The sequence below is a fragment of the Cuculus canorus genome, chromosome 1 (genome assembly GCF_017976375.1).
Source record: "Cuculus canorus isolate bCucCan1 chromosome 1, bCucCan1.pri, whole genome shotgun sequence".
Lineage (NCBI taxonomy): Eukaryota > Metazoa > Chordata > Aves > Cuculiformes > Cuculidae > Cuculus > Cuculus canorus.
Window position 1 is genome coordinate 172,918,615 of NC_071401.1, and position 72,089 is coordinate 172,990,703.

General features: G+C 40.8%; 2 protein-coding genes across 6 annotated transcripts; both read right to left on the reverse strand.

Moving 5' to 3' along the window:
* Positions 1-2,830: 2,830 nt before the first annotated feature.
* On the reverse strand, positions 2,831-4,934 carry IL22 (interleukin 22). The gene is made up of 5 exons (XM_009563295.2): positions 4,731-4,934; positions 3,875-3,940; positions 3,635-3,778; positions 3,353-3,418; positions 2,831-2,944 (listed from the first exon to the last, which is right to left on the reverse strand). Exons 1-5 carry the CDS (start codon positions 4,932-4,934, stop codon positions 2,831-2,833), a joined length of 594 nt encoding a protein of 197 aa, XP_009561590.2.
* A 7,605-nt stretch (positions 4,935-12,539) lies between these two features.
* Positions 12,540-42,028, reverse strand: MDM1 (Mdm1 nuclear protein). 5 transcript variants are annotated; one of them, XM_054085109.1, is made up of 15 exons: positions 41,937-42,028; positions 40,612-40,717; positions 37,913-38,274; positions 37,361-37,495; positions 35,170-35,319; positions 33,001-33,134; positions 30,768-30,867; positions 26,999-27,037; positions 26,456-26,631; positions 24,780-25,058; positions 22,943-23,088; positions 22,690-22,820; positions 21,538-21,796; positions 20,401-20,469; positions 12,540-18,174 (listed from the first exon to the last, which is right to left on the reverse strand). In XM_054085109.1, the coding sequence occupies exons 1-15, from the start codon at positions 41,952-41,954 to the stop codon at positions 18,068-18,070; spliced, it is 2,211 nt and encodes a 736-aa protein (XP_053941084.1). In that variant the 5' UTR covers positions 41,955-42,028; the 3' UTR covers positions 12,540-18,067. The 5 variants fall into 5 exon arrangements, with proteins under 5 accessions (XP_053941084.1, XP_053941092.1, XP_053941100.1 ...); XM_054085117.1 differs by lacking the exon at positions 26,999-27,037; XM_054085125.1 differs by lacking the exon at positions 33,001-33,134 and having other exon boundaries at positions 30,768-30,826; positions 35,145-35,319.
* Positions 42,029-72,089: the final 30,061 nt, after the last annotated feature.

Here is a 72,089-nt window from a genome sequence, read left to right on the forward strand (position 1 = left end):
TGGGCAAATGGGTGTTCATCTCAGTTTAAGCCCATTGTGGAAAGATTGAGGTATTGATTTCACATTTATGGGTAGGGCAGCTCAACAAGAACAACATGGAACAGGCTTAAAGGAAGGAGAAAAAGGAAATAAGTTAATTATCTGTTTGTGAAGAGATGATATCAGTGAGGAAAAGCATGTGTAGTTCATGGTCTAGTCTCTATTTATAATCAAGGAAGAAAACAGGTACAGTTCAGGAAAAAAACCCATTTTATTCTGTCCAAAGGCATGATCTTCATAAACCCCTAATGTAGATTAGATAAATGACACCTGGATAATTCCTGCTTCCCTCCAGGAGCCTCATGTAGATTGGGGATACACCCTGTCTGTCAAACGTCAGTGAGATGAACCCCACATTTGGGCTTAACTTCCCTCCCATTGCTGTCAGCTGCCACAAGTTTGAGTGATAAGAGAAAGAGTATGGGCTAACAGTTCTTGGCAACTTCGTTGTTGTATCATAAAAAATGAAATAAATATCCTACTGAATACAATAAAAAGTCAAACCCCTGGCACTGTGATGGAGTATCAAATCTGGCTGGCTGTTACTGTTGGGTCACTTCTCTCTTGAGTGTGAACAGGCATGTAATTCACATGTTGTGAGATGCAAATGAAAGTATGGAGTAAAGTAAACCGTGTTGATTACATCTAGTTTGGCAGGTAACAGGCATCGATCACCCAGATGGATTATATGCCGGTGTAGTATGCAAGCTCCCACAAGAAAGTGTTTTAATTTCAGTTCACATAAACCTTATTCAAATTGAATACAGACAGACAATTTTGAAATCGCTCTCTTTCGGAAGCAGCGATAGTTTAATCCCACTTCAATGCCATCTGACTTCAACAGCTAATGTAAGACATATTGAGACTTTTTTAGGACTCCTTGATTTCAATTGATGAAGCCATCAAGGCAAGTCAAGGTAGATTTCCTCCCAACATTTTTCACATATTCCAATATCTATTTATAGGATGTCTTCCAGATATCCTTTTAGCAATATTTTTTATATGAATGTCTCTAAGATGCTTGTGTTTGCAAAACTTCACTGTCCTCATTTGCGCTGCCACGCCAAGTCTTTTGAGGACATACCTTTTTTTTTTTTCCAGATGCAGACAGGATGCCTGTTGCTCTTATGAAAAAATGACAAAACCTTCTTCACTAAGTCTTCACCAGCTGCTGACAATCCACTTTCTTCACCATGAGAGTGGTTTCTTCACCATGAGAGTGGTGAGGCACTGGAATAGGTTGCCAAGGGAAGTTGTGGCTGCCCCATCCCTGGAGGTGTTCAAGGCCAGGTTGGATGGGGCCTTGGGCAGCCTGATCTAGTGGGATGTCCCTGCCCATGTCAGGGGGTTGGAACTGGATGATCTTTAAGGTCCCTTCCAACCCAAACTATTCTATGATTCTGTGATTCTGATTCTATGATTATACTTTTCCTCTGGCTTTCTCACTGTTTGGGTGCTTTTCACTTCTTTAACCTTGGTCCCTGGATGAACTAGAGCAACTCCTCTGTCTTTGCCTAGGGAACATTGCTGAAGGACTTGATAATGATGGATTAAACTTCTCTTCAATGACTTTGGGCTTTTTTTTCTGTCTGGGAGCTTGCATTAAGAGTAGGCACCAAGCATTTCTCTTTCGAAGTATTCTCAACCCCCTGGTGCTGCAGTGTCATTTGTGCTCAGCATGCCTATGGGGCAGTGAGAACACAGAGGTCAGAGTTTGCAGTTAGCGGCTGCTGCCTAACTGCTTGTCTCCAGCTCATCTGACTCGTGGGGAACAGTTTGGGAGTTTTCACCAACAGCTATTCAAGACAGGATCTTGTCTCTGGACATACTGAGGCAGAATCGATGAACCAAACTAACAACAGTCAGGAGTGATGATATTTTTCCTACTACACCCCAGACAGAAGAAAGGCTGACCTACACACTCCCTGCTACACCCTGGGCTGTGATATGTCAAAATTTCAGCCTTATGTGAAGAACCATGACCCTTTTCTTTCTGGATACAAGAACTCAACCACTGGCCCAGCAGCCCCACAGGCACAACGTGGTTCATCTTTGTTAGGTTTGAGTAAAAGAGAAAAGCTCCATAAATGACAATATTTAAGGATTAAAATATTTATTATAATAAGTTAAAGAGTAAGCATTTATAACACAATCCATTTGATATAAATATCACACAGCTGTTTTAATTTCATAGTTCACTTAAAAGCCTCTAGTACAAATTCATAAATACATTTCCTCAGATTTTTTTAATTAAACTATATAAATAAAAGTACTGTATAATTATTACTATAAAATAAGTTACCATTAAATATGAATGACAAATATAATTTCTGAATTAGTCTGAAATACTGACTTTTCAGGTAAAAGTCAGAAGGGGTCAACATATGCAAGAGAGATTTTCAAGTAAAAGGCTCAAAAAATCCTGGCTGCACATCACTGCCTACCTTGACCAAAGCTGATTCGCACGTGTCAAATCTCAGCCTATAAAATACAGAATCAGTCGTCTTATTCCAATGGGGATGAGAAGAACAACAGTACACCTTTCAAAATAATTAATGCTCTGTGTTTAAATGGAGCTGCAAACTGTCATGGATTTTTAATTGTCAAATAAGGTAGCAATATTCTTCCTGTCTGTGCCCACCTAGTTTTATCTTTTTTGGCACAGGTGAAAAATATAATGCATCGGGGGATGGAGGTGGGGAGGTGGATGGTGGTGGTCCACATCAGTTAATCAGTTTGAGTTATAGTAAGTTTTTCAGAGACTTCTCCTCAATTCTAATCCAAAATTCTTTCAGTTTTTCTTCTTTTTCCCTCCCTTCTTTGGGGCATCAGTACAGGCGTTTTCCATGTAGTCAAAGAGCAAATCCAGTTCTCCAATGGCTTTAATCTTTCCATTCTCTCCCAACTAGAAAAGAACAGAATTTAAGTTCTAGTGTTAAGTTATTTCTCAGAAAATTGTAGGTTTATCACAGAAACTGAATCAAGAGTTTACTCCTTCTTCTCTCAAGTAGTTCTAGCAGAGTCACTATACCATAACATATAAACTAGCTCATTGAAATCCACTATCATAGAAGGTTACCTGCAATCTGATTTCTGAAAGACAAATTTAAATTACCATAACACATGCAGAGAGTTAACAGGATAACTGAAAGAGGGCTGGAAGAGGAAACATCACTAATCCCTTCTTTAAAGCCCTTGCAGGCTTCACCTTCTAAATAATCTCCAGAGTTTGTTTCACAAGTAGGTCAATCTTAATCCAACTCAAAGACTAGGGTTTTGAACTACTCCTTGTAAATGTTGGGAAAAAATGTACCTGTTTCATTTTGCTCTTCATTTCTTCCAGGTTCTTTTCAATGTGCTCTCTGTGTCCTGAGAATTTCTAAAAAAAAGAAAACATCCAGACATAACATTGGTAGCTGTATGCAACAATATGGGCTTTATTTTCTTTTTCACACCTTTCTATCAACTTTGATTTTGATATCTTTGATCTGAGATTTCCTTTCATATCACTGCGTTTTGCCACTGTTTACAGCATTCTGAGATTCGGAGGCAGAAACAAGAGTCAAAAGAAGGGAAAGAACCCAACACTACTCACACATCTGCTCATCTCCAAGGTCAGGGATGCCAAGAACTGTGCCACCTCCTCGATGTATGGGTATCGGTCCTTGGCTGTGGTAAGGAGAACATCTTTAACTACAAGCTCTGCAATCCTCTTCATCAGGTAGCAGCGGTTGTTTTCCTATGTATACAAGAAAGAGGTTGGGTTAAATCATGGCAAGAAATCAACAAGTGCTGTAGAAGGATACAAAAAACAGCCTCCTGGTAAAAGACTTACCCTGACATTAACATAGAGCTGCTGCCCAATGAGCCTGTTGTCTGTGTCGTGGTCTGAGACCCTGGCCTGAGAAGGAAAAAAAGAAATCTCAGGTGGGGAAGGGAACCTTAGCTAAAACTTTATAATCAACCCTAATTTTTCACCAGTAATAGTGCAGATGAAATGAGGGAATGGACACCACAGACAACCTGTTCCAGGTAGATAAGCTTGGACTTTGTGGCTGTTTTTCCCCTTAATTGGGTGAGATTTGCTGTCAGTATCACTAGAAAATAAATAAGCAGATGTCTGAATTCCTGTGCCTGCTTAAGCATCAGAGGTAGTAGTGGTTATGACGACTAAACCAGATGCCACAGGTGGCCGACCTCACAGCAGCCCACAGAGCTGATGGGAGGTTCTGCAGCACTCGCTGGAGTACACCAGGGACACCCACCCATGTTGAGAGCAGCCAAGAAATCTGCCCAAGCAGAGCACTGTACTATGCCTGAGGAGCTGCCTGGTCGTGACCGGAGTCAGAGAGAGGACCAGCTCTAAAAGGACTGGGCAAACAGAGAAATTTAATCTCATTTTTCACAGTTGTCCCAGTCTCATATCAGCTGCTTGAGAGGAGCTGCGCTGTGCCAGGGGCTTCTTTTCCCTTGGGGAGCAAGAGAAGGAGAGGCAGCAACTTCCTCCAGCTAATCAGTCAGCGGACAACAGACCCACTCCAGACCCCCAAGTTCTGCCTTACAGCAAATGCATGTTTTTTCTGGAGAAAGGCGTGAGGAAGAGAGAGTAACGCCAAAGGTGAGAAGCACAGGGCAACGGCAGAGGAGGAGGTCCTCAGATCGCACCATGAAGGATATGTGGGTTACTGTACCATTTTAGCCAAAGTGTAGGTGCGGTTCCTGATGTAGGGCTGCTGGAAGTTGATCTTCCTGAGCCTGCAGGTGTGATGGGCAGTAGAAGCCAGTCCTGGCCCCTTCGGAGGCAGAGGGCTGGTGAGAAGAAGCGGGAGATAGCAACAGCAGCAGAAGATGACCCATCCTGAGAAGCTTTTGGTCAAGCTCTGCAGGCAGGCCATGGCTCACGATCCAAAGTTCTCTGTCCCAGCAGGTTGCAGCTACAGCACTCAGCACTGATGAGAGAAAGTAGTGTTAGCATCAGGGATGCTGGGCTAGGCAAAGTGAGAGAGGTGTAAAGGCTGCAAGTCTTACCTTTGCTGTGATTCTTGATGTGCTTTGCAGGAGGTGAGGTGCACCTTATATAGGGCCACCATCTCTTTCAGGTTTTTTTTTTTTTTTGGGAGGGGGTGCTTGTGGTGAATTAAAAATGACATCAGCAAGTCTCTTACTTTCCAGCACCCTCTTCTGAGAACTACCTAACCACTACAAAACCCACAAATACAACTTCAAGGTCATTGTAATCTTCAGCTTCCTATAAAATAAACCAAATTTTAGTGCGGGTCAAAGCAGAGGCCTTTACCAGGGGAATAATCCTGAATTCTTTTTGCATAAAAACATTTGAGAAGTTATAGGTTTGTGCCTTCTGTCCTGATTGTTACACACTAATTGGATCAGCAATTTGATTGCAGGCAATGTAATTTATATTCATTTTTGTTCATCTTCTGTGGTAAAACACTGCTGCTCCACTAGAGCTCACTGGTATAGACAAGTGGACAGAGCCTCCACCAGACCCAAACCACTGACCCTACCCTGCAAACACCCCTTCTTACACAGTCTCCCACTGAAATCACCAGCCATACCTGAACTCCAAATTCCCATTTTCAAAAAAATGATTCCAGATAGTAAGTAAGGGAAATGACCAGAGCTGTGGGCATGCACTTACTTAACCAGATGATTTCCCTGTTCTGCTAACATAGAGGCAGTGCTGCATCATTAGACTGAAATATTATGCAGGTTGCTAAAGGGAAACTGTGCTCTATTCAGAGAGTAATTAGCAACCTAGCTGAGATGGTAATGCAGGAGGACACAGAACTGGTACAAATGCAAAAATCCTGGTTGTCTAATACCCGCAGGGCACACAGGTGGTAAATGAGAGTTTAACCTGAAAAGACAAGCCTCCAGCTCTGTTTCTGAGAGTGAACAGGGGCATCCCTGGGGCTGAGCTTCATTCCTCATGGCTGAGGTTCTCAAAACAAGAGCCACGATCACCCTTACCCTGTGGGCTGACATGCCCAGTTCTTTTGCTCTTACCTGAAAGGGCACAATTAAAGACCAGCAGGCACCAGCCTTATGCTTCAGGCTCTCTTGATGCGTCTGAGGCATGAATTCTTCTCTCCATGCCTCAGTCCTGTCTCAGCTGCCCTTGGATACCTGCCACATCAGCTGTGTACAGCTCTGTACCCTTGAAGATGCACTCCCTCAATCTGCAGCTATCATTACCATGACCCTTTCCATTACCCTCTCAAGGTATCTTACCTGTTCCCATGCCTGGCCTCCGACAGCATCCCGTGACAGTGAGCAGCAGAAAGCAAATCTGGACCCAGGACGTCAGCAAACAAGTTCACACCCCAAGTGTACCGCAAAGCTATTCAAGAATATGTTTATAAACACTTGTCCATAACATTTTCATTTGCCAGGCCAATAGGCCCAGTGGGGGAATAGGTTAATGAGAAGTTAGGAGACTGTTATACTTCGTCAAAAGGCATTGAAGACAAACTGGGAGAAATCCAGATAGAGAGGTTGTTTTGAAGGATTGGTCTCCCCTGAAGTACAATCCCACAAACTCCTCTCCAGGTGTTAAGCGCAGTTTGATAAACAAAGTCTGCTTCTAGCTAAGGTTTCTCATGCTTCTCCACCAGCTCATCCAGCAGAAGTCCCAGATCCAGAACAAAAGCCATGAACAAGCATTTGGATCCTCCCTGATCCAGACCCCTGTCCTCCTGCCCTTCTGGAAGATCCAAACTCTCCATCTATTTGGTCACTCTTGTCAGACACAAATCCAGCTTGCCTAACCTCTTCTCATGGCTCAGACCCCATGGCAAGCATTCGTGACCTGGGTAAGCAGGTGCTGTGCCATTTACATCTGTTTAAACCACTGTGAGTAGCACACTTAGTGTCGTTTCCCACATCTCATGACACATATTTAAACATCAGGCAGAGGGATAAAGGATGCAGTGTTGAATCTTTCTTCTGCCCTCTTTATGCAGTCAGTACAGGATCTCTTCTGTCTAACTTCTCTAGTATTGGAAACTATACACTGGGATGTACCTGTTTTCATAGAAGACATTGTTAGGCTTGATAAGGCTCACATTCTCTCCCATCTAAACTGTTAACCACTTCTCTCAGTCATACTGTTTTCTGGCTGTGCTGCGATGTCTTCTCTCTGAGGCTTTAAAAAAACCCTTAGTTTCATTTGTTTACCTCCCTGCCTCTGGTGTTCACACTTCAGACAGTGAAATGCTGAAACGCCAATTGTAAGTTTGTTAATTCCTGTTTCATAAATTCCCTTTTTATGACATTACTAAAGCCTTTGCATTAGTTAACATTTTGTTTGTAGTTGTGAGTTATAGCAACCTGTCCTGATTTCTGCTGGGATAGTTAATTTTCTTCCTAGTAAATGCTATACTGCTGTATTTTGGATGTAGCATGAGAATAATGTAAATAACACACTTTTAGGTGTTGCTAAGCAGGGCTTATACTAGCTCAAGGATTTTTCAGCTTCCCATGTCCTGCCAGCAAGAAGGCTGGAGATGCACAAGAAGGTAGGAGAGGGCACAGACAGTACAACTGACCAAACTGGCCAAACGAATATTCCATACCACATGATGTCATGCTCATAAACTGGGGGGAGTTGGTTGGGGGGATGGGGGCCACCCCCTGGAAACGCGCTGGGAATCAGTCAGTTGGTGGTGAGCAATGGTTTTCCATTTGCATCGCTTCTCTTTCTTGCATTTTAGTTGGTTTTCTGTTTTTGTTATTTTCCTATTCATTACATTATTATTGTTGTTATTATTATTGCACTTTATTTCAATTACTGAATTGTTCTTATCTCAACCCAAGTCACTTTTATTCTTCCAGTTCTCTCGCCCATCCCCCTGGGTGCCAGGGAGGTGATGAGCAAAAAGCTCTGTGGTGCTTAGTTGCTGGCTGGGGTTGACCCACGACATAGAATCATAGAATCGCTAGGGTTGGAAGGGACCTTAAAGATAATCCAGTTCCAACCCCCCTGCCATGGGCAGGGACATCCCACTAGATCAGGCTGCCCAAGGCCCCATCCAACCTGGCCTTGAACACCTCCAGGGATGGGGCATCCACAACTTCTCCTGGCAACCTGTTCCAGTGTCTCACCACTCTCATGGTGAAGAAATTCTTCCTAATGTCCAATCTAAATTTGCCCCTCTCCAGTTTATACCTGACATAGCCTATCCTCCAACCCTCTAGTTTGTTGTCAGTATGGCCAGCCCAAAAATGAGCATTCAAAACTTTGCTGGACACTAATTTTAACAAACTGTATAGCCATCCTGCTCATCAGTCCACTTCTGGCCTCTTTCCAGTCCCCTTCCATCAAGACCACTTCTGGTCCTGGATGTACCACTGAGCTATGGTATAGCCATCGTCATGACTGCAGATCTTCCTTGTAACATGCCAAAAGAATTTCTTTGGATGTAGAGATACATCTCCCATTTCCAAGGTCTGCTATTTCTGTTATAAGACTGCATTGAAGAAGGATGTGATTAGTCACTGCTGTTGCCTCTTCTGACTAGCTCACCACACCCTGGAGACACACGTCTGGCACTGTATCTTATGGAAAGATGGGGCTGAAAACCTGCACAGTCCTACTACTGGATCTCACTCCGGTCCTCAGATGAAGTCCAGAGAGGGAGGAAGGAATCAGAGGCTTTTGTGCTGCAGCAGAATTTCTCTTTCTTCAACTTTTGAGGAGTAAATATAATAAACCACCAAAAAATAAGGGCTTGAGCCAGCACTGAAGGTGAACTTCAGGGAAGTTTCTTACCCAGACAACCCTCTCCAAAGAGACTGCTCTGAACTGTAGAGCTGGCAGAAGACATCAGTGGAAGAAGAGCTGCATTTCATTTAAAACACGGTACCCTGGCTGAAAACACCTCTGGTGGGTCTTAATTTGGGGAGAAAGAACAAAGTGGAAAAAACCCATCTGAAGAACATGTCTTAAAAGAGCAGCCTTTCTCAGTAATTCATTCCTATGTTGACATTGTCAAGTCTCTTAGTAAATGGTACGGAAGCCTGTGATTTCTGTTTTAGCCTGAAATGCTGATGTCTTATGATGCATAATAGCTCTAAGCTTTTCATTATAAAACAATGTTCTCTTGGGGGGGAAAAAAAAAAGAAAAAAGAGCAAAAACAAAAGCAAAAACAAAACTAACACAACAACAACCACCACTGAAATAGCAACAAAACAAAACAAAAAAACCCAAACAAACGAAAAAAAGACCTCTCTAAGCTTAGGGGTAGAAAGCAAGGGCCTTTTAATTTTATGACTTTTTCTATATTTAACATTATTTTTAATGTTTGAGTCTAGTAACACTCTTTAAAATAAAAAACTCTTACAAGACAGCATACCTGCTATGATTTTATTTTAATTAAAAACTACTAAGAGCCTCTGAACTTCTATAAAGTACCTTTTGCATTGTTTTCATAGTTACTTAAAAAATTTTGAAAATTGTGCACAAATTGTATTTTCTCCCCAGTGCCGTCCCAAGAGTTAAATGTCTATCCTATCAGTGACCAATAAACTTTTAAAAAGTGATTATATGGAGTTTCCCTAATTCGTTAAGAAACCATAGTGGTTGAATATTCTCGACAATGACTTCTTGACCCATATTGGTCAGAGGATTTTGTGAGGAGGACTGGAACTCTACATCACATCTGCCTCAAAAGCCACAGACACTTCCTTCTTGCTTTGAATGAGGCCGCAGGTGACTAACCAATACTGTACTTTGATGTTCATCTGTTGTCTACCATCACCGGTATGCCAGCACGCAGGGATTTTTTCGACCTTTAACACATTTTCAGTCAGCTAGGATTATATTGCATTATTAGACACATCCTCAGGATCAAACACTGGGCTAGAAACATTGTCAAGAATAGGCATGCGGAAGAGCGAGCCTATGTATCACCCTCTTGAATCTTTTACCTGGTGATTAAATTCTTCCCACTTAAATATCTGTATAAATGGACCGCGGATTACAAATGGAACAGTCAATCTATCTGGAGACATCCTCAGCTTTGAGGTCACACTCATCCCCTTCACTTTGTTCCAGCATTTGTGAGCTAGATCAGTGCATATTCTCTCAGTTATTCTTTGCTTTTGCCTAAACTTTCAAGCTTGAAAAGATTAAAGCAGCCTTAAAACATGTTTCAGTTCAAGCTCCAGCAAAGCCTTGTTTTAGTCAGATCCCAGCCCAGGAATGAAAACATCAGTAATGGAAGTTGATTCATCTTTATAACGCTTGAAAATAAGCTTTTCTGTGGTTCAGCCTATCGTTACAGAAACATCCTAGTACGTGGGCAAGTGTTTTCTGGGCATGATCATAAGGAATGGGAGAAAGGATTAATTTTTGATAGAGGAAATTTTATGAACAGAGAGACTGGGAGAGGACATATCATATTGGATCATTATATTTTTGCTTTTTTCATGATAGGTTTAATGTTATGTAAGACACTGTGAATCTTTTTGAAGTAGGAGTAGTACTATTTCTAAAATTGCTCAGCCTAGGAGCGTTAGGTGACTTTGGAAAGGACTTTTGTGCCAAACCACAAGTGCAGACACTCCTGACTCAGGCCTTTGCAGGGGATGTGCAATTTACCTACATCCATTGACTGTAACGCTTTTGCTACAGGAGTGAGTAACACATTTCATCTGACAGCAACACTTTTGCTTTTATGTCTGATATTTCAGCAGACTGCTTTGTTTCTGACCTTCACTTGGCTCTGTTACATAATTTTTGGGTCTCCTAAGTGTAAGATGCTCTATAACAAACACCATAAAATTGGTATTTCTTATCATAGCATATCTAAGCAGAAAGGAACTAATAGTTCATGGTAATCTCAATTTTCCACTACATTCTGAGACAAACACATTCCAACCTCCCCCTCTTGGTTTAAATACCTATATTTTCTCCTCAAAACACTGATGTAGTGGAATTCAAAGAGAAAGCCACCTAGAGACAAGTTGAGACATTATACAGATACTACTGACGTTACCAGTGCTACTCCAGGACCACTGATGTTGTTACATTCATTGTGGTTCCAGGAGAATTCAGTAATAAATATGAAAACAAACAGACAAAAAAACCCCATTGTTAATGAAAGCACAATAGTCCAGTGGTCCTGCCTCTGTGACAACTGCTGCCAACATGAGTAAAGCATAAACAAGAGTTTTAATAAGACTTGCCAACAGAAGCCATCACTTTGCTCACATGGACAGGAGAAAAGAGAATTCAGACCATGTCAGTGCACACAACATCATCAATGCTTCCACCAGACGGCCAGTTCTTTTGCTTTGGAGTGTAAAATCATGCATGCAGTATTAGTCTCTGTTGTCTTATATAGTGACCTACATATATCCAACTACATCTTGCAAATAGTCAGATCAGGTGAACTGAAACTTCTGTGCTTCCTGTTAATGTGCTGTGGTTGCACAGCAGTGACTCAGTGGCTTGGCAAAATGGAATTACTGACATAGCATACCTCAAAGAAAACCACTCTAACTGGGAACAGAATTTTGCAAGCTGGTTTATAATCCAAAAAGCAGTGACCAACAGTCGCTCAGATTAAAAAATAGCTTCAGCATTATGCACCTTGTTTTACCATCAGTTCTACCTTGAGTAGCTAACTAAAGCCATTTTGAAGGGAAGCAACATTATTTAAAGTGAAGTACTTGTGCTCAGACACCAGCACTTCCACCCAGGCTTTGAGCTCAGCGTTATCTCCTGAAGGTAAGCCCCTGGCTGTTCAGTATTCTGTATAACCAGGCTGCTAGAGAAGGTGACGGTTCCATGTTGTTAACAGTAGTCTTTTAGTCAGTATCCATCCCTAGGAAGTCAACAGTCCGTGCCCCAGCCTTTCCCAAACCCAATGTTATGCTATTGCCCATCTCCCAGGAGAGCCTCAGAGTCAGCAAGTTTCCTGTTGGAGCAGGACTACTGTCAAGAACATGAGATTTATGGGCCCAAAAGGAGACCAAACTAAATAGCTACAGCTGAGCAATCAGGACGCTGTTTTCCTGTGTTATCCATTTTTAGCCACACCATGTAAGCTAAAATACGCAAACAGTGTGTAGATAGCTTTCCAGTGAAAACACAAAGAGTGTGATCCTCACGAGAGCACTGTTCCAGGAAGTCACAGACCCACTCCAGACAGGGGTCACCAAGCCTCAACAGGTTTCTCCCACCCATACAAGAGACCTCAGAGCAAGTGCAGGGCACCCAGCTCTCCAGAACAGGGTACATCCATGGATGCCTGTACGTGTGTGTCACACCAACCCAGTGACCAGAAAGGAATCTAGGAAAAGACAAATCCAGAAGTATGGGCTTTCTGGATCCTGTCAGCCATTCCTCTTCTTTCTAGTCTTCATTTCTTCATTCTAGTCTTGAAGTAGGTGTTTTGGAGATATCCCAGCACATAACAGTATTAAACAAAGTAGCCTTGAGCAAAAACGTATTTTTAATACACACACAGAAATACACATATGCAGAGACAGAAACGTGTGGGTATATCGGATATAAACACAGCTAAAAGCAAAATCTTTCAGGCCTACTTGAAACCTGCACAGGCCACTGCCTTAGTGACCTCAGGAAAGGCAAGCTGGTATAAATGTAAATCAGTGACATCTGCAAAGGTGATGTGCTTTACCAGAAGACTTTATCAAGACCTCTGAAGAAAGTAAGAAGCTTCAGTTGTCTTTTTCTCTGTCTGCACTACAGAGGATTTTTTGCCATGACTGTACCACCAAAGCCCCCCTGCCAAGAGTAAACTCCTACCAGCAAATAACTGCTTTTCCGCTATACTTTTAATCCAGACCCATGAATAGAAAAAAACCAATCCAACAAAAGGTATGTAAGCTTTAAGCGCTATCAGGCTTTGCTTGCCTTCCCAAAGGACTGTCGGTGTCCAGGTGAACCTTCTGCTATTCTCAGTCCTCAACCCTAACAAGACGCTGCAGGACCACAGAGTGCCATCCTTTGGTGTTTCTCAGGAATCTTTCTATGTGCAGCACGTTTGGCATGCTGAATTCAGGTCTGCTAGGCAGGGTATGGTTGCTCCAGGAGCTTCTCTAGAGCACAGCCTGCAAAACAGAAACCTCGAAAAGTCAGCTCACATCCAGCACAGATGAACTGCAGTAAACACCAAAATACTTAGGAAGTTCATTCACATTTTTAAGATGGAACCCCTGATGTCCTTCTTCAAAACAATATTAAACTCATTAAAAAGCAAAACATAACTTGGAATTTTTGTGAAAATGGAGTTCTCTGGTTAGCTACCATCCACTAGCTGCTCTCCCGGTTTTGCTTTCAGTGTGATCACTGTTAATGATTAACACTTTCTCACTGGGTTTCAGTGTAAAGCCAAAGAACCAACTGCCCCAGATGTAACCGCTGCCTCGCCATGCTCCCTTCTCTTCCCCAGCCTCTTGTCCGCAAAGGTTTGAATAACTGCAGGAATCAGGACATTAATTTAGGTCGCTTCACATGAAAATTACCATTCAGCTTGTTCTTCTTGTCACACATTTGTCTGTCTCTGGGTAATGGAACGATTCTGCGTCAGGCTATGCTAAGAATCGATCAACAACAGCACAGCAAAAATTCCACTTGCATCAGGTGGTCATGGGGCTCTGCTGACAAATTTTACTAGACAGTAAGAACTGTTCCGATACAAGAACATCAAGTGCCAGCTCAGCCTTGCAGGACCAGGCAGATGTAATGAAGCAATATGGCATTATGCAAATAAGCTATACACTAAATTGTTCAAAGCAGCTGTGCTTCCCGCCCCACCTTCAAGTACCACACTCGTCGAGAATGGATAGTATTTGGAAATCCCTTTTTCCTCCACTGCTATCTACCAGAAAGCGACGACACCAAGAGTCAGATAAGGAAAACATCTTAGTACCAGGACTCGAAGAATTTGTGAGTGAAGGAGAAAGCTAGTGGCTGGTAAGTAACTTCACTTCCTTTCACCATCCTGCAACATACACTGGGTTTCAGACTGTGTCCCTTATGTCCAGGGGGAACTCAGGCTACCTGCAAGGCATAGGCAAACCTGTTTTTAAGAGATTGCTACTCATTACATAGGTATCCATATGAGCAGCAGAGAAATGGATCTATTAATCAAAAAAGGCTGAAAAATCCCTATAAACAACATACTCATAGTGACTTAAGTATCACTGGAAGAGCACTGGGCAGCCTTGCCTGGGGATTTAAACCGAATTTATGGACCCAAACATGTCTTGTTGCTTACCCCTGCATTAAATGCAATCCAGCTCTGATGGCTAAAGAAACTTTACGACTTGCATTTGTAAGGTTAATGACATTTACATATGTCACATCATATTTCAGAACTCACCTCAGTAAGGCATTAAAACTTGAAAGAAACAACAAAATATTACTGCAAAACTAGCACATTTTAGCAGGATTTTTTTTTTTTTTTACACTGGATGGGATTATCCACAATACCAGATTTCCACCCAAACTTCCTTGCATAGCTGAAAGCCTCCAAGTGATTCTTCCCAAACTTCAATCCATTATATAAGGGGGAATTTCAGCATTTTAAGGAGAGAAGGCTGATGCATCATAAAAAGCACTGGAAATTGAGACTCTGAAAAGAAATGAAAGCCCAGAGTCATAAAGAGATGCAAAGATAAAACGATGTATTCCTAAATACTACCTAGCTGCTAATCATAAACATTTAGTTAAATCCTCAGAAATCTCCCCATGCCCAGGGGCATCCAAACCTCCCTGGAGGAACTGCCTAAATGGTGAGAAAGGTGTTTCCACCTGCTCAAGTCATTCCACTTCAATGACTTGGACAGACAGAGGAAGATGTTAGAGTAAGCAAAGCTTCAAGAACAGGGAGACCTTCGTTCCAAGCCCTAGGCCAGCAACAATACAAAAAAGATTTAGTAGAAGAAACCGAGAGCTCGCCCTTGCCACAGACAGGAAACAGGCTTATTATCTGGCAAGATGTGAAGGCTTTTGGAAGCAACAGACTAGAATCGAGTCTCCTCTTCATGGGCTGGTTGAGGGGACACTGTATTGGCAGGAATACTGGGTAAAGGAAGGCCTTCATCTGCTGGCAGTGGTCAGTGATGAAGAGCTGGTCTACAGGTGGTTGAAAGCTGTGAATCCCCAGCAACGAGATTTACCCAGGAGGTATACCCAGCTTGGGAACAGGAGCTGAAGACATTCAATTCAGCACTTACTGACCACGTGCATTATTTATGTGCTGGTTTTGTATATTTGATCTTAAGTCAACAAGCTCCCAAAGCTGTTTATTCCTCAGGTATTGCTACTACTGGTAATTGCCTTCCTCCTTGTTTATCTACTTTGTCTCTCCTCTTCAAGGCTTCTCCCATTTCCTTGACAGAAAACAATAAATATTCACTGTACAGCACGCATTTGTGATTATTAATAAAGGGTGCACTTTTGAACCTTTTTTCAATGTTCAGCTTGCTGGAAAATACAACAGGAAACACGTCTGAAGGTTGGTCTGGAACATTCAGAAAAAGAAAACAAACCCCCTCTTGAACCAGATAAAAAACAAGAACAGAAAGCAGGCACAAAGGATTTTATATCTGCCTTACAAACTACAAAAGGGCATCCTTCGGAAGCTTTGCACTAGCATTATTCAAAAAATGTATTTGGCCTACCTTTCCTTCAAATACTTCTGTCCATAAGTAAACTCAAGTAGAATATTTCAGTCAAAAGCTAAACTTTGCTTAGATGACATTATTTGTTCAAACAATGCCATGATGATATGTGGGACACCAGGGGCTTCCATTCTCATGTCTAAATTGGGTTTGTACCTTCATGCAACAAAAATGTCTCCCTCCTTTACCATGCCGGTTGTCTCCCTGGCAGAAATACAAAACACACGTCCTATGCAGCACACACGTAACAAACTCAGAGCTACCCAGATGCACCAGACCCATAGTGCAATAATGTAAGCAAAATCGGCACATATGCTGTTATATAATATTTGTGACCTGTAGGGTTCAAAATCGGGCCTGCACAAAAGCTCTGAGAGAACTGTGGGACACCCAGAAATCCCAGGTAAACCTAGAAAAAAGCCCAAAATTAAATATTTACGAAGAAGGCACAGTTGACAAACCTCAGATTACAAGTAGCACAGAGGAGAAGTAGTGGATGAGAGCTCTCAGGCCATAAGAACAGGTTGAACTATATGAAGAATACAGACGACACTCCAGAATAAACAGCAACAACTTTTCCTTCTTACCAAAAATACTTCTGGTTTTGGCCAGTAAGTTTTACACTGTAAAACAATCATTTCAGAGGAAAATGGGCTTTTTTCATAAAGGTTGTTGCACACAAAGTTTCCCTTTCAATAGAAAATTTCCGACCAATTATAATTAACATATTACATGCATGACACAGAATAATCTCAGAAGTCCTTGAGACAACATAAAACACCTTAATTTGCTTCAAAGAACTTCACTGGTAGGAAACTACTGCAATGCCCAATTTCTGGAAGAAGAGGACACTGTTTTTTAATGTGATCAATGCTGGATAACAGTCACTCTTTAATTAAACAGCTCATCTGTTGGGAACTGGCCATTTGGGCATTGCAGCCTTCCAGCCTGTGTAGCACTCATCTGCTCTGGGTCACAATACCAAATATCTGTAGAAAATCACGATTCCAAGTATCAACGTTATCAAGCTGTAGTAACTTATTTTCTGAAGACCAGTTCTGAGCTAACTTCTTTTCTTTAAACAGTCCACGAATGTTCCAGCTGAACAGGTGAAACAGAAAACTACACAGTAAGTGTCAATGTAATAGGCTCTACCAATTTATCTGGCATAACTTGAACAGAAACAAATCAGTCAACCATTTCTTTATTTTCAGTAATATGTGTACATAATTGTGTACAAAATCAAAATGTAAGCAAATGTGTATAAAATTCAAATTATCTACATATAAAATTTCCAAATGAAATAATATTAAAACTTGAAGCCAAGCAAGCAGAAACAAACTGGCTGCTAGCCACCTATTTCCTCTACTTGATATCAACTCGTTTGCATTGCTTAGAAAGATAAAAACAGCTGTCAGCATAAATCACAAACATTTTTTGCCGTGACAATCATTAACAGTATTCCTGTCTCTCAGAAATAGGCAACTAGAAGGATAGGTAATTAAAATGTCTAAGTCAAGAAAAAAACATTCTTCTGAATGTAACAGATCAATTACTCCCAAATACCTGAGTTTGACATGGGGCTGGGAAGGCCACCATTTAAGGTGGCTGAGGTTGCTCTTTCTAGAGAGGCTGAAATGAACACTAAACACAGGTCTAGCCCACAAAAAGACAAATGTTCACATCAGTACATCTGACAAACTGCAGTACTGTACACATTAAACTCTTAACAGTAGTCCTTGCTAAAAAACTGCGGGCAATGAACAAACCCTAAAGCTTAATGTGCTTTTCTCAAAGTCCTGCATGTTCCACGTTAGCTTCGTTAAGAAATAACAACAATTTTTTGGTAACAGGTTAAAAGCAGTAACTAGTAAAAAGTTTTTTATTACAGCACTGTGTTGTTCTGACATTTCACACAGTAACATAAATATACGGCAGTTGCCTTTAAGATAGCTGGTGAAAATTAAGCAACTGAGGTGGCTGGTGAATGATGGCGTCGCCCCTGAACACTGTCCGAGGTCACACTGCGTGACTACAGGAGAATACCTTGAAAGTAACACACAGGTTGCATAAAAAACGTCTCAATTAAAAATCATCTGTTTCAAAGGTGCCACTGTGAAAAAAAAAAGTTGTTGTGACATAGTGAATCAAGACACAACTCTCAAATATAAACGACCTACGTTTTCAACACTCGTTTAAATATTGTAATTTTAAATTGGCATGTCAAGTGCGAAAATTTGGGCCACATTAGTGAAAAGTGAAATAATGCTGCATGATATCTACAATCACTACAATCTACAAAAAATAAACCATTTTACAGAACAGGTTCTATGCAACAGATGGGAGAGATTATGTCTTGCCCCAGAAATCCTTCCTCTTCTGAGCTCGTTCCAGTATCTGAGACGCAAGTGAGCTGGATGCTGCTGAGCGGGCTGAAATCTGAGACAGCCTGTCATCTGTGAGGAAAGCAACAAGAGAAAATGTAAACAGGAACATGAAATACACCTATTAAAACATGGTTGACTTTCACGGCAGACTTTGAAGATGCAAATATATTTATGCCCTCTATCACAATGGATGCTAAGATACACAACACCCTTTAATTCTATTACTTGAGAGCACTACACGCCTAACTCTTGACAAACTCCAGGATGAAATCCCTACTGTCACTCGGGGATTGCCCAGTTCCCCAAGCCATTTACTGTCCTGTGTCAGAAGACCTCAGAAATCACTTCTCTGCCACTGACGTCTATATGGACCAGACTGGCAATGGCATGTTCATGTAAGCAACCCACCACTTCAAGGAAAGCAGACAACCTTAGAATAACACACAACTAAAGTATCAGAACCTTTGCTGCCGAAAGAGACATTCTGTGCCAAAACCAGTTAGTGTGCCAAAAGCTGCTAAAAGAAATGTGTCTTCTAAAGAAAACAGGAAGTTTAACACAAAGACTACATCAAGCATGCTTTAAAAATGTACTTTTGAAAAGTCTTCCTTTTGAATACAGGATCCACTTCATACCCAGCAGAACTCCTAGCGTTAAGCAGCCTGGACAGTGCTTCTTTCATAAAACCCAACATTATACTTCTTTAACATCAGTATTAAAATATTGCTATAGCTCTATCAAGATGCTCTCTATGAAAAATGACCTTAATTAACCCATTCTCCTGCAATGGATTAAAAAGAACTGTATCGTTACTTTCCAACCCTCACCAACAAGAAAACAGCAACAAAAAATTCCACAACTCAATCCTGACAGGACCTGTATCTTGTCAGTGTTTCAGTTAACTTCTAAGCAGCACTTCTAAATTCTTGAAACATAGTGATCCAAATGCAGACTTATCCAAACACAGTGATCCAAACATAGCCCATAACAGACTTATGCACTACGCATAGCAACTATATGCTCATGCATGAGAAAACTGCTAACTGCACTTCTTGCAGACATGCCATTGGAATAACTCCCAGGTTTGTATGTACATGAACAAATATGGGCATATGAAGTATCTGTGGACTGGCACATTGCACCCTTTGCACCTGTTTTTGAAAGCTCATACACCATCAGTCCACTCACAGGAAAAATAAAGTAGCAGCAGTTGCAGTATTTAATCTGTGCACAGCAAGCTTGTGGGACGCTGTAGAGTACTATAGGATTTTTGCATTTTTTATGTAGATACAAAGATGCTTGGCTGAGCCATCTGCACAACCCACACATTTTCCAGCCAACTGCAATGAGTAAAATAGAGAATCAGCCTGAACTTTGGTTAAAACCAAGGACCAAACAAGCATAAGGGGTACAGATAAAAAGCTCTTGGTTGTTCTGGGGTATATCTATAAATAAACCACAATCAGATATAAGCTTGCTCTGCCCCTATTCTAATCTGAACCAAACACAGGTGATTGCAACTAGAGCAGCACCACACCAAGCTCAACCTCATATGCCATGCTAACAACGTATAGCAGCCCAGGCTAATGAGGCTACAGTGCCTTTGTTTGACTCATGCTACTGCAAGAGTTTATTTGTATCTGCACACAAAAGGGCGAAGAAGATGCACTGGTGGGCTATGCACTGGATGCTCTCCCAGATTAACGTCACAGTAAATAGTGAAAAAAAACCAAACCAAAACAAAACAAAACCCCAGCAAAAATAACAACAGGATACCATAAGTACCCCAATACACTCAGCAGAGGAACAGGTGTGAAAATTAAAGTCAGAGGGATCATTTTATGCTGCATATCTGGTGCTCCAGTCTCACAAGCAAAATTTTTATCTTAAGATTTTTGGTATCTTTTAAGTTGCATCCAAAGTTACTGCAGCTGCAACCTGGGCTGTGATCATTTTACAGTTTGCTTTTGTTGCTATCAACACAAAGGCTTAAAAAAGGCACATGGAAGAAATGATTTTAGGTATAGAACTGAGCAAGCTATAGTAAGCATATTGAGCCACAATAGTTTACTTAATTTTCAGCCATATTTAATGCAGAAGATACTTTCATATTTGAGTTTAGGCTACTAAGATGAACATTTTCGAATTATTTTGGTGAAATAACGCAGTAGTTCATGCAAACACATAAACCAGTATTACTTACTGCATTCAGAAATCTTCCCACGAGAACAAAAGTTAAAATAAACCTACCTAATATACACATAATATATATTAATACTTTGGGACAAAAAATACCTTCATCATTATAGTTTCTTTCTTGAAGGGGTAACTGGAAAGATCTCATTTTTGGATTGCCAACATTCCCTAGGACAAAAAGTCAAAGGCACAGTTTTGAATCATTTCAAAATAGACAAAGGACAATATTTCGTTTTAGAACATTTTAAAATGTTACAACTTTATTTCCAAAACCAGAGTCTCAAAATAGCAAACATACCAAAAACTCCACAAGATTCTTTTACGCTAAGTTGAGGTAAAATAAACTTACTCTACTGCGTTCTTCTCAAGGCACCTGTCTTTGGTAAATGCTACAAGATGATTAGTGAACTGCAGTCAAGGCACTGAGCTAGAACACAGCACAGATTCTAATCTCTTCCCACGGCAATTCTCTGTATTTCACCATTCTACTTAAACTGACAACTATTTCCATTCTAGATTGGAGCACTACTTTTTTATGGCTAATCTTTACAATAAGAGGACCAAGCACTAAGGGACCTTAAGCAGCTACAGAAAGTCTTTCTGGAACAGATAACTTAAGCATGTAGACTTTATTTTGAATAAGGGGTGACAGATTCAAATTTATGTCCCCAGTGCCCCTAAGTATTGACAAAAAATCTTTGAAATGCTCCAACACAAAATCCTCCTCATTCAAGAAATTATTTTTTTCAATATTCAATAAAACTTTTAGAGATGGCTTTTTTTGTTTCCTTATCCTGCAGAAATATTTAAGGAAATTATCTCTCAGAAATCCACAACTGCAAAATAATACCACGCTATAAAGATCCCCAGTTACACATTGCTGTTGGTAATTGCAGCTGGAAAAGTCCCACAGAATCCATCTGTAGCCTAAAGATTAAAAATTACTAAACCAAATTATCCTTATAAGGATTAAGTACTTACTGAAATTAATAAGGCAAAATTAAGACAACAAATCACTAGAATAGAATTATATTAGTGGAATCTGAAATTAAGGTGGAGAGTTGTGCACACTTCCTGAGCAAGACTAAAAGTATAATAGAAAAGCTTTTGTTTACAAACAACACACTCTGTAGTCTGTAAGGCAGCAAGCTCAGCAGTCTCTTGGCCTGAACACTGTATGGTAAGCATTTCCATCCTGCAGCACTCTAACACAGCCAGTTAATACACAAAACCCACCATTATGCTGGAATTCTGGATCCTTGAGAGTCCCTTGTATACGACGAGAGGAACTCCAGTAAGGCATAGAGCAGCTTTTGGCTGACTTCAGCAGAGGAGGTACAGAGGAATGTTCTCGATGGGCTGAAGCAAGAGGAGCTTGCTGACCAGAAGCACTGTCAGGATGCTGCTGATCCTGCCTAAGTGGCAGAGGATCTGAAGTTCCCAGTCCAGCAGGTGGAGAGGTAAGGAGTGAAACAGCTTCCACTGCCACATCAGGCTAAAACGCAATAGAAAGAAGAAACCTTAAACACAAAACCCCAACATCTGATATACAGCCTTCAAGTACAGATCCTCACATATGCCACAAATGTTGGTTTTACACTGTTACACTTCTCATGAGGGTACTGGAAGAATAAGTATTTCAAGCTTGCAAGACAGCTTAAAGAAAAACTACTCCCCGTAACAAGTGTTTAGCGTGGTCTGCATGTAATCTAGTCAGGTCAAACCAAAAGCTTATTTTCTTCACAGAAAAAAAAAAATGCATTCTCAGACTTTAAACCAACTCCTCATGCAACTGTGTCTGCTTCTGTTACAGAACTCACTACGTAGGATATATGCAGTGAAATGCTAGCTGTCTTTCTAGAACACAGATTGAGCAAAACCTGACCAAAAAAAACCACGGTTTTGAGAGGAAGACAGTTAAGCAACTCCTAGATGTTTCTATTTTTATTTTAGTGCAACCTGCAAAATAAAAGAAGCACAAAATCAAAGTAAAGGTAGAATGAAACTATCATGGCACATTTACCTATCTTGTACCCAGGCACCTAACCTCTACTTCTTGGATTTCTTTCAAAACAAGGAATCTGGAGCTGTGGCACATATCACTGGCAACCTACAGTAATCTTAATGCAGAATTCAACAGCTCCAGATGGGATTTTTTTTTTTTTAATCTTCCAGAAAAAGCCAAAATAGAGTTCATACAATCTCACTCCAATAGTTTCAACTCCTTTGCTTGATACCCACAAAAAATTAATTTATTCAGATATCAGCCTTATTTAGTCACAGACACAGAGAATTTTGGAATAGTAAGTGACAACTCAAGATTTATTAACTAAATTATTCACAATTAGTTAAAAAACATATTCCTAAAATGCCTCTTTTCTGGCTCACCCGGAATGACCTTCTTTTTGAAGCTCCTCTTGCATCTGGCTTAGCTGAAGAAATGTCTGTTCCTAAACCGCGCATTCTCCTCTGTGAAGATGAAGACTTGGATTTAGGAGGAGACACCAGAACCGCACCTCCTGTTGCAGTGGAGAAGATGAAAAAATGCTTTATTACCTTAAATAACCTAATAAATTAATTCAAACATGTCTTTTTTTCTTTAGTTCTTGAAATAGTGCTTTGCATTTAAAAGTCTTTTTACCAACAGCCGGGGTAGTGAGATCATGATGAGTCCTCTGAGCTCCACCAAGTGCTCTCAGCTCTGGAGTAGGAAGCCTTCCGCCTGCCCTCGAGGATACAGAAGAAGAATGTGACTCAGCTGCAGAATTCAATACCAGGGCATTCTCACTGCAAAAAATGAGAAATGATTAAAGGATTAGCTAAGGACTCAGAACTCTCGCATTCGAGCTTTTTGTTTCCAACACATTCCTAGAATGAATGAAGCCTAAGGCAAGACAGGGCCATAAAACACCAGTAGCCTGTAGCTAAAACATCTGCTTGCAATGGGGGTCCCTGGATTCCAGCCCTCAAACTTCCGTTTCTGTATTTTATTTTTTTTACGTAAGTGCATAAAGTACATACAGTCTCAAACTGCAAATTCCCTGTGTCCCAATCAACCTTGAATGTACTGCCGCACAATCGCAGAGACTTGGCAAGAGGTGTGAAAAGAGTACTCACCTAGAAAAACTTTGAAACCGGTTGTCACCTTAGAAGGTTGGAAGGTGGGTTTGACTCTTTTCAGTCAATGTGGTGGAACTGAAACCAAGTATCCCACATTTATGTAACCACACTAGCCCCCAGGTTATTAAATAAATAAGCACTACACTCCTGTCATCTTCTCCCAGACGCCTGGAAGGTGGCAGCGTACCTATACTGTGCAACAAGCCTGATCCCATCAGTGCATGATAGACACACTCTGAGGACATCTAGTCAAAGAACATCACATCACTAGCTCTCAAGTAGGCTTAAACAACACATTAAGCTGCTCTGCATCACCAAGTCCAGAGCATCTCAGCACACATACAACCACACTGCAAGATGACAGAAAATCTTAAATGTCAGAGACATATCTATGAACAAGATAATGTCTAGAATTAGATAGAAACTTAAGAATTTTTTCAGGATGACAGCTTTGAAAGCCTGCACTTAATTTCTATTTGAGTCTAACATCTCCATCTTTCTTTGCTTGGGTTTTGCATGCAGAACATTATCCCCAAAGGAGACAATTGCAATTCCTTACCTTTGATGTGCGTTGCAACACCAAAGATAGAATGCAATGAGAAATACAAAATGCTTAGATGGTGTGGTAACAAGGGCCAAAGTCATTCAGATTTAAATATCTACCAAACTAAAACACTGTTCTACCAAAAAAATATGAAAAACTTGAAGAGTAAAAATCCAGAGACTTCGGTAACCACATATGATTTGGGTCTTTCAACTGTCAAATACAGTAATATGCATTGTACTACTCACAGACTCAGTTGCTCTCTCATGATTTCTAAATATCCCTCCACTTTTTTCCCCAGCCTGTGCTCAGCAACAAAATCACCTGTGACTGCTGGATGCTAGCTATGTTTTTCTCCGAATTCCATGAACCTCTTTAAGAAAAACAGATGCTTAAGTACAAGTTAGCAGGTATTCTATCCTTTGAGCCCTAACAATCCTATGCTGTCAATTTGAGCCAAGTTCTGAGCTTTAATTTTTACTATGCTTGGCCACTGTGTAATGAACAGTCTGTTCCAAGAGGCCCATACTACAAAGTTTATAGTTTTGGAACAAAAACATTAAAATTTTTTATGCTTCTACAAACTTCTGCCTTGCAAGTTAGATATCCAGCATTCTTAATGGCAGATCCATTTCCACCAACCAATTCGATGTCTCAAACCTCTTCATTCCTTATCACGCTGCTCAAAACAAAAGCAGCATCACACCAATTTATACTCCTTTAAGTAAAACTGATATAAAATAAAAATTAGTTAACATATTATTTTTTCTCAGAAATTTTCATATATATACACAAGAAAAATGTTCAGTTTTACCCTTCAATTTTCTTATCTTCATTGGCATCTGTATTGTTTCCTTCTAACTGCTGAGCCACAACTGCAGCCTGTTCATCCTGTTTTAATTCCTCCTCTGTTGATTGCCGATTCTTCCTTTCTTCAGTACCTTCATGTTCACCCCAAACTAAACGCCTTTTGACTGGAACAGTTAAAGCATCTGACATTTCTTTCTTCTCAGTGCTGTCCTGGTGTGGCTGTTCTCCGGAGTCGGGTTGCTGCAGCATTTTGGGGCTTGGTGTAGTCTCTTTTTCAGAAACTCTAAGAAACAAAGAAATCAGTGTTTCATACCACTGATTTGCGTGACACATGTCCATGTAAAACACATTCATCCAGTTCAGTCTTTTGTCAAAAGTACAGCTCAGATATTAAAAAGTGGTACAGTTGACACGATGAATGGTTAAATTTCCACTGAAGTTTTAACTGATGTTTAACTACAAACCATTTTCTAAATAGATTCTATGAAAACTCTTTCAGGACTGTCACTTCCAAAAATGTAATGTAAAATTCGGGCTTGATTCCCAGGTTAAAAACCAAGTCAAATTATCAGAAGTGCTCAAAAAATAAGTAGTTCCATGCACAGGGACTGTATGATGGCACAGTTTTGAAAGCCAAGCAGTTTAGTAGACTGCTCTTTAGGCACAAGTTTTGACAGTCTTAAACTCTCAATTGCTTCCAGAAATAAGTGGAAAGAAACGAGATCAGTAAGAGGATCTGTATTTCACAGGCAAAAAAACAAACTAGGAAGCAAAAAATTTACACCATATTTAATATCACACATTATAGAATAATAAATACTTATACATGTCATCCCCCAAACCTTATTAGAGCTACAGCCATGCAAATGAGTAGATCTCTCCCACATACACAAAACAAGTAGTGCGCATACAGTAGACTAAGCGCACTGCAGAGAGGTATCCAAGGCACTGTGTTTAAATATCAGATCTTAAAGAAGTCACAGATAGCTTTTTTATTTCCTTCTTGCTTTAGCAATACCTATCTGTACATTCTACTAAAATACTAATTCTGAATTTTCCTGTCAAGGGTTTTAATATCTGCCATTTCTGATGATCTTCAAAGAAAGGAGAAAATGGATCCACACCATTCCAGTTCCTATGTCTTCATCTCAAAACTAAACAGTGTCTAAGACTCAATCACAAGATTAATTAATCTTGACAAGAACACTGATAACATCTGAATAGGCAAAACATATTTCATATCATGCCAGTGAAAAGAATACTGTTTCAGTATGACTCAGTGTGAAATTCCTCCAGACTTGAGACTAAGGTTGCCACACTATTTGTGGCATTTGTGGAAAATTACAAAGGAATAACTTTCTCTTCCCTCAGAAGACTGGATTGTGTCTCATTTTCAATTTGAGCACAGATCAACTGATATATCTGTGGAAAGGTAAATGTTCTCAGCTGTTCTGGAGAATTTACACATCACAGAATGGCACAATCGCCTAGTTTGGAAGGGTATTTGAAAGACCATCTGGCCCAACCTTTCCTAGGGAAAGGGAGCCTAGATCAGGTTATCTTGAATCCTGTCCTATCACATCTTGAATACAGTCAAACATCTAAGCTATGCTAATCCTATATTCAGCATTTTGCACTGTTTCAAAGCTACAGAACAACAGGCAGGAATGACAACCTTACCCAGCAAGATCTAGTGCTCTGATGTTGTTGCTGATGCCTTCTTCTGAACTGGAAGTTGAAGACACATCCCAAAGACTATTATTATCGGACAGGATCTGATTGAGATGATACCGGGAGAAGTGTGTTCCCTCCACTCGTTGTCTGTAAGCCTTTGCTCTTTCTCTAAGTTCTCTCACCTACACATAAAGGTTTCGTAAGTTGCATATATGTTTAAAGTTCACTAACGGGCTGCAAAATTAGAACGTGTTCGCATTAGCTAATGGCAGCTAAAGGAGAAAAGCAAGTTACTCACAATACAGGGCCACTCACAGCACAAACATTGCATGCTGCAGTAAATGCAACAAAACGATAGCAAAAATAACAACAGTGTGTATTTAGTAAGCATGTTTCAGCCGAAGCAAGCAAAATTGTCAATTACTCATTCAATGAGCACAAGAAGTTATGCAGTATCTGCGAATAAGTTTAGTGCTGGATTCTAGTTTTGCCATCAGAGCTCAGACACAATGCTCCAAACATTGAAACAAGAACTTAGATGCAACCAACCTCCATATACCACATGGAATTTAGGGTGTTTTGAGATGCCTAAGGAGAGGAATACAGAATTATTTTAAAACTTATTTTTCTTTCAGCACTGTGCTGTTGAGATACAAGTTTTGTAACTTTATTTCAGAGTAAGAAATTAAAAACTAAAAACCTGTCAACATAGCTCTATGCTGCCTCCCTGAGATACAGCAAAAACCTGTAAAACAAATACATTAGCACTGCTATTTCACACCTTTTTGTCAAGCTTGAGGAAATTAATTTAGATTTCTAAGCCTTAACACTCAAAAATACGTTCACCACACACTAATTTATGGTTATTTCAAGTCAACAGACCTATATGCAATACTGAGTTCGTATGCTGTGAACACTGCAACTGCCTCTAGCTACATTAATCTTATCTCAGTGAGGAGCTGACGATTCCATGAGAACTCTTGGTTCTATTGTATGTAAGACATAATATCAAAATCATTTCTTCTAGCCTATCAGTAACTGCAAGAATGAGATGTCAGGTTTAGTCTTAAAAAACAGTGATAAGTTCTCTCTTTAGACATTATGCTGTTGATTTTACTCTATCACTTTTATGGTTAGAACTATTTCAATACTCACACTGTTTTGTGTTCTTCACTCAAACATAATTAAAGTGCAGGAAGAAAAAGCAACAAAAAAACTTCTATGTTTACATGATTAAAAATAACTTTGTGATACTGTCGTGTGAATTCTGGCTCACTAAAAAAATGTTTCTCAGGAACTAAGTATTTTGTCAAAGGGCAGGAAAGTAATACTGACATTTCCTCTAGCACATTTTCTTATTTATTTTTCTTTCATCATAGACTTTCAATCATTTTTCTGGCAAGGAATGGAGTTTAGTGGGCCAAATTCCACTATAGCCACTAAAAGTAACTGGATGCAGCAGATGGAAATTCACTTAGCCCACACCAGCTAACATCTTACAATCTGACCCACTGAACTTTCACAGAACAGCCCATTAAAAATATAAACTTGTCATTTTAAGAGAAGAATTTAAAGTCTGAGGTGTAAATGATCTACTGGACTATTCATTTTAAGCAGAAAAATGAAAAATTAATCATGATAGACACAACAGAAGGAACACAGATCCAGAGCAACAAGACACTGCAGAGGGTGGAAGAATACTATGTCTCCAGTGAATTGTGAAGAAGTAAAAAAGACAACCTTCCCTTTCAGTCACCCAGCAGACAGCATTATCTCAGCAGGGCATAGGCCTCAGAGTCCTACTGTGACTATGAATTGCCTGCATTAATTTTTCAAAAGCATAATTCAAAGAGATTTTTTCATTCAAATCAATTTTTTTTGTTGCAGAAAAGCAGCACTTAGTATATTGCTGAGTAGCAGCCTAAGAGTAGTCACTACTGCTAAGGCCATATAAGGATACTATTATGGTCTTTGCCTGTTTGGGCTTAGAACTTCAGAAGTCTGCTTCGGACCCAAAGTTACCCATACGTGGTCCCAACTAAGGGAAACACCAGACTGGATCAGTCAGAGTTTATCATCTAACCTCTTAGGCTAAGCAAGAGATGTTCTGCAGACACTTGTAGCAGATGTGTCTCAACCATCAACCACAACCAGCGGTAGAGGTCAGATACAGCTTTGCAAAATATTTCTCCACGTCAGTGAAAAATACTGGGAACAGGTATGGAATTGTTCAGAAACCAAAAGGATTGCTGGGCAGCCTATATTGTGAATTTGTTATTACAGACTTAAAATTAATTTGGCTCTTCCAGCTACCCAGCACAACTCCTTCATTCAGAAGGCCCCAAAAGTCCTACTAATTCTTAGAATTCTAGAATAATAGAATGACTAAGGTTGTAAGGGACTCACTGGGTCATCGAGTCCAACCATTCCTAACACTCCCTAAACCATGCCCCTCAGCACCTCATCCACCCGTCCCTTAAACACCTCCAGGGAAGGTGACTCAACCACCTCCTCGGGCAGCCTATTCCAGTGCCCAATGACCCTTTCCGTGAAAAATTTCTTCCTGATGTCCAGCCTGAAATTCTTTCTTGAATTCTTCATGTCTACTCCAAGTGACTTCTTTCTAGTTTCCTTCAACTCTCTTGTCAGCACGAAAATCTCATGGAAAAGTCAGACACATCCAAACCACATACCTACAGCATAAGAATTTCTTGGTTTCTCATATACTCTAATTAAATGCCGCATATATTTACTTCCTACTTTTCTCAAACCCAAGCCAGAGAGGATTCTGCCTGGTAGAGCAGAAAACCCATCCACCACTTGGTCTCCTCAGTCCTTCCCTTGACAGTACTGCAATGACTCCTCCCGGCTGGCTGCACCACAAACACAGCATATTCCATGGTAACGTGTCCCTTTCCCCTTACTTGCATATCAGTCAACTGCTCTTGAAGCCAAGCACAGCTCCTGACAGTTTTGAATGTTACTGACACTACATCCAGTCTCCACACGGAAGTCCTACATGCCAGAAAAATGATGTAATATTCTACAGAAACTTTCTGTATACCACTTAGTGAGGCAGCATGTGATAGTTCAAAATATTCTACAGCCTTAGTTAATGTAATGCATATATCAATATACATCAGAAATAAAAACATGGCTTTAGTCGTCTAACATCCTCATGAGGCTTTTTTTCCACAGAATGGATTATCTCACACATCCATGCAGAAAATCTGATTATGAATCATCACATACTACAATATACTTTAAACTTTGAGACCCAGTTCTCATTATTTTGTATATATTTAATATATATTTATTTTTGCCTGAAAAAAAGATAATTACTTGCTAGATTAAGTCCAGCGAGAAAATACAGAACTGAATGCTACCACACTACTCCTGCAATTCCCAGACAATGTTATTTTCAAAGTGCCAAAGCCCAACACCCTAGAGCCATGCACTCTAGTTCTACAGTGGGGTCCCAACTGATGACGAAATTCACATTTCCAACTATTTAACAGCACACAGCACCTCATGAAGGCTCAATCAGTTGGGAGGAGAAGCCTACATCGATTGATACCTGGCAGCCACAGAACTAGCTCTAGCAGTTTCTCAGCACACTGTTAACAGTTTTGATTTACTTGACTAATTCAGGAAACCATACTCGAAAATCCTGCTTAGAAATCCCATGGTCCTGAAGCTGTTCAGCGTTTTCAGAGTTCTGTCAAATAAATTCCTATATGGTATAATACTGATCGTAGTTATTGGATAAACTACAAGAAAACACTTAGATTGGATGAAACTTGCAAGAGACCTTATTAATTTTCTGTTATGTATGACTGACTCCAGCTGACTGCTCTGAATGCATCAAAGCATGTTGAGCTAGTAAACTGATCTTGATTAGCCAGCTGATCAAGCCTGATACATACATTGGCCTTTTCCTTTTATTACCTTGGAACCTCCTATCATCTAATTCTAAATTCTGAAGACTTAGCTTGTTACAACCAGGCTAGATATCAATTACTTGTTCTAAATGACTGTGTGATAACCCTGATTTGTAAGGGAAACAAAGCTCCTCCCTCACTTTGCATGTCACATTAATACATTTTTTAACTCACTTTGTCCCTTTTTTTTTTTACTACCTATTATACTGGCTTGTCAGAACTTCATCTTATTTGGGTATTCACCTTTGAGAGCTTGAGTCATTAGCATTACAATCTCAAAACTGTATCTTATAAACACCACAACTCAAAGGTTTTTTTTCATACAAAAACCAAAATACAAAGCATACTCAGGCTTCAGATTTTTTAAGAGTACTTACCTGGTTGGGAACTTTACTCCTACTACGAGACCAAACTCCATCCTTGTAGAAATACTGTGCTGGAGACAAAAATTTTGACCTATATTCAGTGTTCATTTTCCTAAGAAATCAAGAATGAAACGGGTAAAAATGTAAAGCTTGACATCCAGAAGGCTCTTTAAGTAAATTTTTAACATTTTAGTAGCAGTTGTAACTGTATTTATACTTAAACGCCAGGGCTGAGATGTGAAAAAAACATGCCTTGCAACACAGTTCATCCATAACAACACAACTAGGAAAGTTGTGTAAAAGCTCAGCCACAGGCTGGCTCTTCAGTCAGTCACCCTGGCTGGTCGTTCCTCACAGCCCTTCTGCCAGAAGCTTTTGCCCCAACAGCCAAATCAGCAGAACATAAAACACAAAAGCCTCAATTACTTCAATGCAAGATGCATCATCTTAATTTAACTCACTGCTGAAGGTGCATTGAAGTAAAAATGCCCAGTATGGCATGTCTAAGACATCTCCTTTTAAAAAGTTCACTCTGCACCCGGGTGGGGTGAACTGTCAGAGCTAGAAACATCCAACTACAGAACAACGGTCAGCATAATTCATCTATGTCCTACTGGCTTTGATATTCAAGAGGTCTCAGTAGTTGAAAAGATGGGTTCATTTTACCTTCTGCCACACACATGCACACACAGGAAAATTAACATCTTCTAATAGCAGGCAATAAGCAAAACTTCAAGTCCTTAAACAATGGATTTATCAGCTTAAATCTAAAGAAGTTTTTGTTTCAGAATATTACTAACTTTATTTTAATATATTCAGCATTGGGTGAAAAAAGCTCTCTCTTTCAGTTCTTCAGAAATGGAACATAAAAGCCTGAAGTCAAATAATAAAACATACTATGTAAAAAGAAAAATACCAAGACAAAATATTCTTTATATTCAAAATCTCTTTCTACATGTCTCACTCTTTGAAACTGACAGAATTCCTTCAGTTTGGGTTGCAAAATTAATGGACTAGCTCAAAAACAAGATCACTGCTGTGCCTTGATCCCAGCCATTCTGCTGCAAAAGCAGGTGATGTAATGCAGCTTGCATATAAAGTGACAGTCCTGTCTGCACATTGAGAACTTGTACATTTTGAAAGCTATTTGCCATGTGAGTGGTTGGGAAACTTTTGTCTTGCATTTCCACACCGAAGAAATAAAAGGATACTTTTTTAAGGATTTTTTTTTAAGGATTTGTCCTTAAATGAAAAAAAAGTCACAACAAACAATGAAGAACTTTACACACCACTGACTGCAAAATCGACTACAATCTACTATGTCAAAGAGCTATGAAAATCAGAGTTAAAGGTTTTAACTATACTTATATCCACATAGTTCTTCATAAAGTAACTTTATAGAATTTTGAGTGATCATTTTATAATTATCTCTCAATAGCCAAGAGCATTCAGACCTAAGCAAGTCTCTCCCATCTCTAAAATAATGCCTTCATGCCACCAGAAAGTCATGTGAACAAAAGCAGTCACTGGGACATACATTAAGCACAAAGACAGCGGAGATGTATTGATATACATATTTTAAAACCTACATCCATTTTGGGTTTTTATTTCTCTTGCAATATCTCAAATATGTAGAAAATGGAAACATGAGTTCGGTTCCTGCAATGCTGGATGTGGCAGAAGAAAAAGATACTTTGATAGCACTCAGTAACATACAACTTCATTTTATTTCCATGCTTGTTAGATTACCCTAAATGAGGCAGATTTCTTTACTCCCCTTTACCTCATGTGTTCGCTTTTGTTATTGTGGGACAGAGAGTGGTATGGACTAGAAAAAAGCAGACATCAAGGACAACCATCACAATTTTAAGGTTTGGAGCAAGCACAGGAGAGCAGTTTGAAAGATGACTACAACTTCCACTCGCTGAAAAATTAACAGCAGCACTGCACTAATTTAATTTAATTCATGTTAAATTTATCAATAATATTATTATCGCACCAGAAGGGTCAACTGAATGAGGTAGTTACAAAGCCTTCACTTCCACTGCCCAGAGAAGGCGATGGAAATTAACACCAGGTCTAGATGCACCCACAGGAAGCTCAAACGCAGCACTGCAAGGGGACAGACATTGCATTTGCCCTTGCAACTGTACAATGGTGTGGTTAAAGGTCATCATCCATCATCCTAAATACGAGGCTGCTCTACCCCTACTCACTAGGCTAGGTTTTCCTATTTTATACATACCCACGACTTGTATGTAAAGAGAGGGGTTTTGGACTGATATGTTGCTTATTTTTTTGTTTAGGATGTTTCTGTTCTGATTTCCCTTGTTTTGCTGCATCTTCTGCTGGCTTTTGAAACGGCTCTTCCCTCTTACTCTAAGGCAAAGATAATTTTAAGAATACCGTATTAGCTAAAAAACTGAAAACCCTTGTATTCCTTTTGATATAAAACTTTTGCAAAAAGTTAATTTTAATTTAAAACGTCTACTGTTTTGCCTATTTAATACAAACAAGAATAATACATTCTTCTGTTAATACAAATATAAACTAGCAAAATGCCAAAGTTAAGATTCTGAGTACAACATCCAGTTAGTCAGATGATCCATTTTGTATGCTTTACAAAATGAATTTAACATGAGACACAAATGAAAGAATAGGATACCTGTGCATTCTAACTCCAGCCAGAGTTGTGTATAAGACTTAACAGGTATATCTTCTGGAATTTGTAATAAATACTAAAAAAAAAACTCTTAACTTTCTAGTCCAATATAAACCAATTTATAAAAAAACAAAAGGCAAATTTTTAATTTGCTCCCATTCTTGTTTATAAGGTTCAGATTGACTTGTTCAGTTTTCACATCAAGTACTATTTTTTTCTGCTTATTTTATCCTCTCAAAAACCTCATGCATGATTTCTGATTCTGCTAGAGATCTTTACAGATACTGTTCAAGTTCAAGAGAAAAAAAAGGAAAGCAAGAAAAACAAAACCCACCAAATCTCCCAAAACTTTTTCAATATATTCATCAAAGAAGAAATATCAGTATAAATAATTGTTTTAGATAGTTTCACGGAAGTTTCCTTCTCACACCTTCTCTTCATTCACTTCATTAGCTTTCATGGGAAGATATAATCTGAATTTCCAGTAATAAAAACAAATAAATGCTTCCTAAAAGCCTCACATCTTTCAAGCTTTCTTCACATATGCTAAAGGGGCAAATGGGCACATAAAATTCCTCGTTCTCAGATGAGATTTAAAGCACTGGACAGGTCTGGGTTCTAAATGATAAAGCCTCTAAGCTAACAATCATCTTTAAAAACCTGAAAAGTACCAATGGCTTAAACTGACCCACAAGCACTCCATGTTAATTATGCATTTTGCTCAGCAATGGTCCTAGTGAACATGTTGTCTGACAACGGCTATTTTCCGTTTTATCAAGAAGCAAAGGTGAGTATTGGAGAGACTTGTATGTCACCCTTCTACCTGAAGGACAGTTAGCTAACCTGCAGGAATTTAGATAACATACACTTGGCAGCTTGGTACAAAAATAGACATTCATCTGTCTACCTTGCAAAATAGTTCAGCTGTCATGCAGTCTGAGTTGCTGTCACCTATTTTCAGAAGGTCTCAGTCCAAATCAATTCTGTTCTATTAAAACGTATCTGGTAAAACAATGGCTATAGCCACGTTTCTTACAAGTCCACTTATGTTTGTCCAAGCCAATAGCAAAACAAGGAAACGCTAGGCCTCAGACAGCCAAATTACTTTAAGAAAATACATTTTAATGCTTTGAGCAGAGTAAAAGTCTACAGAAATGACACAGTGTCCAGTTATAGCCTTGCACTTACTTTTCAACTTATTATGGCTGAGGGAAATTAATTATAACCCTTTCTCCATATTCCTCCAAATTACTGTTGGCTGAAACCCAGTTCCAACTAGGCCATCTTCTACACATTAAAATATTTTTCTTTTAATTCACACTCTGATTTATGAGATCAAAATAGTTTCCTCTCATTCAGCCTTTCTGCATAGCAAGAGACTACAGTGGTACCACAGAGAGCATAAAGTGGACATTCAGAATTCAGAAACTATCCTAATGATTAAAAAAAGTTTCAATGGAAACAAAAGCCCTCACTTGAAATAAAAGAATTACGATGACAGGAAAACACACTCAAAATGTCATTGCAAAGTGAACAAACACACTGCAGAAACTACAGAAATCTCTACAGAAACGTCTGAGAACAAAGAGAGCTGTACAGTGTTATTTTCAACCTTTTATAGCAAAACTGGGTCCAGCAACAGCTATAAAATGTAACCAAAAAACTGCAAAGTAAAACCATTCCCGCATTATAAAAAAGAACAATCAAAACTATAGAGGTATACTAACAGTTTTCTTTTAGGAAAGTATTTACTTGTTCATGAGCTGGAACTTCTTTCTCTTCTGAACCACCTCTCTCTTGTGGATCCTTAACAGGAGAGGACTCTCTGAAATTTCTCTCATATGCAGTTTCAGAAGTAATTGCAGGAGTTTTAAATGGAGGTATGGATTTACTTGTGTAAGCCTTTGGGGGAAAGAAAACAAACAAAAAGGTGCGATTTGCTTACCCTAGGGCTAAATTTCCAAAATCATATAACCAATTCATTCAAAAACACTCATGTATGAGCAGAGAGACAGTCGTGTACAAATAAAGCATGTGCAGACTAATTAACTGCTAGGATAATTTGAAGCAAAACTTTTTCTAATAAAAATACCTTTAAAAGTGACCAAGTCAGAGAGAGTTAAACCTGTGTTCAAGCACTGTTCTTACTGTTTACTAACAGAAGTTTTGTTTATTTGGGAAGACAGTTCATATTCAGAGTTGTATGTAGAATCATGGTTTTTAAAACATGTACCATAAAACTTCCCTGCGAGTCCCTGGTATGTGTCCAATCCAAAAGTAAGAGGTAACTGTTCAATGTTTGAGAACTGGATGCTTAGGGATCGCTAATTTGAGTTATCCACTATTCTCCAATCAATACTGCATTATAAACGAAGGTAGAGAATCTGCCTAACACATGGTCAGGTTTATCAACTCCTCACACAGTGACGAATTAAAAGACCACACCATATGCCACAAGCATACATTTTCTCCAGCTTTGCTATGAGAGTTTAGCTTGGACTTATAACCTAACTTGGACAACTTTGATGTTTTCACAAAATCTCCTAAAGGGAAAGGTATTGTAATTTTTCAGTATTCACGTATATCCTACATCATATCAATACAATCAAAAGAATATCAGTTTGTTAACACACATAATTTTTATAATTTAATTCTAATCTTAAGTTTAGAACCTGCGAACATTTATATATTTAGATTTTCTCTAAGTTCTATTTATCTATGGATTTATAGTGCCTACAGACTTACAGCTTCTTATTCTGTGAAGAAAAAGTTTGCTATTTTAGATTTCAGTGCCTGTCTTCTGAAACAGGACAATGTTCACAAGCAGCAATAAAGAAATTATCAAACTGATTTCTAATAGAATCAAACTGAATTCTCTACCAAGCTTTCCATAAGGTGACTTTCTGGGACCTGCCTCTTCCTCAAACACTCCTTCAGCTTCTATGCTATGGTCATGAATTTTGGTGAGTTTTCCTTGGGTAAGGGACTGCTGGGAAACAGCTCAAAGTAAGTCTGTCTGCTTAGTATTCCAACATGAAAAAGACAGGAATAGTTTCTAGAGGGATCCATCTCAGTTATCAACATTTGTTGCCTCTGAAAGCTGTTAATAAACAAATTTGCTACCTATAAGTATAATATGTAACAGTTCCATTAATCTATATGCTTCTAGAGAAGAAACAGAACACAAAATAAAAGCAGAAGTGTCTGTTCGATACTGTAAAATGACCAAAAGACTGTCTGAATCCCCTAAGTCCTGATTCCAGCAACAATGAATTGAAAACATAAAGCAGTCTCACAGAGGTCTGACTAGAAATAAGTTCAAAAACTCATGAGATGTATTAAAATGTGACAAGAGTGTCTTAAAATCGGAAGACTCCACTTTTAAATATAAGCAGGTCTCATAAAAGAAAAAACACTACAGATATCCCCTTTAGGACTTAGAAGTATATATGCACAGAGATAGAGACTGAGAACAAGAAACTGTGGAAACCCATAAAAAACAATGAGAACAAATAGTGAAACTTGAGTGATTTCAGTGGTGAGATGTATTGTCAAAACACAGAACATCTGAACATTCCTCTGTTGATCAGTTATACATTAAATAACAAAAATAGTAAAACTGAAGGGTAACATTGAGTAAGATCTTACAGCTCCTAAGGTAAATTAATGCAAACATTAAAAAATGGTTATGGTAGAAAGGACAAAATACCACCAGCGATAAGGAAAACGAGCAATTAGACCCCACTATAGTAAAGGAATCACAGGGAAACAAATCTATTTATCCCGCGCTTTTGCATATCAAGAGAAAAAAAAAATCATGTAATAACATTCAAGTTTGTCATTGCCCTGCCAAAAGAGGAAGAAAGGAAATCTTGGAGGGTAAGCAACTTTGCTGATACATAAAAGAAATTATTCATTTCCTTTCTGGATTCTTTAAAGTTACCTGTTCAGCTGCAAGTATTGGTGACTTTTCATGAGGACTCTTCCAAACAAATTGGCTTTGATATTCAGAATTTCTGGGGAAAGTATTTAAATGTGAAATATTCATGCCTGCTTTCCTCTGAAAGACTCTGTGAAGCTGACAACATAAGAAAAAAACAAACAAACAAACAATGAATGTTCCCTTTCCTACAATGCTTTGCAAGTCAGACATCTTTCAATGTACACTTTCAAACAAGTGGTTTAGTTTTTGGTTGTATGAATTAAAATAATGCAGTCCATTTTCTTATTAATAGTCAAAAACCTCAAAAAGTCTATATATTATTGCCTAAATTCTTGTTTAATCAAAATCAACCTAGTGATCTAAGTGGAACCAAAATCTGGTTTCAAAACCAGATTCTGGTTCTCCCAACACAGAAGCTACAACGTAGAATATCAAAATACAGAACTAAGGAGAGTTAGACAACACAGGCTGGTGTATGTGTATTAAATCACTATAAGCATCAGATTAGTAATTTTTGTACTGGACAATTAAGAAAACCAAATCTTCCCTTACCCCATTACCCATTTTTTCTAATTCTTTTTTTGGAGACAAAAATGCTTCCTTTTGATTTGGTGGAGCTGCAGAGGGTGATCTTTTCATGTTGTTTTCTGCAAGGACAAGAGCCGTTTCACCTCTAGAATCTACCGAATGTGACTGAACTTTTGGGGGGGGTCTGGGTCCTTCTGGTGCTTCAATATTTTCCCGATTCACATCATTGTTGTTGTGGTCCGTGTGCAACTCTTCAGTCCTAAGAGCTTCGGTTTCATGTGGGTCATTCAAATCACAATCTGCTGTCCATTCAAAGGACTTTGAAATCTGTGGATCATAGTAAGGTACCCTTCTCTTGGAAATGAAGTTTGGTTCTCGTGTGATTCCTGAAAAAGACACATTATGTTTCAAAAACATTATTTTGAAGACATAATATCAAGAATACTCATGTATTCTTGTAATATAGTATTATGAGTTTATCATATAACTGATTATTGGAAAAAGTATTTCAGTATTTTTCAGCAATGACACCCTATGAATTATGGGCATGGCTATGAAATGCTGTCTTCTTTCCTATCTGCGGATGCCTTTCCTTTCCACTAAAGAGAGATGGGAACGTGACGCTCCAGGACCATGCTGGATAAAACCCTAAAAAGTAACCATGGCCATGGGACAATCTTTTGCAAGTTGACTTTGGGAGTTGAATAACAACGAAATTAACACTGCCAGAGAAAAGAATGCGGTTAACACAGATACAGAATTACCAACCTGCAGTGAAAAAACAGGTCACAAACACTTCTCATTACACATGCACAATACACCTATGTTGCTGAACAAGCTCTCACCACCTATCATGACAGACAGTGACAGATCCCTATCTATCTAATACAACTGTGATTTAAAATTAAATAGTTGGTGACCTTTTACAGTACAAACATAAAACCATTTCCAAAACTGTAAAAAGACTAGGTATCAAGTTATTTTAAATAATTGTTGGCCTTTACACATGCAGATGAAAGTAAAATTACCCCATCATTTTAAGAAAAGGACTGAATCACTGAACACATTTAAAGCAGGAAATCATAATCCAACTGCAAAGTGCTCAACTGTGATAGAAAAACACATCAAGGTTCCTAACTGGCTGAAAGGAACAGTTTCTAGGAGAAGAAGAAACTCCTATATAATGAAAAAACAACACAGAAAGGGAAAAAAAACCTACATTGCAAGGTATACAGAAAGTCTGGATTTCCGACTACACATACAGGTGGTAGGAAGTAATTCCAATGGAAGAGCACTGGAAAAGTAGCAGGAAGGAAGTCAGAGGACCTGCAGCTGTTAAGCTTTTTGTGGTAATGTTCCAAGTCATTCTTAAAACTGCCAACTGAGGCTCAATAGGAAGAACCATAAGTGAATTATCAATAACAATCTCTAAGTTCTATAAGATGTCAAGTGACATTTGAAGAAGTAGCTGGTTAAATGGCCAGAAAAGGGGCAGGAGTGAAAATGAATGCAAAGGTACAGGGAAAACACTCCTAAGCATGCATAAACACACTGCTGCATGAGGATGAGAAGAAAGTGCTGCATTGCTGATACCTGACTTCATTGCAGCTCCTGTTAAATTTGCAGTTTAGTTTCACTTGAAAAGAAGCATAGATTAAAATTTCAAAAATAAGTTAATATGTTTGGATGTTTCGGTGTTTCAGAACTCAGGGAAGTTACACTCTTCAAAACAGGCACTCGTACACAGAGACGTGATAAAGAAAGCAAGGTTCAAGAAATACATATTTTGCAGTAATGTAAAAAAGGAATAATATATAGAGGCATAATCTTTAGCAAGATTAAATTATTTATTAAAATGTCTAGCATCTTGACCAAAAACAAATGCTACTCACAGTGGTCAGTTCTTTATTACTAGGCTGTAATTTAGAACAGTTATCATATTATAGGAATGAATACACTGGACTCTAATCACACAGACTGCGTAGTGCATTTGCACCAAACTGCACACTTTTGTTATTCTGTCTTGTGCCACTATAATTATTCCTATTTTTTACTGCTTCTTTTCAAAGCACTGCAGTTGTCATCACCCTCCAGCTTATTCCTATTCCTCAGATCTCTATGGGCCTTTCAGTCCAGATGCAATTTCCTTTATCCTTTACTTTCCAATCCCACACTTTCCTGACTTGATAATTTCTACAACCCTAACTCCTAGACTACAGCATCACCAGCTTTCCCATTTAATGTTCCTCTTTTTATTTCAGTTAGCTGTCCTTGTAAGTCCTTATAACAATTTTACTTTGTATCAAACTTGCCCCAAGTTAGTCTCCTATTAAATATGGAATTCTACTTACTGTTTCCAAGCACCACAGGTAACCCAATGCCTCCTTCTACACACCTATGGATTAACACTGCATCTGTGCTTCGTGTTTGGGACTCAGTTTATGCTGCCTGTCAGACACCATTCATGTTTCATATAAGCAGCACTAAAATTAAAAGAAAGTTTCAGTGCAGCCAGAAAGAATATGGCATTCAAAAACATATTGTAAATGATGACCAGGAATATACTTCTAGCTGTATAAAGCTGCAAGCACTATCAGTCCCTGTGGCCATGCAATCAATCACTGCCAAGCTCTGCAAGCCTGTGGCAGCCTAGGCTCATCCTTATCACAGCTTGGGCATCACCAGGGTTTGCAATCAAGGGGGCAGCTTTCAGGGGCCCTTACCAAACTGATCCGACCGAAGTCCTGCCCACAAGGATTTCTGCTGTTGTGATGGGCTACAAAACTCTGGAGTTTTCCATTTGAAGTTTCTCTTGTACTCACTCAGTCCCTGCAGCAAACAAAGAGGTGTCTGTCAAGTCAGCGACCAGCATACATCCTGCTTCCCTGCTACTGTGGTAACAGGTCTCCATGGGGAAAACACCAACAAGGCCACTGCAGCATTCACCTAAGCCAGCAGGGTGCCCTGCATCTTCTAAACCCACCCCCTCCAAAGAGCAAAACCTACTTGATTCCCTTCCAAATAGCAGGAAACAGCATCAAACAATTTCATGCACCAAAAAAACTATCCAAAAACTTATTTCTCTCTTTAAGTTAGTAAAATCCCAGGAATAAATACAGTCCAAACTCTCCATCACCCACACGAACATAGATTCATAGAATGGTTTGGATTGGAAGAGACCCTAAAGATCACCCAGTTCCAATCCCTCTGCAATGGGCAGGGACACCTTCCCACCAGACCAGGTGCCATCCAACTTGGCCTTGAACACCTCCAGAGATGGGGCATCCACAACTCCACAACCTGCCAGTGTCTCATCACCCTCAGCAGGAAGAATCTCTTCCTAATGTCTAATCAACATCTCCCCCCTTCCAATTTAAAGCAAGACTGTACTCTTTCTGCCTTTATTAGCCAGCACTCCTCAGCGCATGGGTCCCCCCTTTCTCGACAGGCACCCCAGACTCCACTGCGCCCCCCAGACCCAGCTGCACCCACCAGACCTGGCTGTGCCAACCTGGCTGCACCCGACTCCACTGTACCCAGACCCAGTTGTGCAAACCTGGCTGCACCCCAGGCCATGCTGGTCCCCCCAGACACCGCTGCATCCCTCAGACCCATCTGTGCCAACCTGGCTGCACCCCTAGATCCAGCTGCACCCCCCAGATCCCACTGTGCAGACCCAGCTGCACCTACCCCAGACCCTGCTGTACTCCAACCTTGCTGCACCCCCTAGATCCAGCTTCACTCCCCAGACCCTGCTGCACCCCAACCTTGCTGCATCCCCCAGACCCAGCCTCACCTCCAACTCAGACCCTGCTGCACCCCCCTAAACCTGCTGCATCTCCCCGAACCTGCACTCCCCCCAGACCCTGCTGCACCCCCGCGGACCCTGCCCCAACCCTGCTGCATCCCCCAGACCCAGCTTCACCCTCCCAGACGCCGCTGCACCCCTCCCAGACCCCGCTGCGTCCCCACCCCAGACCCCGCTGCGCCCCCACCAGACCCCGCTGCGTCCCCACCCCAGACCCAGCCGCCGCTGCCCCCGCCTCACCCTGCAGCGCGCGGGCATGGCGGGACGCGCGCCGCCAGCACGGCCGCAGCGCGTTAGAGCGCCCCGGGCGCCTGCGCGGGGCGGAGCGCCCGGTCCGGACTGGGATGGGCGGGGGGGAGCGGGGGGGGGGGGGGCTGGAGCGCGTCTTTTGCTGGTGGGGAGGAGCGAGGCCTGAGGGCAGCGGGTGCTGGAGCTCGGGGAAGGGGAATCGCGCGGGGAGCTGCGTAGAGTGATGGCTTCAGCACAAGAAGGAGATGGAGCCGTTGGAACGGCTCCAGAGGAGGGACAGAAAGATGATCAGAGGGCTGAAGCACCTCCCGTAGGAGGACAGGCTGAGAGAGTTGGGGTTGTTCAGACTGGAGAAGAGAAGGCTTCGAGGAGACCTTATAGCGATTTTTCAGTACCTGAAGGGGCTGCAAGAAAGCTGAGGAGAGACTGTTCGCAAAGCCTTGTACTGATAGGAATGAGGGCAATGGGTGTAAACTGGAGAGGGGCAGATTTAGACTAGACATGAGGAATTTCTTCACAATGTCGGCAGTGAGACGCTGGCACAGGTTGCTCAGGGAAGCTGTGGCTGCCCCATCCCTGGAGGTGTTCAAGGCCAGGTTGGACGGGGCTTTGAGCAGCCTGGTCTCGTGGGAGGTGTCCTTGCCCATGGCAGAGGGGTAGGAACTGTATTATCTTTAAAGTCCTTTCCAACCCAAACCATTTTATGATTCTAAGAAAAATAGCATTTAGAAAGGAAAAGTAAGTTCCCTTACCTTTCTGGAGGCTGTAGGGTGGCATGCCAGCTGCCGATCCTCCTTTGCCACCTCACCTGACCTCACCACCCGGTCAGGAGATGCTAATCCACCTTCTTGCTCAGAACTGACCTTAGGACTCGCTTTTTTGTCTGCCTTCCTACTGCTAATCTCTATCCCGACTCTCTTGGGCTCTTGCCAATTAAAAAGAACTGAGAGGATGGTAAAAGAAGGGCTAAGATAGACTAAACAAAATGGCTTAGGCACTCTGTTCTCCCTCTGCCCATGGCCGCTGGCCCTCCCTTTGTCTTTCTTTTCAATAGCATCTGCTGCTGGTTGCTGATGGCTCCAGTGTGGTGTAAGCTTCTTGAGCAAGGGGTTTGCAGCCTCTGTGTCTGCAAAGCACCCTCCCAGACACAGGAAGAATGATTCGGAGACAGTCCCACTGACTTCAGCTGAGTTTAGATCCAGTTGGACCCTGTATAAAAGGCAAGCAACTATTTTTTCACCATCGATGTGAAAGAGGAGAGAACACCAACTGGTGATAAAAGGCATGCAAGCAAAGTAAAATGTTCTTCTGCAACATAAACAGCGTTGAAAAAAAGAAATGTGCTGCACTAATAGTGTTTCCAAGTTTCACACATCCTTATTAATGAATTTCAAGATCATGACATGAATAATTTTGTTATAATTTGCTTGCTGATTACACTTGAAACTGCTAGTTCTGCCAAATAAAGTAGTTTGTTCTGTTATTACAGTGGTTTATTTTGTAATGTTCAATCTGGTCTAGTTCAGTACGTTTTCTAACGTAATGTGCAAACTTGTTATAGAATGTGAAAAGCCAGCGGGCAAACTCCTTGTTCAAAATACAGATTCCAAGTTTGCCAGGAATCTTTCTACTTTGATACGTATGAAAACTAGGCCAAATATAATTTCAGTATGTTTTCAAGGTGTTCTCCACTGAAACATACTATAATAATGCATTTGTAGATGGTTTGGGGCTGTCTAGATTTGGAGATGAGTTTGATTCTTTTATGCAGAAACATAACATGACACCACACCATCCTGAAATGCAAGATATTTTTCCTAACAACGTCTTTCCCTTTCTTTAAGGTAAAGCAAAATAAATTATCCTGAAATGTTCTTCTATATGCACTGATTGATTTAAATTGCATTTTAAATCTGTTTGCAGCTAAGAGATAGGAATAGCTGATGTGGAAAAAGCACTTTAGTTATATGTCAACCACTGAGCTACTGTGATCTTTACCTCATGCCCTTTATCACTGCTGATGTATACTAGCTACTTCAAGTTTGATGTGTATATACTTTACTGAACACACAGTTATTCAAGATAATACAGTGTAAGAATAGTAAAATGCTTAGGCTGGTAAAAATATTTTAATATGAGTGCCGAATAAATAATTAAATAATAAAAATGGATCTATGCATAGAAGGAGTTACAGTGCATTAAGAAACTCATGGTCCAAAGATGGAAGATTGTGTCCAGTTTTCTGGAAAATAAACTAGCTGAGACTGATGTACCTGCTTCTGTTAGCGGTCTGTATTATTTATTGGATCCCATTGTTCAAAAAAAGTAAGCATTTAAAGCTTGTGTTGCTACATAACACATTTAAATAGTTTTCAGTTCGAGTCACTTCACATTTCTGTAACACTTCAGAGCTTGATCATCTGCCTCCAAATATGAGTATTTTATTTTGCCTTGCTGATACTCCAGATTTAGATATTTTGTTCTTCAAATGAATCAACAAGTGTGGTTTCTCCTGCTAAACCACGTATGAAAATTCTTTTAATTTTTTATGTGTATAATTTCAAATGGATAATTTGTGACCCATGTTTTCCTTTTCGCATTGCTTGTTAGCCTGTTAGCTTCACTATATCTTGCTGTATATGCTGTCCCTTATCTTTGACCTCCCTCTTGACCCCAGCTCTTCCGAGTCCTGTCTCCAAGTGCTTGATTAAGTTAGACTTTCCCTGAGCACTTCTCACTTGAACTTCAGCCTGTGAATAGCTAACCCTCTACTGTCTGTTACATCTAACTAAATGAGGACCTTTTTATGACCTGTTCCTCGTGCTGCTTGTATACTTGCGTATCACAGGCAACCCTGCCTTAAAGAGCCAGTAACCTGCAGTGTGTCTTTTCTTTTGCTTTAAAATTGATGGTGTCTCCTGCCAAAACTCAAAGCACGATGTATAAGCAATCCTCCCTCCAGCCAGAGAAGGCTAGATGCAGCTTGCCATGGAGCCTGTCAGTTCCATTCCATGTGTCAGCCTGAGAGCAATGAAACGTGTTTTCTGCCTTCAGAGTCTGTAGCCTCTGGCAGCCACTGGTACAGGAGCAAAGCAGGAGCAGTAGCGCAGCTGGCCTGGCTCAAGTCCCATGGTTTTATTAGTAATAGCATTGTTCCTCATGCAAACTTGTTCCAGCTTATTTTACAACTCATTTAGAAGCTGCAGTGTTAAAACTACTTTTATTTTAGTACTCATTTCAATTTCTTTTTCAAGTTACAGAGCTGATCCAGCATCATTAAAGGGCAGCATTTTGTCGCTTACAGGGATCTGAATTCCAAGATATCCTGGCTTCATGCCTCAGTAATGGTTCTTGAGCTTGGCAAAAGCATTAGCTGTTATCATCTTAAACTAGTCTGTCCGTCTGATACAATTTCATTCTGTATTGCAGAGAAGCCTATGTAGTTCATCTTTCTAACTGTAGAAGAGGTTATAAAATGAACATGAAATGTGGACAGACAGATCCAAATCTCAGCCCACCATCGACATTTTTGTGCATTGTGCTCTATCTCGTAGGGCAGAACACTGTCAAAAGTGACTGCTGCCCTTGACGTCTTTTACCCATCCAAGGCCAGACACATACTGCAGAGCTTCCCATAACCAAGGACTGTCAGCCTCTGTGGCAACCCAGGCTGATCCTGAAACTCCAGAGTGTCTCAGATCAGACCACTTTTGGACTCAGCATCCTTGGCCTTTCTGCCCTTTCTTCCTCTATGAAGTGAGAATAATAGGAGATTCCTAACCATAGTTTGGTGTCTGTAATCATGAGCTTATTTTGACTATAAAAGCACAAAATATTTATTAGAAAGTGTAGAATTCAGGTTCAGAAAGAGAACAAAGTATCTCAAATGTGTGTAGATGATGTAAGAGTAACAGTGCCTAGCTTAATTTCTTATGTTAGAAGAAAAAGGAAAGTAGGAGAGCATGTGTCATTTTGATCTAATTTTGATCAGATGTTTGCCTGGAGAGCACAGTGAAACCACAGCTGCTCATCCTTTAGCAAAGAAGTGTGCACCCAACTTGTAGCTATAAACAATAGTGAATTATTTCTATAGGAAGCACAGGACATAACTTTGTGATATTTGTGCAGCTCTACATGCTCGTTTGTTACGAGTTACACGACTCTATGCTGTAGAAATAAGCTCCTTTCTGTTTTTAAAGGTGCACAAGATTTACACGCTGCAGTTGCAAAATTGTGTGATGCTGGCATAAATGATCTGTTATGACAACTCCTTAGGGAGTAACTCCTGTTGGCAGGATGTGTGTAATCCCAGGATGGTCTGATGCGTTGGTAACTGCACTGTAACAATGGAAACATGAGCTTGGCCTCGGGTATCTCATGGCTCAGGCTGGTGGGCTCAGCTGTACTGGCAAGGTAATGCAGTCTGACTTCAAAAGGGAAGGTGAAGAGGCTAATTGTCACTGTAGAGGGCCATCTGCTAGCCAGCCAAAACTCTCTGTGATATATTAAGAAAACTTTTTCTAAGGCATGCTGAACTTTGTTAAATGCAACTTCTGTCCTTTTTTATTTCTTACTTTGCATGCTAGCTGTACCAATAATCTGCTATTACACTGTTGGTGCTGTGTACCTACGTTGACGACAAATCACACTTCTATGGTGCTGACTCTTACAGACACACAGCCGTTTAGAAGGGAAGGCTCGTTAAGGGAGTGGAAATGAGCCACATTGTCTGCAGGAAATTGTGCTTTACCTTTTAGGATCCAAATGTGAGCAGCTCTCCCTCTCCCCTGGCACTCCTGGAGGTGTCCTTCAGAAAATGGACAGGCAGAAGTCTGTTTCAATAGTGCTGCAGTATAAAGTGAAAATGTTCAAACAAGTTCAGGTTTTGTATGTCTAGGTATACACAGAGGCAGATTTTTTTCATCTGGCAACATTGTGATAAAGGAACCTCTAAAAATTGTTCTTGTTATGGTAATAAAGACCTATCTGTCAGTGCAGTTTGCTGCAGTGTCTGTTGTCTGTGCTGATATCTGTATCATCTTAGCTGTTCTCTATAAAAAGATTATAATGCAATGGGGTCACATTTTGGAAAAAAAAGTATGTAAACCTACTATGTTTTTATAGTACAAATACTGAAAGAGATGTTGTTAATGGGTTGAAATTTACTGTACCAATGGCTATAAGAGTGTTGAAAGCAGACTGGGAAGGGGACAATATGATCAAAGAGGAAAACACTTTGGCATCCAGCTGCTGGAAAAGCCATTAGTGGCATCTGCATAGACCGTATATTCCCCCTCAATATCATGAACTCATTCACTATACATACTGGGATTTCTGGGTCCAGACAGGTAGCTTTTTTACCCCTTTTCCCATTACTGGTGGGATATGGAGAAGTTGCATATTACTCTGTACTATGTATCTGACCTTTGCAGATTTCTTGTCTCACCACAGCAGTTTATAGTGATGCCTTTCTGTCACAGAGATGCACAGAATTATTTTTATGAAGTGGTAGTAGACCTCAATATTTGGAGTCATATCAAATTTTTACCTGCCATTTTATCCATTAACTTCTAATAACTGCAATGCAAATGTTGTTGTTGTTGTTTTCACTTTTTTTAACCAATGATCAGCAGATGGCTAGCCTTCACTGGTACATCTTGATCATACATCTATAATAAACACAGACCAGCCTTTGATTCTTCAGCATTTTCCAGTGGGTGCCTCTTCCCTCCTGATTCCTGCCAGCCCAGACGATTAAGAATAGTGCTCCAAAGCAGTTACATAGACAAACCTACATTTATCCACAAACTACAGAAAGTGTTAGAGATTACTGTGCCAGCAACAATCTGTCTAGGACATCTATATTTGTTGCACACAATGAGTTGACTAGCTCCATTGTCTTCTAATAAGGTGATTTGAAGGCGCTGATTATAGTAGCATAGTAGAGAAGATCCCAAATTGTGTTCATGCATTCTCCTCAAGTATGTATACTTTGCAGCCAGGTATAGGACCCACTGTCACTAGCAGTGGCCACCAGCACTGCTGCCACCAGCGTCCTTGCCAGTGATGGTGCCTGGCTTTAAAAGTTTGTGGAAGTCAGATTTAGAAACTTGTCTCCCTTCCAAGAGTGCCAGTGTATGTAAGCAGGACATGTGAACGGCCCTGCTTTAGCTGCTGTCAGTAGATACAGCAACACAGATCTGCAGGCAGGATCTCGTAGTCCTGGACTACCGCCAGGCTGAACAGCTCGTTGTTCTGGCATTTGTCTGCACTAGGGACACACAGCAGCTGATATAAATACATCTTCCAGCAGAAAGCTTTGTTTAGGTATTGCAAGGAATCTGTTTAACTGTGTACCTGGTTCTGACACATGATTCTGGTCATTCACAAGGACAAGAGCTTCTGAACACCCATATAAGTCTTTGATTACTGCAGCTCAGCTTTTCAGTTGGAATCAAAGTTAGGCAATACACAAGAATGCTTTAGGCCATTGAATACTGCACCAAAAACTGCAGCCCTGTGGTGCAAAGTGCTGCCGGCACGTGATTTGAATGTACTAAAAAATGCTTCGATTTATATTACTTTGAGGATATTATGTCTATACCGTGCCAGTTTTATGCCAGACTAGGTACTGTCAGTTCCTCCCAGACAGTATAAAGTCAGTATAAATACCAGACTGAGTACTCAGGATAATTCACCAAAAGTGCCATTATGTGCTCCTGCCCCATCCCTTTGAACTGGTAGGTGATACAGTACCACACAAATCAAATCTTAATGGTATTTTCAGCATGTCCTTACTAAAACTGAGGTTTCTTCGGTGTCTCAGCCTCTCTTCTGTTCTGGAATACATATGAGCACAGAAAAAAATCTAGTATTTACCAGCACAGTGGTTTCCTACCTCCTACACAACCTGTAGCCCCCCAGACACCATTCTAATAGACTTTTGTGTAAACAGCAGCGGCAAAAATCCTAAAGTCCTTTCTAAGGCAGACGTGACATCACTGTGCCACACATCTTTTGAGTTTCTTCAGAAAATTATTTCCTCCAGATAATGCCCACTAGAGAAACTGAGCAAGCAGAGGGTGTTCCTGGAGGGCCTCATCCATCTCTGGCTGAAGATAGCATCAGTCTTTGGGTTGGCTGCATGGGAGGCAGATGTGGTGCTGTAGGCTGAGCCTGATGCTGCCCTCGGTGGCCCCAGGAAGAGGCTTGGTGTTCCTTGTGGCTCTGTGTGGACTTGCTAAGTGGGTTTCACTGAATGGAATACTTGTGCTGTTGATCCTAACTCTGCACTTTCCCAGCTAAAGGAAAAGCTGGGATCAAGCACTGCAGCCTCAGCTGGAAGCAGCTCCTTGGGGCCAGGGATGAGTCCCAGCTGTAGCCTCCCTGTGATGCTGCCTCTCCCCATGGAGCCACCCTGAGCTGCACTGACTCCGCATTGTCCCCAAGCTCTGGCAGCCATGCCAGGTGTGGGGATGCTCTCAGGGCCCTTAAAAAATGAGCACAGTGGGCCTTGCCATGTTTACAGCTGGTCTGCACAAACTTAATGCTTTCTAGTATTTTTTTTTTCAATCTGTAACAAAATCTAAAGTTCCCAATACTGTAGGAGAGGAAAATGCCACCCAACTAGCAATCTGGTTCCTATCACAGCTACTCAGTCTCAGTGCCCAGAAGTCAAGTTTCAATCAATTTAGTCTTGGATGCCTTTTCAATTTCAGATAAACCAGAGCCTTTGGTACTTAACAGCTTTTAGAAAATATATGTAATTAAATATGATATGTTGGATTCATTTCAGAATACCTGATTTGTAGTGGTACACTTCCAAAGATAATTTCATTAGGATATTTCTTTCCATGACAGTGCCTGGAACCAAATCCTGCAATTTCTTCTCCATGAGTAGTTCCCACTGAAATCAATGGAGCAACATCAGAATTACGGTCTACTGAAGGTGCCTTTTCTCTTCCCACAGACCAAATTAACTGCTTTATAGGATCACTGGCTGATCATCTCTGCTAAGAGATCTAAAAAGGGCTATGTATTATAACCTTCTGTGTTCTGGTCAGTGGCTTGATATCATTTGTGGGAGGAATCTGTAGCTGTGAATTCTGGCAAAGCTTTTGTTTGAGTGAGTAAACTGTCTCAGGTAAAATCTGAATAAAGTTTGTAGTTTTAAATCTGAAATCTGGAATGGCAGCAAAAGGGTTTGTGATAGGAACATTTACCTCCCAACCTGCTGATGTGCTGGGTGTCTCCGTCATCAATTGGAGCGAGCTGTCAAAATCCAGCCCATCACAATATCCAGTGAAGAGATATCATGTCCAGAAAGTCCCGCTGACATAGGGAACAACATTCTTACTAACGACAAGAGGAGAAAGATCCATCCTATTCTGAAGATAGGGATGGTGAAAGCATTAACGCAAAAAGCAATATCATAGTGAGTTAAAACCATAGTGGTGGTACTTCGCTGTTTTTAAAGGTTAGTTCAGGCAGGTGTTCCACCCTGTCTGGTAGCATAACTGGGTTGCAGTGCTCTCAGCAAAACAAAGCAGTTCTTCATCCCCGACAGCATGTAAAATTTGCAGGACAGAAGCCATGTGAGTAGTAGGTAGATTTTTAAATATCATTTTAAAATAGAAATGCTTAGGGGAAAATTCCTCCTTTTGATTTACTTATGCTGGAAGTTTCCCTTTGGGTTTGGATTTGCACATATGAAAAAGGAGGGTTAACATTTTCAGAATATCCCATTAGTCCTCGATTTTTTTTTTATTTATTAATACCTTCCTGACTGTACAATCTGCAGTGTAGTGGCATGGTAAAGACAGAGATTTGTGACTAAATAACACCCATTTGCAAAACTGTTGGGGCCACCAAGGCAAGCAGAAAACTATATCCTGCCTTATATTTGGAGAAAATTGTCCAGGACAAAGCATTACTGAATAGTAGTAAATACTTAGCTGTATATCCACGTGTAGCCTCCAGAGAGACATTAACCACCCATGGAGAATTTTCATTGTTGGATACAATTGCATGTGGAAATAATTGGCAGTTAAATATTTTATCTGCAATCACCTGATAACAAAAGGAGAAAATCAAAATTTTCCAATTGAAAAGCTCCAAATGTTCCAAAAACTTGGCTGTTTTGTTGGAGAAAACAATAAAAGAAATAGGAAAGTCCCAGTCTGTTCTGCTCTTATCAGAAATTAGACTTTGTAGAAATAATATCAAAAAGAAGTCAGAAAATATTTGACATGTCAATCAAACAGTAGTAACAGAATCCAACAAGGCAATCCATCTTGATTGCATTATCACAGCTGGTGTATTGATCTTACTTGAGAAAATGGGTATTTATGGTTTTCTCCCCATTTTGTGTGGCTCACACTGGCAGCCTCTGTGAAGTTGTTGCTTTTCCAAGCTTAGACAAATTATTTGAGAGTTAATGTTTGATTTTTTTTTTCTGCTCCTTCCCAGACACAGTCATTGTCAAATAAACAATTTGCTGTTAATGAAGATGTTACATTGCTTTCTGTCATAACATGTTGCATCTGTCCGACTAAATTTTAAATGTATCTCCAATGCAGCAGCTCTTCCAAGTGATTTTCCTCCTGATCTTTAACATCTGGACTTGCTCCACCCCGTCACTCAATGAACAATCAAAGCATGGCATTAAAAAAGCTTAAAGAAAACTTATTTATCATTTTTCTTCTGTCTATAAAATATTATAGATTATATAATAATATTAATTTATTATATAATTTAATCCTCAACCAATGATGATTTTCTAATCCATTTTTTACATTCATTGGGAAGCATGGCTCATCTCTCCAACGTACTTCTGTGTTTTTAAATGGATTATTTCAAAAGTACTGATAAAATGCCTAAAAGCCTTTATTGACACAGTATCACTTCTATTACACTGAGAAGTTGTATTTTCTTACTGGGCACTTTGGCTAATCCCAGTAGCAGAAACGCTTGCTGGAAGAAGGATGCACAGCAGAAAATGAGACCAGGGACCACACATCACACAGAGAACAGGACCAACTACTAGGTGCTGGAGTAAGGGTTTCTTATTAACATGAGGTTTTATCAACAGTTTCTGTCAGGACTCATGGGGAATGCCAGTATTAGTTTAAAGCTAATCTCCGAACATTTTCCAGAAAAGGGTGGCAGGAGCACTACATTTTTCTGTGCTTCTGGGGAGTGACTTGTGAAGCAGCTCAGGGTTTCACATTGCTTCCTATCTCCTTACCAGGGCAAGTTGAATCTTTGGTCTGTCTCTGAATGGGGATAATGCAGATTTTATGGCGTGATGGTTTCTCTGAAGACTTGAGTGCTGACTTTCTTTTCAGTACTGGCCCAAATCCATTAAACTCTACATGAGTGCACAATACTACAAATTTTCCACTTCAATCTATTCATTAAAACTGCAGTCTCTTCTGTAGCTTGCTCAGTGCAGAAAAATTTAAGTCAGTAATTCTTCTGTTGCGTTTTGGTCAATAAATCTGCTGGTCTGGATTAATTCCTGGTACAACTCCAGTGCTGCAATGTGGAAAGATGTTGTCTTTTTTTCTCCCTCCCTGAATTAAACTGTCAAACCAAAAAGATGGTGAATCTTCAAGAGTACTTTCCTTAAGCAAGGCTGAAAATGTCATTTAACAAAAACAAATGGAGGAATTTTAATTTAAAATTTACTGCAGGTTTGCTGACAACCAGTTGTTAAGCCTATCAGTTCTGGCTTAAGTTTAGACAATAATCATAAATCAAAGTGAAATAAAAGATCAGTTAAATAAAGCTCTTTAGAAACATTTATTTTCTCAGATATACCGTTCAGGGTTTCCCAGTAATGCATGGACTGTTGACAACTGCGTGATGACTTGGGCAGATAAAGTGGCAATGAGCAAGAACTGCCCAAGTGAAGCATTTCTCTAGTCTTCTGTTTTATTACTGCTTTGCCTCTGGCTTCACGACGTAGGCAGAGGCCATGTGGAGTGGGCAGGCAAATTTACAGATGTTTATTCTTGCCTTTGGCATTTTCTTTCACTGAGTTCCACAATATCATCTGCAGTCTTCTAAGGGCTGAAGTGCAGTTTAGAGACGAAAGACAAAACTTACTGGAGCATCCAGGGTGCAGATTGATAACGTGGGACATTGTGCTTTCTCATTTGGAAGTATACTCTGATTGTTATTGTGTTTCATGAACAGATGTGAAAAGCTCTCCGCGTTTCCGATGGGACTCAGCATGGTGGGACTGTCACCACTAGGTGGCACGAACCTGATGCAGCAGAAAACAGGTCTAAAAAAAATGCTGAAACATTTAATGCTTTGCTAAACAGCTGCCGTCCAGTAAGTGGGAAGACTACCACCACACTAGACATCAACACAGTCCTCACCTGGAAAGCCCAGCTTCATTCTGGTTTGCACAACGGTCTCCTCAATAACAGGGGAAGGAGGATGTGTTTGGAACAGAAATGCTGTGTTGCCTCCTCCCCCTGCCCCGGGGAAAAATGAAAATCCACTAATAATAATAATTTTTTTTTTTCTGTGTTTCTGCAGACAGGTATTTAAAGCACACACTTTTTTTTCCCCAGTTGGGGCTACAGTGATGTGGACAGCTAGACCTGCAATAAAAAAATGAGGCTAGCTGGCTGCCGTTGCTGTCCCATTCCTTCTGTCTGTGGCTATTCAGTACAGTGAGCTACTCCATGCAACCTTGCTTTTAGACCTCAAGGTTGTAAATTGAAATGTCTCAGCACTGCTTCGCCTCCAGGCCAGTGCTGACACTGCACTGCAGGCGTGGAGAGAGCTGCTCTCACCATGTCCTCTGGGCAGGATGTCAATCGAGAAGCCTTGGATGACTCTCCAAATAGGTAAACAGAGATCACAAGACACTTCTGGTTAAAGCAAGTGATCCTCAAGATTTCTTTAGGGATATGCACTATAATATACAGCTGGTTTTTAATTCAGATTTGCTAATATCCAATCTATTACTCTAAGCAGTGTTTTTAGATAATTATGCTAATTTCTCTTAAAATACCAGAAAGCTGGCCTCGCTGTTTATGGTGAGACTGAGAGCTACAGAAATACCTTCTGATTAGGCTTACAATTCTTGGATAAGCTTTTGTAATTACTTTTCATTTCTACAGCATCATAGATGTTGCAAGCACTTTAAAGAGAGAGAATATGTGCTTTAAATGTGGTATCATATATGCAGAAGGCACACAAAATAAATAAAATGGAAGGTCTTTGTACTAAAGCACCTACGCTTTAAATGAGATTAAGTGCAGGATAAGATGACAATAAACAAAGGGCTGGATGAAGGGCTGGCAATGGTGAACAGTCAGACTTAATAATATGACCATATCTTATTTCCTCTTCAGATTTTTTTAATACAGTAAATTTATTGTAAGAGGATTTCTGGACAGCATCCACTTTGAAAGCTTGTGCAGAGTTTAGCAATGAAAGATTGGCTGAAAAAAAATTGAGGCACGTCAACAGATTTTAAGGGAGTCTGAGATTGCAGGAAGCAAAAGATCAGAGACTACCTCTTTAAAAATACTTTTAACTAGTCCCATTTCTTATACAGATGATATGTTTTAATACATTACTCTTACATAAGTTCTTGAGTCATTCATGTCAAATGTGAGTTTGGTTTGGTTTCCTGTAAGTGTGATGCCGCATTCAGACACTACAGTGATAGAGGTCGTACGCATTAAGCCAGTAAGAAGCTGCATGCAGGGGTAAGAAAGAGTTTCCTTACAGGAAACTTGATTTTTGGCAACAAAAAATGAAGTTCTTAATTTTGGCCAACAAGTTTAAAAATAGAAGGGAAATGTTAACACAGAGGAAAGCAAACTATTTCTGAGCAAAACTTCATTTTGCCAAAAGCTGATTTTTCATCAGCACAAGTTTCATTCAACAATTCTCAAACAGTTCTGAAGCATGGATGTGAATTATCATAGAGTCGTAGAGTAGTTCAGGTTGAAAGGGGCCTTAAAGATCATCTAGTTCCACCCCCTCACCCCTCCCCCCGCCGTGGGCAGGGACACGACCCAGTAGATCAGAATTCTTGCACCATAAGTCCCTTGCCTGAGAAGGAGTGAAGCTTACTTGCACTTGTCAATTATATGTAATGTAGCTGCAGATTTATTGTGGACAGCACTTAGACACACATTATAATAGCCACAGAAATCCTGAAGTTTGAAATTGGTACAGGAGCAGGAACTCACTTGAGGGTCTTTGTTTGGAGCTGGCCTTCCACTCAGGCAAATATGCTTCACCATCCTTTTCTCCTGTCCTGTGGAGCCAGAGCTTGGTCTCACCCTGTTTCCCACTGGCAGTGCCCAGCCCTTGCAAGGCACCCGTGGCCCCACGGCAGTCACAGGGGCAAAATGCATGCATGGAAACAGCCTGGGGAGCAAACCTTGAGAGAGTACCCACAAAGGCAGAAGGTGAATTATTGAGATGTGGTCAAATAAAGAAAAATTTAAAAAAAAAAAAAAATGAGCCTAGCAGCTCACATCAGTGACATAAGATCAAAATTCTGCAAATTCAAAATATCCAGTATTGACACTCTTCCTTTCTCAAGAAAGCCTAAAATTTGGGCTATTTCACAATCAGTGTGTGCTATTTCAGAGCACTAAAAGAGTCAGGGAGGGGCACCAGATCCTGAAGAAAAGCACAACCCTAGACTTCCTCATAAAAATCTGCTTTGCCCCTTTCCAGCCCATCCCTTCACACGCCCCCACTCAGGGCGCAAAAGCACACAGCATTTCTTTTCTGCACAGTAATCCTAAGTAAAGCAGTTTTTCTTTCCGTCGGTGATGGGCCTATTGCATTTGGATCTGTGTTACAATCAAAGGAACTAATTTTGACCAAATCATCCTGGGACAATCTCCTGGCTTATTAGATCTTTTTCTCTAACATCTGTTCCTGCTAAAAATATATATGGAGATCAGCAACTGGAAATCTGTTGTCCTAGTAGCAGCAGTTGGATTATTAGTATTTATTTTCCTGAAAGGAAGTGTTTTCTTATGTCAAAACATTGCATGATAGTTCTGTCTGAGGTGCTACAGGAAATATCTGTACTTCTCCCATTAACTGATAGCATGCTGGATCAATATACAAATGCAGTCATTTGTCCTCTGCGATACCACCAAGCATCTAAAAACTGTCTCTAAAAACTGGGTGGTTAATGTAAGCCAGGCATTTTTAAATAGATCAGCTGGCCTACCCGTGATTATAAGCCTGAACATAAGGGAGCATGTTTTACAAGGTCAATTCCAATTAAAGCTCCTCTCCCAACCCAAATATCTTTAATCTCTGAAGACTACTTGTATGCATCGTTTCACTTATGCAGTGTGTTTTCTGATTATTTCCAATTGCTTCCCTGCCCACATAGCTTTCTCGCCCTCATCCAACACAATTACAAACACACTCATAAAGTTTAAACTGGCCTTAGCATGCTACAGTTGCTTTCCTTAGGTGTTTTTTTTTGTAGGGCAGCCTTCACGATGTGATTTAATAGTTGGGAATGAGCCAGCACACCGGGGAAGGAAAAAGAACTGCTCGGATGATGCTGATGTTGCTGAGTAGATCATATTCCTGCTATTTAAGTTACTAGTTTTACTTTTTACTCTATAGTTTACGCACAAGCATGAAGTTGCAAAGAAGCTAAAAAGAGCACAGGAGAGGACTTTTTAATAGTAGTAATAGAATGAAGTTCTAGCCTTAAATAGGTATCAGAGTCAAAATTCCTGATCTAACCTGGAGGCATGTTCAAATGTCACAAGCAGATTTTGGTCTGAATTCTCTGCATGGAAATCTGAAGTAGCTCCACACTTTCTCAAATGTAGTGCTTTGTTGGAAACCTCATGGAAAGCACATCTTGAATCAAAGTGTGTGTATTTTCTCTTCAATGTTTTGATCTGGGTTGCGAAAGAAACCCACTTGTGAACACCGGCGCAATCCAGGACCTAGAACGGAAATTTGTTCCAGCCCATTTTAATTAAAAAATATATTTAAAAAATGTTAATACTTCAAAGGTCAACTGGGATGCAGACCACTGCATTATTTGAACAGTGTAGAAAGGCATCGTTCTCCAAACTCTACCAAAATATACTGATTGCTTTCCTACTTTTCAACAGGCGTAAGAAACGATGGGCTTCTGTGACTCATTTATGCCAGAAAAGGGGAGTGATTCTGTCTGATGCAGTGTTTACTTCCCTGCTTTGCATCAGCCCGGTAGGACAAAGGGAGGTGGGAAACAGCCAGCCTCCTGAGCTGGCTGCTCTCTCCCTGGGGAGCTCCCAGCTGGTACAGAGCTATCACGTTCCCCTCGGTGCCCAGAAAGGGGAAAGGCATGGAGGGAGGTGGCCGAGACCATTGTGCTCCCATGCCATCCCATCCCCACCTGCTGTCCAGTTGGGTTGGATACCTGGTCCTTGGGACAGCGGAGCAGTCTTCAAGCTATAACTGGCTTTTCTGAGGCATCTCTTCCCAGCTCGGTCAGACCAGAAAATTAGTCCCAGTGGAGTCACACCAATATGAGTGAGAGCAAATTAGGGCCCTGGCTCTTTGGCTTCATTGTTTCATGTTGATGATGCAATATGACTAATTTGTTAGGAATAATAGCACTGCCCTCAGATATGCCCCTCTCAGAAATAGCTTCCCTGCAGTCTCATTAAGGGTAACCTTTTTTTGAAGAACAAAAGCATTTGCCTTAGTTCCTGAGAGCAGAATGGCTCTTTAAAGTCCCAGATACTCCTCTGGAATTATATCATCTTGCTGATGTATTATATTCAAATATTAGGTGGCACCATGTTGCATTTGAATGGTGCTCTTGGACAGGCCATTTCCCCACCCCTTCAAAAAAATAATACATCTAAACTCATACTTTTTAACAGAAATGGTCTCCTTCTATCAGACATTCCCTCTGGTACAGAGGCTTGGGGTTTGCTGGAGTGGGATTGTCACTGCACACTATGCTGGCAGTGCCAAGACCTTGAATTAGAAGTCTGAATTAAAGAAAGCAGAATCTTAACTGAAAGGAGTTCCCAAGCATACACAGGACATTTCTAATCAGCATCCATCAATGCAACTGATGGTAAAGGAATCCTGCCTTTGAACTAATTGCTTCAGTCAGATTTGGTTTTAATTGAGTTCAGATGTAAACAGTTTTAAAGAAGGGAGCAGTACTGTAGAAATAATTGGGCTTTGTGAACTTCCAGTTGGGATCAGTGGTGAATTTTTAAATCCTTCTTCAACTCTCTGATGATTGTGTCAAGTATGTGAATTTCTAGCAAGTTTTTCTTTCTTTGACATAGGAAGATGACAATATCTGTACTAGTCCGCCCCACCCAAAACACAAGGGGCCAAAAAGTGCGCCTTACACGAGTGTTCAGTGTTCCTACATGTTGAGTCTCCTCGAATTCTGTGGATGTAACAAATCCATCCCCAAGCCTTAAGCGTGGGTTTCCTAGGAAAGCTGGTAATTGGATAAAAATGAATAAAAATGGTATAAAATGGCTAATATTCTGCTGCAATATCAGCTTCAAGATAAAAGAGATTCCTTTGAATGTGAAAATATTTTGGGGAATGCTTGAGAAATTTTCTATTGCCCTTACAATAGCTAATCTGTAAACTCTACCTCACTGCTGCCTGATGTATTTCAATAAAAAAAAACTTTTATGGTCATATTAGAAGTCAAGAAGTGCTAGGAAAGATGCTGTATTAAATTGGTCTATCTATTACATGTACCTACACAATGAATTTCAGTTTTGAGGAGAAAAAACCCAAACATACATTTGAATGAAGCAATGTAGCATATATGTATCATCAGTATGTTGCATTGAGCATATATTTTCTCCTTCTTACAGAAAATCTTCCAGACATGCAGGTCTGATCTTCACAGAACTTACTACAATAAGTGGGTTACCAGGTAAACTGTTCCTGCAATGATAATCCCAATAAGCAGACTTGATTGGAAACTGACTGTGCTTACTTTCTGCAGGAGCTGCTGGTGTTCTGAGCAGTCAGGAGTTATGCCTGTTTTGACTAAGGTAGACCTTTGGGGCAGATGTTGTATTGATCAGACTTCTAGGACACACATCATTGTACAGTCTCAGTCACCTTAGGCAGCAAATTTCAGAGCTATGTATAAAGAATATTGATTTTTGGATGCCTATTTCTAAATGGAGAAAACGCAACACCTGCATCTTTCTTCTCCCTGAACTTGCACCTGGTATTTCCAGTTCTTTCCCTGCAGACTGGCTGTTAAGCACTTGCTTGTATCATCCCCTCTGCCTGTTTCTGATACCCTAATCCCAGTGAAGTCAACAGCAGCCATCTTCATGTGGACAAGATCAAACCTTGAAGATGTAGATTAAGACCAAGGTGACAGAGAGAGAAATACACTTCTGCTTCACAGTGTCACACTGAAAGCCCCTTTCAGCCAGTATATAGTGCTTTGTCTAGATAGAAATACTTTGGAAGAAGTCATGCTGTTGCAAAGATTTGGACAACAAATACCTGTCATAGAATCATACAATGGTTTGGATTGGAAAGGGCCTTAAAGATCACCTCGTTTCATCCTCCCTGCCATGGCCAGAGGCACCTTCCACTAGATCAGGTTGCTCAAAGTCTCATCCAACCTGGTCATGAACACCTCCAGGGATGGAGCATCCATGACATCTCTGGGCAGCCTGGTCCAATGTCTCACCATCCTCACAGTACCAAATTTCTCCTTAATATCCAATCTAAATCTACCTTTTTTCATCTTAAAACTGTTACTCCTGGTTCCTGTCAATAAAGAGCCCCTTCGTTAACTGATTCCCAGTTTAGGAAGTGGGGCATCATCATAGAAATAGAGAACACAGTGAAACAGAATAACAGTCCTGTGAGAAGACAAGAGATGTCTCACAGCCCAGTCACTTAGATCCCAAGGCAGAAGCATTTCCCAATGCTATTATTTGTACCCTTGTCAGCTTGGCCACCAATGTTCAAGAAGGCCTGCCTGAAAATTATTTCCTTCACACATTTTTGCAAGTACATCTTGCAAGTGCAATAAAGAACATGACCATAGAATGAGTTTAGGTATAAATTAGCAATAACTGTTGTAGAATGGAGACGATTATTACGTGATGGTGCTCAGTGACTCTTGTGAATTAAGATGATCCCCGCAGGGAACAAACATTGCACGTGGAGATGTGTAACACACTGTGCTCTGCTTTTTTGAGCTACACAGACATAGCCAGACTCTCTAATAAAGTCCAAAGAGTGCGCCTAGCTCACTATGGAGAAACATATAGCACATTTAAACTTACATCTCAAATTGTTGTCCAGCGTTGAGAACTTTTGACAAGCTGCTCTTGTTGGTTACACTGATAGATATAGGGGACTTCATCAAAGTCTTGGCCTTTATACTAATTGACTGGTTATGTTCTCTTTTAATGTAGAGAGCTCATCCACTACGCTTTAGCTAGATACATGGAAGGTTTTAAAAGTGCCTTTGGCATTATGAAATATATCACAACATGAAGTTCTTTCAGAAAATCTAGCCCTTTTCATCACAGTGACATTAGGGTGGCAGTAAGGATTATTCTTGTGAGCAAAAGGTGCAGAATTTGGCCCAACTTTTGATATACTGCCTAAATGGATCTATGTGATTGCTGCTGCATTTATTCCTGTTCATAAACAAAAGCAAGTTGCTTTCTAAGGGAATTTGAATTGTGCTCTGTGTATTATTTACGTGTGTTGAAACAAACATTGATGTACGATAGGAACCAGTATAAAAGTGTAGCAGGGGAAAGCTATTAAGACATACACATGCTGAACTCATTAGCTAAATTTGTCTTGTATTATTTTTAGTAAAAGTGCAGATGACTGTGTATCTCCATTACATCTCCCTGGGATGGTAAATGATCTATTTGGACAAAAAAAAAAAAGGCTTAATACAAATTTATCAAATTATTTTTCTTTCAGAAACAACTTTCGTCTACAATCTAGCACAACACTGAGGGGCCACAGAGGCTGCAGCTGTAGCTCAGTGGTTGCAGCAGTAGAGGAAGAACTGCATCAGATCCCACGTGCATATCCCGCCTCCCTACCTGAGTGCCCTTAATTAAGGCACAATTACTCTGTGTGTAAAGGAACCTCTGCAATAAGGAGGCAGTGCAGTAAAATACTTTGAAACTTGGTGTCTTGCTGTTCTCCAGCAGAGGAGGTGTGGAGTCAAGCATCCTCAGGCAGTGGAAGATGTCCAGCCTGGATTTACCACAACTTAGGCATTTTTCTCTGCAGAAGAAAGAGAGGCAGCAGCGATCAAGCAGCAAGAAATCCTGAGCAGAGACACTTGTACTGCAGAGTCCCTTAGGAGGACAGACACCATAGTTACAGGAGTTTTTATAGCTCCTCCAGGCTGGTACCTTATTGTCCCCTAGCTCCACGAAGTGCTATGCCTCAGAGCTGTGGCTCTAGTAGGCAATGTGATGATTTACAGAGCATTTCATCTTGGCCTATAGCAGGCACTTTTCCATACTGCAGTGAAACTCAAAACATGGTTGTAATGAGAACACCATTAATATCTATCCAGACCTCCCAGCTGAGCAAAGTCCTCTGCACCAGTGCTTGCTCCACCCTGGCATCACACTTCCATGTTGATCTTCCCAACCACTCAGGTGTGAAGCACCCTCAGGATGCTGGCAAGACATTATCGTCTTCCAGCACTCTTTTCTCAGATGCTGTTCACTACATATCTTTCAAAACCAAAACAAGGAACAAGAGCACCCTGGCTAATTATGCTTTATCCCAGTGGCTCCTGACGTCTTTCCCCTTGGAAAACAATCAGATACTGACTGTGGCTGGGGAAACTGGGACCTGCTGGTGGAGTTATACAGCAATTATAGCTATTTCAGGATAATTCAGGCACACCTCATTACTTCTGGTGTACCATTGATTTTACTGCAATTAAATGCTGGAGGCTTCAGGCTTGGCTGAAATGTCAAATATCAATTAAAAAAAGAAAATCTCAGACATTCACAAAATGATGCTTCCTGGAGATGCTTTAGCAACACTTCACCCCTCCTCCGCTTTTTGATCACCAGCTCAAATAAACTTCAAGCAGGAAACTTCCTTTGATATTATCAAAATGATGACCAAAATGGCTGTAAATCATTAATATTTCAACCTCTACCAGCTAAAGTTATACCCATTAGACAATGAGAAGTAGGTACCTGGTGCCAGTGCAGGTCAAGAACAACACAGAAATGAGAAAAGTAGTGCTATCACATGGGGCCCCCCTCAAGGTAAAATTAAAATACATAATGAGTGATGGTTTTCTGGAGTCAGGGAAGTTTTGACACAAAAAGAAATTGTAAGATAGTGGAGATGATGCATTTCTGTCCCTCCTAACTAGAACTAGTGTCTTGTGAACAGCCCCCTGCAAGCTCTGTGGACCAGCTGTGTTGACTTATCTTATCTGTGGACCTGATGCAAAAGGCCATGTTAGCTGGTGTTAATGCTTGGCTCTGGGCTGGAGGTTCCCATAGTCGGGAACTTTCCTATGAGGGGTGGGCTGTCACCCAGATCCTTCACTATGAATCGGATCTGTTTGTCATGTTTACTTACCCAAGAAGAGCTCATTACACCAATGCCACTATCATGCTCACACAGGAGAATTTGTGTTTGTTGCCAGTGCACATGTGCTACAAATCCCAATTGCACCTTCCCCGAGTACTAAGAACGGCTTCCCTCCCTTCTGCTTCTGCAGCGGAGAAGAGGGGGAGAGAAACAGCGTTTTTGTAAAGGACATGATAAACATCACTGATTATGCTCGAGAGATCTAGAGGGTGAACATTTAAAACATGGTGCTCATTTTGTTAGACACTGTTTGAAAATATTCTAGATGGAGATTAATGAAAACCAATAGTTTACTAGTTATGTTTGTTGTTTTCTCATTTAATTAGGGACTTAGCTCTACCTTCTAGTGTCAACAGAGCCAGCAAATATTTAAATGAGACTAGGATACTTCTTCATTACTCTGCTCTTGGGGGAGGGGACACATTACTCTTTGTCTTTCCATTTAATATTTTATTATAAAGCAAAAAAGTAAAGGGTTTTTCTATCACCCACATCTGTGTGTTGAAAAGAGTGGGGGTAGAAAGCAAGGCAACAGACACTGCTTAGGAGGCTAAAATACCTTGTCTCGGCATTATATGGATTATGGAAAACTGATGCCCTAGGCAAAATACAACACAGAGTTCCCTGAGGCTTTCTCTGCTTCCCCAAGGACACATCCTGTCTACACCACTACATGGAGCAGCAGTGACAAGGGAGTTTACTTCTCTGGCAGGCAAACACCTGCCTTCCAGCCACGGCTGGCACCATGCTAGAAGCCAGGAGGACACCCCACAGAATTTTCCTGTGCCTCATGAGGTGGCCCAAGATGTCACAATCCTGCAGCAACACCTCCCAGCTGGAGTGCACCCGCTCTTGGCTTTTAGCATTTGTACTCCAGCTTGCAGCTTGGGCTAGTCTTCCAGGTGCCAGCAGGCTCAGGCATCCATTACAGAGCCATCACCCTTCAGAGATTTTCCTCCAACCATGACATTTAGAAATATGTGTAAGTTTATGTTCAGATGCAATCACTCAACTCCCAGACACAGAAACCAAGGCTGAGATTTAAAGTACAGCTGCTAGCACCACATGGAGCACAGGGTCATGTGGGAGCCTTTGCAGTGGACCTGTTTCACAGAGGGTGAGACGTAACCTGGGCGTGAACAGAAAGTACAGACCGTGAAACTGGAAAACCATTGCAATGCCAACATTCCCCTGCTGTGCTGAAAGATTGGGAATGGAAGACTGCTTCAAATGTAAAGGTAGCATCCATTTGTATTTAATAGCTAGCATTGATTTCCAATTTCATATCTGCTGAACAGTAGCCACTGGCCACATTAAAATTCATCATCATCTTCACTGCACCTTCCAATTCAGATTCTACCATCACCCGTAATTAATCAATCCATGTCAGCATACAATGCATATATTTTTAAATTCTTCTTGGTGACTTTATGAAGTGAATTAAGCTGGGCTCTGAATAGCCTGATTGTAGTTCATGGGCCTACAAGGAAGATTTAAATATAAAAAGCTCAAGCAGCTAGAATGACATGCTCAATCTATATTGAAAACCTTAGCCTTGGACTACTCTCTGCCCTTAAACCACATGTTTAATGCATACTAATAGTGTTTATCCATCATCATGAGGCTTTACTGCTCCTTAAAACAATATGGAAAGCACCTGATCAGCTGTGTTATTCTTTGCTAATATCGAAGCACAGCTTTCTGCATGGCTCACCCCATGCACACCGTGAGCACACACCAGCACAGCCTTCCTGGGGACTGCGTATTTTGGAAGAATGGGGGATCCTTGGTTTTATCCTTCAATCAAGAAAGGGAAATGAGTATTTAATTTCATGGCTCTGTGGCTTTGTCACCAGCAATAGGATTTGTTCCTAAGAGGGTTGCAGAACCTGCTGTCTAGTGGCCTTGCTGGTAACACCAGCGGAAACACTGGTCGTGTCAGCAGTGCGGAGAAGGAAGACCTAAGGCTTTTCCAGCCTGCAAACAGAAATGTGGCGTCTTTGGCCCAGGGATCAATACAGGCAGCTGCTTGCTTTGTTTCACATGACCTGGATCCACCCTACTTTTTTCACCTTATTATAGGACAGCAGTGAAGCGCATGTTAATGTGTGGTGTCCTCTCAAAGGCCTGTGCAGCCCTTCAGAAGGAGAAGGCACAAATCCTCAGTGCGAAGGCTTGAGAAACGCTCTGACAACTGACAGCAGCAAACTGGCGGGGTTGCTTCATGCCATATTCAAATGGGGGTTTTGTCTGGGAAAGGGCAGCTCTGCTTGTATCATGTTCTCCTTCAAGAGATCAGTTCTCCTTAGACCTAATGTTAGTACAGTGAGTCCAGATATATTACTCATCAATTAAAAATTCAATAAAAATAAGCTGTCATTACCATAATCCTTCATACTGGGAAATGTGGAGTTGACAGCTTTGCCATCCTGGCCTCTGACAAAAGCCCCAAAGACTGCTGACTGTGGTGTTAATTGATTGGTGTCATTTATAAGTAATCTAACAATCCTGAATAATTTATTTTGCAGTGACATATGCTGAAAATGTACAGCTGCACAGATATTTGCACAGCTTCAGAAGAAATGGTGCTAAACAAGGTGTAAAAGGCGAAGATTAAGATTCAGCGATCTCCTTAGGAGCACTGTCTCACGTGCTCTGCTCTCCAGTGCTTTTATTATGGCAGAAGTATATAGATCTGACAATAGCAGTGTATAGATCTGGGTGGTCGAGACATATAGGCTCGATATTTTCTTTCGCAGCAGATTACCCGTAATGAATTTTAAAAGCGAGGAAGGTGGATGCTGAGCAGGAAATGTGCAGCGCTGAGGACAGCCTTGCCAAACTGCAATAAAAATGTGACCGACGTATTTCCACAATAAAAGTGCTGCTGATGGGCAAAAGTCAAACAATTTAATCTCTCTCTGGCAAAAATAAAATGAAAAATCTTGCCATTGAGTGACTGCAGAGCAGGTTTTCCAGGGGTCAAGTAGTGAGGAGTGACTCACTAATCTGCATTGTTTTTACAACTGCGTGAATAGCCCCAGTTGATACACTTTGAAATCTAGAGGAATGGCCCCAAAGCATCAGCAATATTAAAGAGGCTGGTGCTGAAAGCCAAATCTCTTCACTTAGAGATGCACGCATGAAAAGTACCTGTGAATTTGCTTAGGCAAAGCTGCCACTGACTTCAATGGCTGATGAGTTGGGCTTGTTTCAAGTCCAAGTCACTGCTCTCTCAGGGTGAATCCCACCCCCGCAGGCCAATCCCTTCTTTTTATTCCCTGAAGCTCAGAAAGTTTTTCCCTAAATTCCACTTTACTAGAACGTTTAACTGCCTTGCTGGGAGTTGCTCTGAAAAACGTTCATGTGCTGTAACTGAAAAGCCTAATCCCATGCAAGTTTGTAAAAGAACATGGAAATCAACATCAAAACACGCATGGTGAAAGGATGGGCTTCTTACAGCACCATTTCTGTGCTGTCGTATCAGATTTAAAAAGTAGAGAGTTATATACTTGAGACCCAATTAATGTGGTTAGCTTAAAATTGCATTTGTATGAAATATTTATATTTTAACAAGTGTTGCAAGGAAGGGTATTTCTTTCAGAACGCTAATGAAGTGATCATGTGGAAATCGTAACTTTCACTTCGCAAAGTTTTTAGGTCTTCAATCTGCTCCTGGAACAGAGCCTAAAAATACAACCAAATATAGCTAAATGCCTCAGAAACTAGAATGGCAGAAAAAAAGCATGCGAACTTTTATTTTAGACAGCTTCTTTTTTCCCCCTTCCTCCCAACTTTGACCTTGTTTTGAGGCCCAGAGGGTGATCCTTCTAACCCCGAGTGTGATAGTTCTGCCTTCTCCATGAGACTTTTCCATCTGCATGGCGTTTCTCGAGCTGTGTTTGTTTGAGGAGAAAGCTGACTGCAGGCAGCAGATCCCATCTTACACCAGAGAAGTCAACAGCAGAGCTTTCTCTGACTTCAGTCAATGCTGGATAGCATCCAAAGAGAGCAAGGGCAGGAGGGAATAGACTTGTTTTCATTATTCAAGTTGGTTGTGTAAACAGAGCTCATTTCTAACTGAGAAATATGTGACTTTATTCCTATCATTTTTAGAAAAAGCGTTTACCGAGAAAATAATCATTACTACACACTGATTGCTCTTTTTTCCCCATTACTCTGCACGTCAGAGCATGCATTGGTACAAATACAACCGATCTGGTTAAGTGTTTTAATACACAGGGGAGTAAATTGTTTGGGATGAAAGAAATTCATTATTCACAGTTTGTAGGGCTGAAAGTCTGGCTGTTTTAATGTTACTGCTGAGTAAAAAAATTAAAAGTGCATGCTGCGACAGGCCGAATACGTCTTTAGAGTCTATTCTAGTACAGTAAGCATATTAATTAGATTATTGTTCATTCTTTCAGTAATGCTGAACCCCAACATGGCTAGTAGGAAAACTAAATGTAATCAGCCAAAGAACAGCCCATTTTCCCTAGATTCTTTTCTCATTAATTTAATTCACAATGGGGAAAACTCCTGGTTTCCTCCTGAGACAGGGACAGGGAAAGCCTAAGTGGTAAAGACAGACTATCTTGAGGGGTCACACATGAATCCAAGAGACGATAATGTATTTGCACAAGAAGGCAGGAGAGTGTGTTAAGCTGCGGACTGCAGCAGCATGTGTGCTCCTACTCCAGGCCATACAGATGAGCTCCTCTCCTCCCCCTGTGAACAGAGCGCTCCTGTAAGCAGCAAACACAGCCAGACCTTACACAGACCTCTGCCATTTGGATGAGAGATGCTGTGATAAAATTAAAGGACCTCCTCAATTAGGCTTTTCCACCAGCTTTTTCTCATAGGACCTTTATTTTTTCCGTACTACCTCCCAGCTCCTATATTATAAAGGAGAGAGAGGAAACATACATTTACTTATTTGTTTATATTTCACTCCTACTTTGGCAAAGTCTTGTGATCCATAAAACTTACCTTCCACTGGCTAAAGCAATTCCTCTTCATGAATACTGTGGGAGTAACATCTTTAGAAATTAAATGTTTCCCACACGGGCTTTTGTATGGGGACTGCTGCCAGATTCCCCTTTGAGGCCTGAGGTCAAGACATTAAAGAGAAATTATTTCCAATTCATTGAAAAGCTTTGTGGGGTGGCCCGTGGTTCAGCACAGCTCTTTTTGTAAAGTTAGGTTCGCAAGTGCTGAGTTGGGTTTGCACGTACTGAATTGGTTGGCTTCAAAGGAAATTTCCTTCTAGGATTTTTTTTCAAATAGCCTCAGTCTGTTTCATTAGAAAATATAGTTGGACCATATAGCTATAAAGCTACAGAATCGCTGTGCACAACATGCACTAGAGATAAGGTATAAACTGTAGAAGACCATAAGTTCCTCCCCCAGCTCTCTGCCTTGCTCTCTGCCAAAATTTGCCACCTCTGCCACAGAGGTGTCCAGAGCAGACCTGTACCTGCACTGCAGTGCTTGGAACTGCAGCAGTGGGGAGGGAGTTGACAGCAGCCTGGAGGAGCCTGAGGTGATAGCAGGGAGCGGGAGCAGTCCTGAGGGGCCAGAGATGGAAGTGGGAAGCAGGAACCCCCACCATGCAGCAGACCCAGCTGCAGCACCAGAGCAGTCAGCATTCCTAGTCGCCAGCTCTGTGCAGAGGTAACTGCTTACATCGCTGCAGAGGGTCTGCCTGCTCCTCAGCTGCCCCACTTTGCAGGCTGGCATGTAGCACAGACAGCGGATGAAGAAAAATTAGCAGCATCACATCCACAGAAGCACCTGCAGCAGCAGCACACTTTGCTGCTCTTCCCAGGGTGCCATTCCACCTCGTTCCTCAGTCTCACCCTGCCTTGAGCTGAGCCCAGGCAAGTACAGATCTGGAAGAGCAAAACTAAAACTAAGCAGGTGTTCCAAAGGCAGCCTCCAACTCCAATTTTCTGTTTAGGCAGATCCTGCATTTAATAGCCATCCCAGACATGCTGCCTAGCACACAGCATCTCTCTGAGTCAAGCCCTGCCCTGGATCACAGCAGAGCTGCATATGGAATCATTATCCCTGCAGCTGAAAGTGTCTTGATAAAGGTGCTCCAAGAACCCGAGGTAGCTAACTATCCATGGCATTTCCTTGTGCTGCTGCACAGGCACTGCCACTATCACTGCCTGGCCCTGCACTGGGCTGTGTGTTGATGTCAGGGGGGTTAGACCATGGGAGTGAGACTGAGGTGGTGGACAGAGAACATGTATCTCATCACTGTTGGAGCCTTACACCTCTTTCACTCCCTTTCTGACCCAAAGGACTGGTTTGCACTTGTGCAGAAAATGATAATAAACTCAACAGAGTGAAAGGCCATTAGCCTGGATGTATCACATCTGAGTTTTTGGGTGCCTAAAAGGAAATGCTCAACTATGCCTGATATTCATGGTTGGAAGATGATGTCATTCCAACAAGCATCAGTAGAAACATGGTACATCACAAACTGTACCTGGAAAAACAGGTAAACAATTCATATTGACAACCAAAAAGTAGGGACCCCCAAATCCAGTGATTTGGGTGATGGTAAAACCGAAGGTAGCTTTGCATTGAAGGTTACAGAGATGAAAATTGTTGTCATCGTCTAGTCTCACCAATTCTGGTTTGGGGGTTCTTGGCTATATTTAAGTGGAAAGCCTAAAAATCAACAGGTGCAGAAGTGTTTCACTTACATGACTCTGACACGTCTTCTTTCTCCAGCCCATCACAACAAACTGGGTTTGGGCTGCCAGAGGCAGAGGAGGATAGATGTCCTTTCTCTGCTTCTGCAGAATGTTCTCTAAACTGTGCTCTTTCGTCTGCCTCTAGTCTGTGTACTGAAAAGTGCAGCAACCTCTAATTTTGGTGTCCTGATGTAATGCCACTGGCAGTTTTATCTCCACCCCCTTGCCCCAAAATGTTTAGCATTTGCCAGTGCCAGAGAGTCAAAGTCCTCTGCTCTCCTCCTGGTTCCTCCAGCTGGAGAGAAGGGGACAGGACTTGCTCCTTAATTGAAGAAAAAACTGGAGAGTTGAAAATGCAGCTCCTAATTCCTCTCAAAGTGCCAGCGTGGCTCCAAGATTGTATCATTTCACAGTGAGAGCTGCATAGCCTTGCTTCAGCCAGGAGTTGCAGCTGTGGCCCATATCAGGTATTAACTAGCATAGAATCATAGACTATCAAGTTGAAAGGGACCTCAAGGATCCTGTGGTCCAAACTTTCTTGGCAAAAGCACGGTCTAGACAAGATAGCCCAGTACCCTGTCCAACTGAATGTTAAAAGTATCCCATGTTGAGAAATCTACCACTTCGCCTGGGAGAATATTCCAATGGCTGATTGCTGTCATTGTGAAAAATTTTCCTCTTGTCCAATCAGAATCTCCCCCAGAATAAGTTGTATGTGTTACCCCTTGTCCTTTCCATGTGACTCCATGTAAAAAGGGAATCTCCATCTTTTTTGTATCCACCCTTTAAATACTGGAACATGGTGATAAGATTTCCCCTAAGCTTTCTTTTCTCAAGGCTGAAGAAACCCATTTCTCTCAGCCTTTCCTCACATGCCAGACTTCCCAGTCCTTTGGTCATCTTTGTGGCCCTTCTCTGGACCCGCTCCAGGCTGTACACATCTTTTTTGTATAGTGGAGACCAAAACTGAACACAATATTCCAGGTGTGGCCTGACAAGTGCTGAGTAGAGTGGAATAATGACTTAATTTATCTCTGCTGGTGATACCCTTGTTAATGCAACCCAGGATCCTATTGGCCGCCTTTGCTGCAGCAACACGCTTTCAGTTCATATTGAACTTGTTGTCCACCAGAAACCCCAGGTCCTTTTCAACAGAGCTGCAGTATCTAGAAGGACAAAAAAGGAGGACAATAGCCCAAGGAATTTTGTTTGCTCAAGTAAGGACAGACTATTATAGAGTAACTGTACTATGCCAAACATGTTTAATAATTAAGCAATGAGATATGATGAGAGGCAAATTCCAGCACAATTGTTACATGCCTTGGATTGTAGGATAAGGCCAAAGGCCAAGGAATTTTCATCAGAGGATCAAACTACTTTGCATTTGAATCACCTATTCTGTCTAGTTTTCTGCACTCTGTAGCTCAACAGTGATATTCTGTCATAAATATTGTAAGCATAAAATTTCTTACGGTCAGAAACCTTGGGATCTGTTCTTCCAATTATATATGTGTATCACCAGCATGCAGAATGGTGGAATACACCCATTTGTCCATTATTAAGTCTGGAATTGATTTTCAGACTGCAGTTAACAGGTCTGAAAAACAGGTTTGCTGATGGAATTACTGACATTAAGTACATTGATGCAAGGGACACCACCTAAGTGCCACAGTTGAGAACTCTCAAATATTTCTCCTTATGCCATAAAAAAAGAAAAGAAGTTGAGATTTCAAGACAGTGCTTGTTCTTATCTGTCGCAAGTTTGATATGAGTTCTGTTTGCTTCACACTTGTCTCTCTCCTTTAGGACTTGAGTGCATTATTATGAAATGCAATAGTTTCCACAAAACATCACAATACTGCAGTGTCAACTTTGATATTTTAATCCTATAAAAATCAGGTAAAGCCAGAATGAAGATTCTCACAATAAATTCACAACAAGCTCTTTGTGGTCTGTTTTGCAAGGACTTTCTATATGCAGAGAACATAGTGCTGGGCAGTGTGACATGCTGTACAGCAAATATTTATTTTTGAGATAAGCATGGAGGCTTGGAAGGTCTAATGAGGTAATTGAAATAAATAAGGCTCTGCTGGAATGCAAGGCTGGATGCACGTGGCAGTGATGGGGAAGCTGCCCAGCTGCTCTGCCGCTCCTTCTCTCAAAACCAAACTGCTACTTGGCAAGATAGTCTAGCTTTAGACTGCCACCCCTCCCCACCTCTTTTGTGGGTAATCCATACCTGCAGGAAACCATTTCTGGCATTAATAGACATGACATATTAACATTTAAGAGAGTAGCTACTTAATCAGGCCCATTAAATGTAGACTCCTACTCTTCGTAATGGCCAGAACGTATCATTCAAAAGAAAAAGAGCAAGCCTAAAGTGTAAATGTTGAATAGTCTGTAGTATAGTCATATATATCTGTAATGTCCATTAGAGATATCAAAAATGTAATTGAAATTCCTGCCCTCAAAATCTTCTACTTAGCAGCAACTTGAAGTTCAGGATGTGCTGGAGACCAAGCCATAGGAGTAACTGGCAACCTCGTCTTGAGGCAGAGATCCATCATGCATGGACTAACCATGGCTGGGTTACATTAGGTGGAGACAGACCAAGCAGGTAAATGCTGGATGGTCGCAAGTGTCACCCGAGAGCTGCTCTTAAACATAGTGTAGATGAAGATCTGATAACCATACAGAGAGGCAAGGGTGAGGAAAGAAGGCATCAATTAAGACATGATCATCTGGCGGCACGGTTAGGTATTTGCATATCTTCCTGTGTGCTCAGCCAGCTGTGTGTGTGCAA

Excerpts from the sequence above, each read along its gene's own strand:
- IL22 (XM_009563295.2), bottom strand. The coding sequence starts at position 4,934 with ATGGCCTGCCTGCAGAGCTTGACCAAAAGCTTCTCAGGATGGGTCATC. Across the intron at positions 3,941-4,730 it reads CCTACACTTTGGCTAAAATG|GCCAGGGTCTCAGACCACGA; the intron begins GTACAGTAACCC and ends TTTCCTTCTCAG. Across the intron at positions 2,945-3,352 it reads TGAAGAGCAAAATGAAACAG|TTGGGAGAGAATGGAAAGAT; the intron begins GTACATTTTTTC and ends GTTCTTTTCTAG.
- MDM1 (XM_054085109.1), bottom strand. Across the intron at positions 35,320-37,360 it reads CAATACTTGCAGCTGAACAG|GCTTACACAAGTAAATCCAT; the intron begins GTAACTTTAAAG and ends TTTCCCCCAAAG. Across the intron at positions 30,868-33,000 it reads TCTTTACATACAAGTCGTGG|GAAAATGAACACTGAATATA; the intron begins GTATGTATAAAA and ends TTGATTTCTTAG.